The sequence below is a fragment of the Pteropus vampyrus genome, unplaced genomic scaffold, assembly GCF_000151845.1.
Source record: "Pteropus vampyrus isolate Shadow unplaced genomic scaffold, Pvam_2.0 Scaffold1000003180, whole genome shotgun sequence".
Classification (NCBI taxonomy): Eukaryota; Metazoa; Chordata; class Mammalia; order Chiroptera; family Pteropodidae; genus Pteropus; species Pteropus vampyrus.
The window spans coordinates 1-71,787 of NW_011917582.1; the positions used below are offsets into that span (position 1 = coordinate 1).

At 41.8% G+C, this 71,787-nt stretch overlaps 2 protein-coding genes and 1 long non-coding RNA gene across 4 annotated transcripts; 2 read left to right on the forward strand and 1 right to left on the reverse strand.

Moving 5' to 3' along the window:
* Positions 1-16,656: 16,656 nt before the first annotated feature.
* LOC111735548 (ral guanine nucleotide dissociation stimulator-like) lies at positions 16,657-18,937 on the forward strand. The gene is made up of 4 exons (XM_023527047.1): positions 16,657-16,687; positions 17,292-17,399; positions 18,008-18,198; positions 18,348-18,937. The coding sequence occupies exons 2-4, from the start codon at positions 17,350-17,352 to the stop codon at positions 18,542-18,544; spliced, it is 438 nt and encodes a 145-aa protein (XP_023382815.1). The 5' UTR covers positions 16,657-16,687; positions 17,292-17,349; the 3' UTR covers positions 18,545-18,937.
* A 17,419-nt stretch (positions 18,938-36,356) lies between these two features.
* Positions 36,357-39,077, reverse strand: LOC105311317. The gene is made up of 4 exons (XR_897658.2): positions 38,930-39,077; positions 38,497-38,553; positions 37,441-37,525; positions 36,357-36,387 (listed from the first exon to the last, which is right to left on the reverse strand). It is a non-coding gene; the product is annotated as an uncharacterized LOC105311317 (long non-coding RNA).
* A 25,652-nt stretch (positions 39,078-64,729) lies between these two features.
* Positions 64,730-67,089, forward strand: LOC111735549 (ral guanine nucleotide dissociation stimulator-like). Of its 2 annotated transcripts, XM_023527048.1 has the most exons (4): positions 64,756-64,839; positions 65,465-65,551; positions 66,160-66,350; positions 66,500-67,089. In XM_023527048.1, the coding sequence occupies exons 1-4, from the start codon at positions 64,781-64,783 to the stop codon at positions 66,694-66,696; spliced, it is 534 nt and encodes a 177-aa protein (XP_023382816.1). In that variant the 5' UTR covers positions 64,756-64,780; the 3' UTR covers positions 66,697-67,089. The 2 variants fall into 2 exon arrangements, 1 of the variants encoding a protein (XP_023382816.1); XR_002778834.1 differs by lacking the exons at positions 66,160-66,350; positions 66,500-67,089 and having other exon boundaries at positions 64,730-64,839; positions 65,444-65,655.
* Positions 67,090-71,787: the final 4,698 nt, after the last annotated feature.

Sequence of the window (71,787 nt, forward strand, 5' to 3'; positions counted from 1 at the left end):
TTGTATATTCTTGCCTCCTTTGTCATAGGTTGAATGACCATATAGGCATAGGTTTATTCCTGTGTCTGTTTTTTACGACAGAACTACACTGTTTTGATTACTATAGCTTCATACTATAGATTGATATCAAATAGCATGACACTTCCAACTTTGTTCTTTCTCAAGATCGTATTGGCTATTCTGGGTCTTTTATAGTTCCATATAAAAGTTAGGATTATTTGTTTGAGTTCTGTGAAAAATGCCATTGATATTTTGATAGAGATTGCACTGAATCTATAGATTGCTTTGGGTAGTATGGGCATTTTAATGATGTTAATTCTTCCCATCCATGAGCACAGTATATGCTTCTATTTGATTGTATCTTCCTCAGTGACTTATTTTCTGAGTATGTCTTTTACCTCCTTGGTTAAATTTATTCCTAAGTATTTTATTTTTCTGATCCAATTGTAAATGAGATTTTTTAAAAAATTTCTCTGACAGTTCATTATTGGTGTGTAGGAATGCAACCCATTTCTGAATATTAATTTTGTATCCTGCTACTTTACTGAATTCGTTTATCAATACTAACAGTTTTTTTTGGTGGAATCTTTAGGGTTCTCTATCTATAGGATCATGTTACCTGCAAATAATGAGTTTTATTTCTTCCTTTCCAATCCAGATGCATTTGATTTCTTTTTCTTGTCTGATTGCTGTGGCTAGGACTTCCAATACTATGTTGAATAAAACATATGGTGAAAGTAGTGAAAATAGACATCTTGTCTCATTCCTGATCTTAAGGAAAATGCTTTTAGCTTTTCCCCATTGAGTATGATGTTAGCGGTGGGTATGTCACATATGGACATTATTATGTTGAAGTATGTTCACTCTACTCTCACTTAGCTGAGATTTTTTTAAAAATTATAAGTGGATGTTGGACTTTGTCAAATGCCTTTCTTGCATCTATTGATATGATCATATAATTTTTATCTTTAATTTTGTTTATGTGGTGTGTCATGTTAATTGATTTACAGATATTGAACCTGTCTTCTATCTGAGAATGAATCCCACTTGATCATAGTGTATTATCTTTTGAATTAATTGGTTTGCTAATATCTTCTTTTTTAAATTAATTTTATTGGGGTAACATTGGTTAATACAATCATATAATTTTCAAGTGTACATTAACATTTGACATCTGTATATTCTATTGTGTGTTCACCACCCAAAGTCCAGTTTCCTTCTTTTTATTTGATCCTCTTTACCCACTTCACCTTCCCTCTACCCCCCTATGTTTGACCCCCTTTACCCCATCTACCTCCTCCCTCCTCTCCCATCCCACTAGTAACCACTACTCTATAGTCTTCTGGTAACCGCTAGTCTATAGTCCATGTCAAGAGTCTCTGTTTGTTTCTCCTGTTCATTTGTTGCTTTTAGGTTTATATTCCACACATAAGTGATATCATGTGATTTACAGCTTTTTATGTCTGGCTTATTTCGCTTAGCATGATTATCTCGAGTTCCATCCATGTTGTTGCAAATGGCACTATTTCATCTCTTCTTATGGCTGAGTAATATTCCATTGTATATATGTGCCACAGCTTCTTTAGCCAATCATCTATTGTAGGACACTTTGTTTGCTTCGGTTGCTTTGGTTGCCAAGTCCTGGCCACTGTGAATAATGTTGCTATGAACATCGGTGTGAAATATCTTTTCGGATATGGGTTTTCAAGTCTTTGGGGTAAATACCCAGTAGAAGGATTGCTGGATCATATAGTAGGTCAATTCTTAGTTTTTTGAGGAACCTCCATACTGTTTTCCGTAGCGGCTGTACCAATTTGCTGTCCCACCAGCAGTGTATGAGGGTTCCTTTTTCTCCACATCCTCACCAACATTTGTTATTACTTGTCCTCTTGGTAACGGCTATTTTAACAGGTGTGAGATGGTATCTCATTGTGGTTTTGATTTGCATTTCCCTAATAGCTAGCAATGTTGAGCATCTTTTCATTGTTTTCTGGCCATTTGTATGTCCTCTAGGGAGAAGTGTCTGTTCAGGTCCTCTGTGCATGTTTTGATTGGATCATTTGGGGCTTTTGTTGTTGTTGTTATTGAGTCGTATGAGTTCTTTGTCTATTTTGGATATTAGGCCCTTATCAGAGGCGTTGCCTACAAATATATTTTCCCATTCGGATGGTTGTCTCTTTACCTTGTTGACGATTTCTTTTGCTGAGCAGAAGCTTTTTAGTTTGATGCAGTCCCATTCATTTATTTTAGCTTTTACACCCCTTGCCTTTGAGGTCAAATTCATAAAATCCTCTTTAAGTCTAAGGTCCTTCAGTTTAATTCCTATGTTTTCTTCTATGCATTTTATTGTTTCAGGTTTTATATTCAGTTCCTTAATCCATTCTGAGTTCATTGTGGTGTGTGGTGATCAACAAAAGTTTGGTTTCATTCTTTTGCAGGTGGCTTTCCAGTTTTCCCAGCACCATTTATTGAAGAAACTTTCCTTTGTCCACTGTATGCTTTTGGCTTTTTTTGTCGAAAAATATTTGCCCATATAAATATGGGTTTACTTCTGGACTCTCGATTCTATTCCACTGGTCTGTGTGTCTGTATTTGTGCAAATACCATACTGTTTTGATTACTGTCGCTTTGTAATATAATCTGAAGTTGGGCAGAGTGATGCCTCCAGCCTCGTTCTTTTTTTCTCAGGATGGCTTTGGCAATTTGGGGTGTTTTGTGCTTCCATGCAAATCTGATGATTTTCTGTTCTATTTCTTTAAAAAATGCCAATGGGATTTTGATGGGGATTGCATTAACTCTGTATAAACTTTAGATAATAAGGTCATTTTAACTATGTTGATTCTTCCGATTCAAGAATACAGAATATCTTTCCATTTCTTTGTATCTTCTTCGATTTCTTTTAATAGGGTCTTGTAGTTTTCGTTATATAGGTCCTTCACATGTTTCGTTAAATTCATTCCTAGGTATTTTATTCTTTTTGTTGCAATTACAGAAGGAATTATTTTTTCCACTTCTTTTCCTGACACTTCATTATTAGAGTATAGGAATACTATAGATTTTTGAACATTGATTTTGTATCCGGAGACTTTATTGTATTTGCTTATTGTTTCTAGTAGAGTTCTTGTGGAGTCTTTAGGGTTTTCTATGTAGAGAATCATGTCATCCACAAATAATGACAGTTTGACTTCTTCGTTTCCTATTTAGATGCCTTTTATATCTTTCTCTTGCCTGATTGCACTCAGCAGGACCTCCAATGTTATATTGAGTAACAGTGGTGATAGTGGACAGCCTTCCCTTGTTCCTGATCTTAGAGAGAAGGTTTTTAGTTTTTCACCATTAAGTATACTGTTGGCTGAGGGTTTGTCGTAGATGACCTTTATTATGTTAAGGTACTTTCCTTTTATACCAATGTTGTTAAATGTTTTAATCATAAATGGCTGCTGTATTTTGTTGAAGGCTTTTTCTGTGTCTATTGATATGATCATATGGTTCTTATTTTTTAATTTATTTATGTTGCGTATTACATTAATCGATTTGCTCATGTTGAACCATCTCTGTGCCCCGGGATGAAGCCTACTTGATTGAGGCGTATAATCTTTTAATATGTTGCTCTTTTCGGTTCACTCGTATCTTATTTAGGATTTTTGTATCTGTGTTCATAAGAGACATTGGTCTGTAATTTTCTTTTTGTGTGCTATCTTTATCAGGTTTTGGTATCAGAGTATTTTGGTATCAGAATATTGGCCTCATAAAATGAGTTGGGAAGTATTGCCTCCTCTTCGATTTTTTTGAAGAGTTTGAGGAGAATAGGTATTAAATCTTTGAATGTTTAGTAAGATTCACTGGTGAAGCCATCTGGTCCTGGACTTTTACTTTTTGGTAGGTTTTTGATGATTGTTTCAATTTCCATACTGCTGATCGGTCTATTTAGATTTTCCAGTTCTTCTTGATTCAGTGTAGGAGGTTGTATCTTTCTAAGTACTGATTGATCTCTTCTAGGTTATTAAATTTGGTGTTATATACTTTTTCATAGTATTCTTGTATGAACTTTTGTATTTCTGTGGTGTCTGTCGTAATTTACCCTCTTTCATCCTTGATTTTGTTTATTTGTGTCCTTCCTCTTTTTTCTTTCTTGAGTCTAGCCAGGGAGTTGTCGATTTTATTAACCTTCTCAAAGAACCAGCTCTTCGTTGCATTTATTTTTTCTATTTTTTTTGTTTTTAATTTCATTTATTTCTGTTCTAATTTTAATTATTCTTCCCTTCTGCTGACTTTAGGCTTCATTTGTTCTTTCTTTTCTAGTTTTTTAAGATGAAGCATTGTTTATTTGGGCTCGTTCTTGTTTTCTGATATAGGTGTGTAATGATATGAACTTTCTTCTTATGACTGCTTTTGCCGTGTCCCAAAAGTTTTGATATGTTGTACTATCATTATCATTCATTTCTATGTATCTCTTGATCTCCCTTTTTATTTCTTCTCTGACCCAGTTATTCTTCAGTAACATGTTGTTTGATCTCCATTTATTTGTGTTTCTTCCTGATTTCTTTCTGCAGTTGATCTCTAGTTTCAAAGCATTATGATCAGAGAATATGGTTGGTATGATTTCAACCCTCTTATATTTGTTGAGGCTATCTCTGTGTCCCAGTATGTGATTGATCCTTGAGAATGTTCCATGGGCACTAGAGAAGAATGTATAAGCAGCTGTTTTGGGATGGAAGACTCCATAAATGTCAATTATGTCCAATGATCTAATGTGTCATTTAAGGATGTTATTTCCTTATTGATTTTCTGTTTGGATGATCTGTCCATATCTGACAGTGGGGTATTTAGGTCTCCTACTATGATAGTGTTTTAGTCTGTTTCTCCCTTTAGTTCTGTTAGTAATTGCTTTACATGTTTCGGGGCTTCTTGATTGGGAGCGTAGATATTAATAAGTGTTACGTCTTCTTGGTGCATGATTCCCTTTATCATTATGAAGTGTCCCCCAGTATCATTCTTTACCTTTTTTATTTCGAAGTCTATTTCGTCCTATATTAGTACCCTACTCCCACTTTTCTCTGAATGCCATTTGCTTGAAATATCATTCTCCACCCTTTTACTTTGAGTCTATATTTGTCTTTGGAGCTGAGATGTGTCTCTTGGAGGCAGGAGATGGTTGGATTTTGTTTTTTGATCCATTCTGCAACTCTGTGCCTTTTTATTAGTGAGTTCAGTCCATTTACATTTAGGGTAATTATTGACATATGAGGTCTTCCTACAGCCATTTTCTCTTTTGCTTTCTGGTAGCTCAGTGTTTCCATTGCTTCCTTGTCCTTGTGTTTCTGTTTTCTTTATTTTGGTTGACTTTTGTGGGGTTTCCCTCTGGTTCTTCTTGTTTTATGTTATATACTTCAGTTCTGAATCTTTGGCATGTGGTAAGCATTACGAATATATATATATATATATGTATATAACTATCTTTTACATATTCGTAATATATGTAATAATATATATATATATATATATATATATATATATATATATATATATATATATATATATATATATATATGTGCCTAATCTCCATTCCCCTTTGCGAATTTGGATTCTTTGAATCCTCCCCTTTTCAGTCATTGTTATCTCAATTTGTCCCTATGTATGCTGAACATTCATTACTATCCTGCTATAGCAAATGTCTTCTTATTTTTTAAGCTTATAACGCCCTTAGTAAGGGTTGTATTCCTCTGCTTCTATTTGCTCGATCGTTACCTTACTCCTAATTTTGTATTTTTTTGTCATTTTGTTTTAGGTGAGCTGACCCCTTTCAGTATTTCCTGGAGTGCAGGCCTCATAGTGGAGAATTCCCTCAATAGTTGTATGTCTGGAAATTCCTTAATTACTCTTTCATATCTAAAGGAGAGCTGCTGAATATGTTATTCTAGGCTGGTAGTTCCTTTCACTTAATAGTTTAAATATTTGATTCCATTCCATTCTGGCTTGTAAGCTTTGCACTGAGAAGTCCGAGGATAATGTAATGGGTTTTCCTTTATAAGTTACTGTTTTCTTCTCCTTGGCTGCCCTGAGAATTCTATCTTTATCGTTGATTTTCGATAATTAATACAATGTGTCTTGGTGAAGGCCTTTTTGGGCTTAGATAATTGGGTGTTCTGTTAACTTCTTGAATTCCAAGCTCCAGCTCATTCCTTAGATTTGGGGAATTCTCATCAACTATTTGTCTGAAAATGCCTTTCCTAGCTTTTGATAATGCCCATTATTCCTATGTTTCCTCTCCTGATGGTATCAACTAGTTCTTATATTTCTCTTTCATTATTTTTCTTTCTTCGGTTTTTCTCTTCTTCCTTCTGATTTATTTCTAGATTTCTGTGTTCGATATCACTGATCCTTTCCTCCATTTGGTTGCTATTTCATTTTTAAACTCTCGCAGTGTTATTGTTTTTATTTTTTAATCTCCAGAAGTACTATTTTTGAAGATTTCAATCTCCTTGCTCTATTCATCTAGTTGTTTGTTCAATTCCTGAAATTATGGATATGACTCGTTTCGGAACTCACTGAGTTTTTTCAGAAGTACCATCCTGCATTCTCTGTCATTTTAATTGCATTTTTCTATGTCTGTAAGCTTATTTTCTGGAGATTTTTCTCTTTCTTTCTGAGATGCCTTGTCACCGTGGTCGTTCATGGTGTTTAATGGACTATTTCTCCACCTAAGCATTAGTGGAAACGTATTCTGCTTTTTTGCCAGAAAGATTTATTATATAAAGCTCTCTCTTTAGCCTGCTACAAAGAAGGCACTTTTCCTTTGATTTCCAGTAGGTGGCATCTAAGCCTCTTGGATCTCTGCTTTATATAAAGCCTTAAAAATGCCTTTTTATTTTCTGATAGATATTTAATCACGCTCGCTACCCTCAGTTTCACTACCTCTCAGTGTTAGCAATAGTTTCAGTAGCGTTTGCTCAGATTCCCCTGGGGTTCTGCAGCGTTCAGTCTCAGAGGGTAGAGGGGTAGGGGCCCTCTGGGTTGGGGGTTGAGGGCTGCGGCTCAGCCTCGGTTTTGCAATTGCGGCCGGTAAAAATCAACTGTTGTTTTTCTGCTGTCCCGCTTCTTTGCCTTATGTCCCGATGACTGGGTCTTGCCGCCAGCTGGCCACGAGGAGCTCACAGCTTTCCCAGGCAGAGCTGTTCAGGGAACTCGCTGCACCTTCTACCCTCCCCTTCCTCCTACAGGGAGCTCCAGTGGTTGTGAGAGGCAGCTTCTTTGTTTCTCCCGGTGTGTCTGACACCCGAGGTTCTGACTTCTGGTAGCTCTTATGCGCAAATCCCATGCTCAGATGTGCTGATGTGCAGTTTGGGTTATTTCTGTTGAGTTTTAAACGTTCAACTTATTGTTGTTTCAAGGGGAGAGATCTGGGGACATCTCTCACTCCGCTATGTTTCCAAAGATCTGAGGTCTGTCTTTTTGTTTCATGTGTTTTCCTTCGCTTTTAAGGTTTTTAAAAAATTTTTGAGATTTTTTTGTTGTTGTTAACATCTTATAGTCTTTGTATAAATGGAAGCTTGTTTCCGCTATGATCAGGAAAAGCAAAGGAGGAATTTTTGGCAAGCAGGTGAGCCAGGTTGTGAAGAGAAGGAGGAAGTCCCTGGAGCATTGTAGTTGTGGCAGTGAGAATTAGAGTAAGAGATCCTCATGGGAGAAGGGAAACCAAACACTCATAACACTGTGGCCTGCTTACATGGGAAGTTTACAAGTAGGGTGCAATCTCAAACCCTCAGTTCTTATCATATGCCATCCATAGTCTTTCTGCTTCATTCTTACTCTAGGCTCTGGTGCAGCCATTCAACTACCTCTGCACAAGTACAGTCTGACAGCCTGTTGTCATGCCCATGCTGCCGTACCTCTGTCCTAGAGTTTCTTCACAATCCCCCCTGCAGCAAGAACAGCTCATCATGTAGGCATGCAGAGCTGGGAAGTGCAAGAGAATGAACATCCTCAGAACCATTGTTGACCTAGGCAGAAGTATGCTGTTTTCATTTACTGAACTGTTAAAGGCTATGGGAAGAGCAGATTTGGGGGGGGGGGGGCGGAACATCAGGCTTTTTGTTTGATTGTTGGCTAATTGTTGTTCTAGGTACTATTGGAAGATCCCAAAATGAATAAAATACAGTCTCTTTTCCCAAGGACAAATATTGGAAATAGGAACTATTCGAAAACATTAGTAATTACATAGGATATTTCTCTGTGCCATTCAAACACAAATGGAGAGGTCAAGAATGCATTTAGACACCTAAGTCTCAAGTGGGGAGGGATACCTAGACCCCTCCTGGAAAACTGGTTGAGGATATTTGTATTTTGATTTCAATCAAATGGGAGGCAAGGTTACCTTCTTGGAGTAAGTTTGTGCCTTGAAGACAATGGAAAATGTTGGAAACAGTTGGTCTGAGAAGTTCGATAGAGAGTTAATAAGTGAGGATTTCAAAGACTATAAAGAAGCAGTGAGTTTCTAACTGAAATTGGGTAGAAGACAGTCACGGTTCTGACAAAATCATTTTTATAATTATCTGACAAATCTTACCATCTCAAAAGCATGAGGAGAAAATGGATAGTGGAGTGGGGGGAAGGGAGGACTGTGCAATTTTAGAGTTTCGCAAAGTGGGCCTAGCAAATAGTCAGGGAATGAGATTCCAAAATGATGATTAAAGAACCTTTGCAAGGACAAACCATAGAGCCCATAGTAGGCAACAAAGCCCAATGGAAATGAGGACTGATTAAGAAAGAGGGGTTTATCAAATTGAGATCCCAAGCAGGGATTCTCGAATGTGGGAATAATAAATGTTGAAGAAAGTACACTGTGATCCTGGAATAGGAAGCTTCGGATTTAGGACATTGGTGTGGGTATTTCTGAGTGATTAGGAGGCTATGGAGTGCTGACTTTCAGGGCAGATGAATGTCACCACAGTTTACTTCGTTCTAAAATTATGAGGCCAGGATATGAGATGGGTGCGGATGCAGGAGTGCAGCAAAGAGGAAAACAGTAAGTTGGAGGGCTTCCACAGTGTGGATGGCTTCCACAAGATTACAAAGGTAGTTTGCAGACATTGTTTGTTAGTTGCTTGCTTTTTATCCTTTTACTTCCTGTTTTTGCTATGAGAGCCCCAACTTTGTTCAGTACATAAACTCGGGCTCATGATTGGTTTGAACCTTAATGGCAGGCTGGCCTAGATCTGGGTTGTAAGATACCACAGGAAATCTGTTGGGTGAGGGTTTTCTGGAAGCAATGTTGCTTATTTCTTGGAAGGAACAAGTGGTACTAGCATTTTCTGCTTTTCCTGGAGCTATGGCAGCCATCTCTTGATCATGAGCAAAAGGCCGAGAAAATTACAGAGACTGTAGCACTAGTATCCAATTGTTCTCCTTTTCTTCCAGATATGTAGATGGGGAGATAAATAAGCTCTTGGTTTCAGCCAGTGTCTGTCATGCGTTATTGCTGAAAACAATCTCTACTGATACAACTAACTTATAAGTTTACTGATTTTCAGATTCTTTAATTCACTGTTGGACAATATATTAGTTTGCTAGGGCAACCATAACAAAGTATCACAGACTGGATGGATTAAACGACAGGAATTTATTTTCTCATAGTTCTGGAGGTGAGAAGTCTGAGATATGGTGCTAGCAGAATTGGTGGTTGTTGTTGTTGTTGTTGTTGTTTGTTGTTGTTGTTGTTGTTTTCCCCGAGAGCATCCCTCCCTGCTTTATAGATGTCCATCTTCGTTCAGTGTCTTCACATGGTCCTTTCTCAGTATGTATGTCAGTATCTAATTTTTCCCTTCTTATGAGTACATCACACATATTGGATTAGAGCTTCCCCCAATGACCTTATTTTAACTTAATTACCTCTTTAAAGACCCTATCTCCAAATATAGTTACCTTCTGAGGTATGAGGATTGGGACTTTACTACATGAATTGGGTGGTGGAGATACTATTAAGTCCATAACAGACATCTACAACTAACATTTAGCATGCATGATTTTCAGACTCTTTTCATTAACTATTTGATAACATCAGCATAGGATTCCATGTCCTTGGAGGGCAGTGGGTAGATCTTTGCTGCCCAAGCTCCAGGACCCTAGGGATATCCAGGATAAGTCCTTCCTTCCAGATGGGTTGTCAGGGTGACTGCAGTTTCTGGGCAGCTGCAGATAATTTTTTAATTAAAAAAAAAACCTCATAAAATACATATTGCATAAAACTGACCATCTTAATCATTTTTAAGTCTCTGGCTCACTGGTGTGAAGTACATTCACATTGCTGCACAACCATTGCGACTGTCCAACTCCAGAATTCATTTTATCTTGCAAAACTGAAACACTAACTTCCATTTTTCTCTCCTCCCATCTTATGGCAGCCACTATTCTATTCCATCTCTGTGAAGGTGACAATGCCAGAGACATCATGGAAGTGGAATCCAGGACTAGTGGAGCTCAGTTTGTCGGCAGCTGTTGGAGTAGAAGCTGGGGTGTAATTAATCCACCTTATGCTAGATCGGCACTCAGCATGACAAAATAGTTACTTAGAGATATCTTATAAATTGAATTATAGGAGTACAAAAAGGTTGGTGGTCAGCACTAGATTTGAAGTAGGAAGTATCTGCATGTAATTAGTAACTAAGATCATTTAAAGCTTTTATTTTGCACATCTACAAGTGAGGCACTAACAACCTTGTACGGAAATCTTGCACCTCTAAAGTACAAATATTAACATCTCACAGTTTCTGTAGAACGGGCATCACAGCAAAATGTAGCTGGGCATCTCTGCCACAAGGTCTCTATGAACCAGGGGCTGCATTTCAACTGAGGTAGTTTCATTCCTGAGGTCACATGCCTGGTTTCTGTAGGATGCAGTTTGGACTGAGAGCCTGAGGTCCCGTCTGTTGACCTGGGCCCTCCTTCGGTTCTCTCCTGTGGAGCCGCTAGATAGTGCAGCTCGAAGCTCAAGACTTTAGAGCTTGCTCTTCTTGTTCCAGAGATATGACAGACAGACAGATGCAGTGAGACAGAGACACAGGAAGAAACTGAAACAGAGGTAGAGAGAAAGGGAAGGAACTCAAGAATTCCTAAGCGTAAGAAGTGACAGAGCTTTTGTAATTAAACTTGGACCTGGTGACCCATCACCTTGGCTGTATTCTGTTGTTCAGAAGCCATTTACTAACCTCTTAGTGGATACACAGGGACAGTCATATCAGGAGGGAAAAAATCACTGGGAGCCATAGTGGAGGCTCCACCCAAATGGATCCACATGAGGTACTTGGTTTGATTCTAAGTCTAACAAGACACCATTGAAAAGTTTTAGGTCAGTGGATCATAATATCTGAATCTTCTCTAATTTCAACTCCTTGAAGTTGTAAACTCATAAATGAGGCCACAAATGGCAGTGACTTTCCCAAAATCACACAGCTGGAACCTAGTCCTGTTCCAAGTGGTATTCCATGCTACGTCCCACTCATTCTTGTAAACCTGCTACCTCAGAGTTTGTACATCAGACTCATATGATGCCATCTCGCAGGTGTTTGAGGTATTATTTCATCTATACCTGACAATATCCCTAGGAAATGGTATCTAGCATCATCCCTACTGTGCAGGGGGGTAAACTGGAGAGGCCCTGAGTGGCACCAAGTTTTCTCTAAATCAGAGAACTGGTAAGAAAAAGAGGTCTGAACACAGCTCGCTCTTCAAGCTGGGAACCTGGTACATTCCCAAGGAAACACGAAGGGGGTTGTGTCAGATATCAGTGTGCAGGTAAGAATGTGACATGGGCAAGGCAGGGGAGCAGTCAACAGCCCAGAGGGGGCTTTGGGTGGCTCTGATTGAGAGAAGAGGCCAGGACAATGGAACCTTGAAGAAATGACCTCACTTCCTTGGTGACAGATCCCAACTGACGTTAGAACTCTGGTGACCAGGCACCCACATTCTAGAGACAGCCCCCTATCCAGCTCACTTGACTAGAGACGGTCAAGAGAGCAGGATGTCTTGCTGTTGTTTCCCGACTTTCCGAGGCTCTGGGCAGAAAAAAGCCCAGAACCGATGTCTTTTGCGATGCCGTCAATATTGGCACAACCTCCGACGGCTCTGGCCATTTGGCAAGAAGCACCATCAGGTACCCCAGGTCAGCCCAGGGCAGGCTGGTCAAGGCCAGGCCTCAACTGTGAACCCGCCCGAACAACCCCACACACCTGACCCCTCATCCTGTGTGTGTGTGTGTGTGTGTGTGTGTGTGTGTGTGTGTTGGGGGTGGCAAGGGGAAGCTTGGGATGAGGGCTGCACGTCATGTGTTGATGCAGGTTGTCAGTTGTCAAAAACCTGGCAGAACTGTCAAGTTCATACCCTAGGTCATGGCTGGAAGGCTGGGAAGGGGAGTGCTGGGGACCAAGCTCCTTCATTCACTTGTTAACCCTCAGTCCCCACGGTGTCATCTTGTTACTTCCCTGGCTGGAGGTCTTTGTAGATGCCCCTCTGGGCATGATCTGTGAAGCAGAGTTAGTGGCGGGTGTCTCCTCCAGTGACAATCCCAGGCAGACCCCTGATGCCTCCCTGCCCGGTACCGGGCTCTCTCTCTATAGAGCTCCATCCGTACCCCACAGATCATAGAGGAGGAGCTGGATGATGAGTTCACCAACGCCATCGCCCGGTACGAGGCGCGGGTATGGCGGAACACCCACAACGTCCGGCGCCGCACTGAGGTGAGAGATGGCCCACACGAGTCTCCATATGGGACCTCGAGATAGGTGGGGTGGGGCCAGATCCCAGACTTCAGTTTGGTGACTCCCCTGGGGCCCTTCCAGGGCTTCTCCATAGGAGCATTCCACAGGCCCACTGCCAAAGGAATCTGGACCTTTACTCTTCCCCACCAGCTTCATGGTGAAGTGGAAATAAACTCTTCATATTCACTGGAATATAGAAACAAGCACTTATACTGTCTTTGTACTTGGCAAGTTTGGATGATTATAAGTACCTTTCCCAGGTCTCCTGTGGAGCAGTCAGCTCTACTGTCCTTGTAGACCTCTTCCAAGCCTTATACATCGTCACACTTGATTTGATGGTTTGTACAAAAAATGGAAAGGGATTAAGTTATTGCATACGTTTCTCTGCAATGTGTCATCTCATAGAGCACAGTAAACCTTTGTAGGCCAGCCAGATGAGGCATTATGGCCTTATTCATGCCTATAATATCCCATAAAGGTCATTTTCCTCAGTGAGTCAGCCTTTCAGTGCTATTGGGCCTTGACAGGATCCAAGTCCGCTGCCATCTCAACTGTGCTGCAGGTAGCTCTTTAGTGTGTCCTGACAGACTGCATTTGTTTGCTAGGGCTGCCATAACATGGGAGCAAGGGTTGGGTGGATGTTTCCTGATGCCCCTGGCCCGGCACCGGGCTCCATCTTTGTAGAGCTTTGCACAGGATATCGTCGAAGAGCTGGTCCACGAGTCCCACTACTCCATCCTCTGCGTCAAGGTGCAGGTGCACCAGGCCCCTGACACTATCCAGGCCTCTGGGCATGATCTGTGAAGCAGAGTTAGTGGCGGGTGTCTCCTCCAGTGACAATCCCAGGCAGACCCCTGATGCCTCCCTGCCCGGTACCGGGCTCTCTCTCTATAGAGCTCCATCCGTACCCCACAGATCATAGAGGAGGAGCTGGATGATGAGTTCGCCAACGCCATCGCCCGGTACGAGGCGCGGGTATGGCGGAACGTCCAGCGCCGCACTGAGGTGAGAGATGGCCCACACGAGTCTCCATATGGGACCTCGAGATAGGTGGGGTGGGGCCAGAACCCAGACTTCAGTTTGGTGACTCCCCTGGGGCCCTTCCAGGGCTTCTCCATAGGAGCATTCCACAGGCCCACTGCCAAAGGAATCTGGACCTTTACTCTTCCCCACCAGCTTCATGGTGAAGTGGAAATAAACTCTTCATATTCACTGGAATATAGAAACAAGCACTTATACTGTCTTTGTACTTGGCAAGTTTGGATGATTATAAGTACCTTTCCCAGGTCTCCTGTGGAACAGTCAGCTCTACTGTCCTTGTAGACCTCTTCCAAGCCTTATACATCGTCACACTTGATTTGATGGTTTGTACAAAAAATGGAAAGGGATTAAGTTATTGCATACGTTTCTCTGCAATGTGTCATCTCATAGAGCACAGTAAACCTTTGTAGGCCAGCCAGATGAGGCATTATGGCCTTATTCATGCCTATAATATCCCATAAAGGTCATTTTCCTCAGTGAGTCAGCCTTTCAGTGCTATTGGGCCTTGACAGGATCCAAGTCCGCTGCCATCTCAACTGTGCTGCAGGTAGCTCTTTAGTGTGTCCTGATAGACTGCATTTGTTTGCTAGGGCTGCCATAACATGGGAGCAAGGGTTGGGTGGATGTTTCCTGATGCCCCTGGCCCGGCACCGGGCTCCATCTTTGTAGAACTTTGCACGGGATATCGTCGAAGAGCTGGTCCACGAGTCCCACTACTCCATCCTCTGCGTCAAGGTGCAGGTGCACCAGGCCCCTGACACTATCCAGGCCTGGACTGAGGTGAGACCTGACCCAGAGGGGTCTCCACACCCAGGACTCTAAGATGACCAAGGAGGACCCAGATCCCAGACTCAAATTGGGGGACTCCCTTGGGCCCCTCCTGGGGCTTTCCCACTAGAACGTCTCATACTCTTGTGCACAAGGGAATCTGAATCTCCCCTTCTCCCACCAGCTCCATGAAGGGGAGAAAAACACTCCTCACATATTTATAGGGATATCAGAGACAAGAATATGTGTTGTTTCACTTCACAGTAGACATGAGCACTTTTGCACTTGGCTGTTATGTGGTTTTCACTCCCTGCCCCAGGTCTCCTGTGGAGTAGTCAGCTTCACTGTCCTTGCAGACCTCCCCCAAGCCTTACATCATCCACTTATGACCATGGTTTGTACATAGAAGGGGGAGGATGCGATTAAGTCATTCTATACATTTCTCTGCTACTTACCATCACACAGAATATGTGGACCTGTGAGTTCAGGAATTGTGGCTTCTCTTGTGTTCAGAATATTTCATAAGGGAGGCACTCTGCCACAGCAAGCGCCTTTCAGTTCTGTTGGACCAGGGCGTAATTCAATTCAGTTGCCATCTCAGCAGTGCTGCTGAGAACACTTAAGTGTGTCCTAATGGACTTTATTAGTTTGCTTGGGCTGCCATAACATAGGACTATGTTGGGTGGTGCAAACAGAAGACATTTATTTTCTCACAATCCCGGAGACTAGAAGGTAGAGAAATGAGGGTATTAACAGGGTAGGTTTCTCGTGAATATTCTCTCTCCTCAGCTTGTAGATGTCCATCTTCTATCTCTGTGTCACATGGACTTTCCTTTGTGCTTCCATGTGTCCTATTCTCCTAAGGACTCCAGTCATATTGGATTAGGACCCACTCCAATGAACTCAATTAACCTTACGGCAGGTTCTCAAGTTTTAGGGTTCACACAGTCATGTTATTTGAGTGATACAATTCAGCCCACAATGTCTACTTAAACCACGGAGATAGATGCCCAGTAATGGGACTGCTAGTAGAAGGACATGCATCTTTAAATTTTGAACAGCTGTAACCAGATTCCAAATTGAATCTAGTGAGCATCTCCCACTGTGGCAATGTCACGACTTTTTAACAGCTGCATCCTTGCATCCAGCCTGACCCAGGGATTTCTCATTTAAAAAATTGTTTATCAGTCTGTTGTCAGGTTGTCCAGTGAAATATTGATTTGCAATTGCCTCATGGGTACTTTGAGTTACCTGTCAGCTTTTCACCAGCCATGTGGATTTGCTTCTTCCCTCATCCTCTCCTCAGATTTCTGCCTGGTGATTGGCTTTCTCCAGTCTGGAATCTCTGGGCATTGTCCCCTTTGCGGAATCTGAGAAAAGAAAAGAGATCAGTCTCTTGAAAACATTGATTTTCATAGGCTGTGTCTATCCTGCACAGTGTTTCCAAATTGAGGGGGGACATGGTCCCCGGACACTCTCACTCCACGTCGGGAGCAGATAAGTCTCAGGTAGCTAAGAGGAAATGTCATGCAGCTCTAGCTTTGGACAGTTCTCACATCTGACCTGGATGACTTTGTGCAACCATCTGACATCCTCAAGCCTCTGTGTGCTCATCTCTATGACAGGGATGTTTCTTGAGGACTCGCTGGGACAGTGCTCTTAATACAGGGCACTAATACTAGGAGGTCTGTTATTCCTCAGCTACAAAAATGCCCAGAAGGTAATAATTGTATAAACATACCCCCCCCACCACCAACAACAACCATAAATGGTACTCTAAAAACCTGGGACCTTGTTCAGTGTGGGCATTCCTGTCCCTCCTCTGGTACATGTCCCTGAGGGACTGGGAGTTTCTGGTTGAGCTCCAGACCTCAGTCCTTTTTGAGATTTATGGTGATGTCACTGACTGGATATCCTCCTCATTCTACCCAGTGTGAAGATGAGTTAACTCTTAACCTAAACGAGGCCTGTGGGATGCGGGCCCTCCAGGAAGGCACACTGAAGAAGGTGGTGGACTCCATGGTACCAGCTGTCTTGGGTGGAAACATCTCCCACATCTCCACCTTCATGTTCATCCACCTGGCCTTCTCCATAGCCCAACAGGTCCTGGACCTACTGTTTACTAGGTGAGCGCCCACTATGTCTTCAGCACAGTGGTGTCTCTGCCCACTACTAATTGAGTATCTTGAAAATGTCACTGCATCACTGACTCAGTTTGTTCCCTGAAAAGTGTAGTGGTAGAGGAGAAACCTCATAGGGTTCTTGTAGGGACTACTGTCAGGGCAAGCTATAGCAGGTGCTTACCTGGTGCCCAGGTCTACCTGGATGGAAATGATTTCTTTCTCCCCTATGAAATGTCGCCTTCACCCATCTGTGGAAATGATTTCTTTCTCCCCTATGAAATGTCGCCTTCACCCATCTGTGTTCTGTGTCATTTCTGAGTTTGGAAAAGCACATGGAAAACAACCTAGCAAGGGATTTGAGATTCTACCTAGCCAGTCCTTGGTGTAGTCTGATGAGAGATCTCTGGGGACAGCAGGGGGCCTCAGGCCCACTCAGATGTCTGGGGTGATTCCAGTTAGAGATCATTTGTTCTACAATATGTATGAAGCACCTATTACGAGGCACTTTTGGAGACTCTTAGCATAACTCAGTGAATGAAGCGGGCACCATCACTGGGCCTGAGTTCTAGTCAGTGAGTCAGACAGTCACAGTAGACATCATTCACAGGTCCTGTCTACCATCCATCAGATCTGATGCCATCAAGGTCTTCTCTCCATCTGGAGTCATGTCCCCATATATTGACCAGAGTGACACACCACAGGACCAAGTGAAAAAGTGAGTGGTCTTTGGGACTCCCGCCTCCTATGTCTACCAAATGAAGGCTGTGAGCAGAGGGATGGCCTGCCAGAACCTGATCTTACATACATTCTGATTCCCAAGAGAGGGCTGAGGTCTGGTGGCTTTCACTGCAGGAGGACAAAAGTCAAAGAGAACTGCTAATGGGGACTTAGGCAAGAGAGGGGCTAGGCTGAGTTCTCCCCTAGAGTCCCATCCCCACCAGTCTCATCCTGCTCTGCCTGCCCCTCCACCTCCATCTCTCCCGATCACCATCACCAGGCTCAGAACAGAAGATATGGTAAGTAGCGTGCTCACAAGTCTGTCTCATTCCTCAGTCCAGAGGCCCAGGGTGGGCAGTATTCAGGACTTTGGGGATAAATGACAGTGGGAAGGAGAGACTCACACAGACTCTATGTTGAACATCCTGAATCACCAGGCCTGTTCCAGCCAGGACAACCACACAGAGATTGGGGGAGGATGGGGCTTGTCCCCTGGACCAGCACGGGTCGGCAGAGAGGCCCATTACCAAATAAGGGTGCCATGGGAGGGCAGTGTGGAAGGAAAGACCAGGACTCTGACTCTGCTGTCCATCCACCTCCTCCCAGGGCCATTGCTTCTATGGTGGGAATCTGGCCGGACCAGGTGCAGAATTTGGGCCAGCTCCTATTTTTCCTCTGGTTCAAGCTGAAGCAGGGCTTTGTGCAAGTTAACTCCCCTGCCTCACAACTGATGGACCATGTCCTCCTTCCTTGGATCAAGCTGGAACATCTGGAGCTTCCTGAGGCACAGCTGGAAGGTGAGGGGACAGCAATCTGGGAAGATGATCTGGGGAGAGAGGATTCCTGGGCTGGAGCTCCCTCACAGGCAGTGGTATCTTTTCTGTCTTTGGAAAGGCACGGAAAAGTCATGCATGTGTGTGAAACCTGTGTCTCTCTCCTGTTCCAGTACCACCTCCAGAGCTCCAGAACCCTCCAAAGCCAGAGGAAGGGCCCACTCCGGGGCCAGAGCATGCGCCAGCTATGCTAGTGCTGGAGCCAGCATCGCCTCTGAATGAAAGTGGATGTCACCACTTTGAGGCCCAGCTCATGGATACAATCACCCAAGCATGCTCTTCCAGCCGCTCTTCTCTTACACCTCACTAGGTAGAGTCAACCCTAAAGGCAGTCTTTAGAGCCTCAAAGTTGGTCTTGGCAGATGCTCCATCAGCCTGGGTCCCTAATAACTGTGTGGCCTGTTTACCTGCTAAGTACAGTCACATGAACGAGACATTCATTTTTATTGTGTGCAAGCCATGATATATATCTTCTGAAAACTTTGTTTTCTAACACTAAGCCTATCCTAATACATTTACATAAAAGCCATTTTCTGAAAGTTCACTCTTATTAATTTTTTCTGGCATAAACTTTGCCACCTCTGTTACTTCTTATGGCCAACTAATCAACCATAACTCTAAAAAGGACAATGGCTATTTTCCTATGTTTATATAAACACATATAATTATTTATTAATGAATCTCATATACCCGAAAGTTGATTCTATGTAAAAACTGAATGTAGATAGTAGTAAAGTAATTTCAAAAACCGAATGTTTAAATATAAAACTGAATAAAGTCGTTTTTAAAACTGAGTAATGTAATTTTTAAAGCCCATCAGAGAAAAAGTTTTCTTATGAAGCATTCAAATGAAACACAGCCCAACTCAAACAATCTTATCAAAAAACAAAAACCCAAGAGTAAGATCAAAATCAAAGCAACAGATGACCTCATAGCTATCTTACCTAAAATTTCAACCAAAATATAGTGCGTGCTCCCACGTATATACAAAGTGTAAGTCTCGCAGTGAGAAAGGGTGTCCCTGCTATGGTTTTCAGATTTATGAGACCTGGAACTATGGGAAAGAACAATGGAAACTGTGATACAGGTACCTCTTTGTGGCATATATGTTACTGGAGAGTGGGGTCCTCTCCTGGCACGTTGTCCAGGTTCTTGATGTCTCAAACAAAGAATTGAGCAAGACACCAAAATACAGTAGAAAAGAAAAGTTTTATTAGAGAGGGAAGTACACTTCCAGAAGTGGAAGCGGGCTGAGCAAGAGAAGCATGGCTCAAAAGGCCTGGTATCAAAGCCTTTGGGGTTTTTATCCCTATTTGCTGTGGTGGTGATTTTTCTTAGAGGAGTGGGCTTTCTTGATTGACAACGAAGATTGCCAGGATTCAGTGATTCATCATTTTGCTTTCTGCATATGTGTGTTCCCAGAATTCAGTCTGTTATGATATTAATGAACTTCTGGGCAAATGCATCATATTATAATGATGGCATAATGAGACTCAGGTGAGTCGAAGGTCGTTGGGGGTCTTCATTGTGCAGGTGCGAGTGACCGGCTTAAACTGGTGCCTAAATCTCTGCCTACTGGTTTCTTTGTGTGAGTTAAAATATGTCTTCCGGCTTGCTTAATTGTGGGTAGATTAGGGTGGACCCCTTCTAAGATAGGATGACCTCAGTGTCTTTGCAGGCAGACCCGAAACCCCCTAACTAACTTTCCTGCCTACCTCTTTTCTAAGAGCCATGAATCCCCTTATTATTAGTATGGATGTTGAGGGACGGACGGTCTCTTCTTCCGTATCTACTTCCTTTGAGAATGGCTGTAGTCCCTGCCTACAGGGGTTTCATGGAGCTCTTTCCCTTTCTGCCTCGGTCAGGGTGGGGTCTTGGGTTTCCACGCAAGTGCCACCTTAGTCCCCAGACAAGGGAAAGAAAATACAAACTCGTTATTTAAATCATACATCTATTAATTTCTATTATTGATTTGCCTATTGAGTGAGTAAAGGGAAACGGGCTTGGTTAATACGTTTCTTAAAGAGTAAAAAGAAAGACATTTGGCTTAAAGGCCCCTCCCCCTCAGACTCTAAGGGTCCTGCCTGACTTTACTCCATTTCTGCTTAACAATGGGCTGATGATCTTTATCAATAGCCAGAGGATCTGAGTCACCAGGGCAATTATCAGGATTTGAGGGAGAGGGCCTTTTTTCTCAAAAAAATGAGGGAAGGAAATTTAACTAGGTTTACTAAAAGGGTTAACTCTGCAAGAGATGTCCTGCTAAAAGATTAAGAATTTTACAAGTGAAGTCCCGTCTCATGAGCCAACCTGCTCTATGCTCCTGGGCAGCCCTGACTGCAATGAATTCTTAGCTATTGGTTAGTTATGATAACATCACATGGTAGCCTTTTGTGGGGATAATGAAATGAGGGTTTTTATTGGCAGAGATTTTAAAGATATGGGAAACTATCACTGATATCTTGTTTATCTAAAAGGCAATAGCAAAAGTGTTTGGAGTGGTCATCTTTGATCAGTATTTCCTCTTCTGGATTTCTCCATTTTGAAAATTTTCCTCAGTAAGCATGTATTCTTTCCTAATGAAAAAAAAAAACAACTTTCGAAAAGGATTTGCTAGTAGGAAACTGCAATGCACAGACAGGTGTGGCTGAGATCCCTGGACAAGGGAGTGATTTCTGCTGAGTGACCCAGGCAAGGTTGTCCTGGGAGCATCTCCAGAGCCAAGAGGAAGTCACCAACAGGAAGTCAGTCCCCTGCTGATTTTGTAAATAACTGTTAAGGGCCTGTAAGGAAGTCTCTGGGGCAAGAGATGAGGGACAGAGCTTGCTATCATTAACTCAGGCTAAAGCACTTTCGGGCCCTCTCAAATCCAACCTTCCTCCTCACCGTCCAAGCAATTTGAGTGTGAAAAGAGACTGGGCTTCAGAAAGGAACACTGAGCTCTGAATCAGGAGTCACAGTCTAGGCCCAATTTTGAGCAAATCTTTAGTCTGTGATCTCTTTGTGATTTGGTTTCTTCATTTATTACTATTAATCCTAGAGTAACTTGCTGTCCTTTTGCTGCAGGATGGGGCAAGCTCTCCCTAGTGGGTGGAGACCAAGTCCTGCAATGAGAGAGAAGAGAGTTCTTGGAGGAGAATATAGAAAGAACTCAAACACGTGCCAAAGTTAGTTAAAGTCAAAAGGAGAGTTTATTAAAGAAGGAAAAAGCAAAGACTAGAGAAAGCAAAGACAAAGCCAAGACGAGCAAAAAAGCCCCAAGTGGGGATGCACTTTATATGTCATTCTTCTGTTCCTGGGAGTTACAGTTTAAAGACTTTGTTTACCCATTTCCTTTGAGATGGACATACAGTGAGTAAGGATAAGAGTATATAGCATGAAAAGGCAAGAATACCTAGCATGAAAGGCCTGGTGGCAGTTCTCTGCCCTTAATCCATAAATTCCCCATGGTTTTAGCCATAGGAAATGAATGATTTTATTTGTGGAGGGCAGCCACTTGAAGACTCTGTTAGCCTTTCCCCTTCACAGGTGTGGGAAATAGGTCGTTAGCATTCCCAGCAGAAATCTTCCTTTGTTCTGCAGGTGTCCTCCTGGCCTGGCTGCAGGGCTGATCAGCATATTGCAATCTCTGAATATAGCTTGATTAAACACTTTAGTTCTCTTGCCTCCTCCTTACATTAATTTTACCAAGGTGAATTGAGAAATAATAGTCAAACAAGCTTTGTCACGTTATAAAAATGCAGTAATTATAATTACTAGTAAAATGTTATTAAATATACTCTACTACATACAGATACGATAGGCTTCATTTTATTCCATTTGGTTGAATCAGATATGCCCATTGTTAAACTGATCTGCTCTATACTCTGAACGCTGTTGTTACCCATTATACAAACAGTACATTGATAACAACAGAACAACCCAGGAAGAACAATAACTGTATGTACTTAACATTTCCTGTTCATGCTAAGCTCACTGTGTTATAACCCATCATGTTCCTGAGCCAAGTAACAAATAAATTGCACTCCAAGTGCTACCTGAGTCCTCCCAGAGCACTGTAGACACTGAACTGCTGATGAGCTTCCGAACAGCTCTTTCTTTTGGCAGGATAAGCTTAATTGCTTGCAATACATGTCTGTACTGTTAAAAGCAGAGATTACTTTTAGTATGCTTCCTATGCAAACATTTCTCTTCCCCTTTTCATGTCAAAGTTGTTAATCTACTACTAGGTAAAGGCCAATTACTATGGAAAGAGAACTGTTACTATAGAGTCAATGAGATGTCATATCACTCAGCCCATCACTGGAAACTTGACCCAAAGAGTGAAGTCCACAAGGTTGGCAGGAATTCTCAGGGCAGACTTTCAGTCATTAACTTCAGATTAAAAATGAGGCAAGCAAATAGATCACTTAACCTGAGACAGGAATGATTGACATCCACTGCTCCGGCAATTATCAATAGCTCCCCATTTCCGTCTCAAAAGTCCTAGTTCGAATAATAATTAAAGGTTATTTTATGAAAACACAATTTCCACACAAATAAATTTGTATGAAGTATTGCTTAAATACTTCAAGTAGATCTGTAATATTCAGTGTATGCATAATCCAAGCATGAACGATATTATATACAAGTAAACATCCCTGTAAACCGAAGCTTTACAACTTCAAGTGATTTCTGACATTCAGTGTCAGAATTCAGTGTCTAAAATGTTTTCCAGGCTCTATGTCGTAAACGAACCTGTCCATACCACGATTCTCTTAATGACTCGGTGTCATTTGTATGAGTGTCAGTTATAGTGCTACACTGTCTGCCATACATACACTGACCCCTCCAGGTGGCAAGGGCTGCTGCTACGAAGAGCCCCGTTCTGCTTTTGGTAGTAAATGACCCCAAACTGCAATGTTTTTGTGTTCTCCTATGTTCTCTTTGGAGAATTCTTCTTCCCTTCATACTGTTGTTGCAGGATTCTCTAATGAAGAGATGGGACACCGAGGCTGTAAGCAGGAAGCAGTGTTTATTGATGCCAGCACCAGCTCGGCAGATTCTTATCCAAAGGCTGAGCCCCGATTGTAACATAACAGGCAGTTTTATACAGTCTTATCATTCCTACACAACTGCAGATGTAAGGAAGAACACTGATTGGTTGGGAAGCTATGAGAAAACTGTTGTTAGCCAGAGAGTCCTTGAGGAGGGGGAAGGGCAGTCAGAAACAAACTCATTCGAGCAACAAATGGCCAGGCAGGGTCAGGCTGCTACACATCCCTCTTTGATGCCCAGACCCAGGACTGGGTCAGAGAGCATCATTTCCTTCTTCGAACTTTTGGTTTAGAAGCTGATACCTCCGTAGCATAAAGACTTTGCTACAGTTTTTCTTTCTACTGTAGCCTCTATGAGGAAGGTGGTTGACTGGATAACAAGAGGCAACAGGCATGCGAAGAGGCAGATCCTGAGGAGGAGGAGGAGTATCCTAACTAAGATCTTAAAGCCACTGAAAGTGGAGAATCAACCACCAAAATGGGTACTAGGGTCCCATCCTTTCCAACTTTGGATGGGCGCATGAGCTATTTTCCTCGTATTCGTAGCTGTGGCAGTCACAGCTTTGCCATTGTCATCTACTTTGAGGGAACAATCGGTTTGGTTAAACTTCCTGCACATTCCTCCTCCTCTGCTCATAGATAATCTAAGGCTAGGCTGTTTTGGTAGATAGCTGATCATATCTGGGATCGTTGCCTGGCTAGAAGCTCTAAGGCAGTTGCGGTCTCATTGGTTATGATCTCAAGAACTGCTTGTAAACTAATGATCCGATTAAGTATGTATATAGGGGTCCGGTAACCGCAACTCCTATCTTGGGCCTAAGTTGCGAGGCTATAGTATTGGATAATACAGTGGGGCCACCACTTTATCTCCCCCGACATTTGTTGTCTCCCTATTTCAAACGATCTCTTAGTTTTGGCCTTTAAATCTTGATATAGGGGAACACCTAGCTCATTTCCTCCTTGGTCAGATAGAAGAAGCCAGGCCGAATGCTCCCAACGGTGCAACTTCCCTTCCATTTTGTCAGGAGTTGAGTATGAGACTACTTTCCACAAATCCAGAAGAGCTCATCGGGCGCTTTCCAGCCTGGGGGCTGGTGGAATTGAGGTTTTCTCAGAATGCGCCGATAGCTGGGATGGCGTGGAAGGGATTAGGGACCATGTCATTTTCTATAGTACAGCTTGTGACAGTTGGGTTTTAGTTGAGAGAGTGGCACGAGGAGGAGTTAGCTGCAGTATTATTGGCCTAATACCAGGAAGGAGACTTAGGCTACCAGTTTAGGTCTGTGTGACTTAAAAATAGCATTCTTTTACATGGCGTTTGTCCAACCCACTGAGCATATCCTGGACCTATTTGGCCAAGACATTTTTCCCCTACTACTTCTGAGGAGAGAACCCGGCTCTGGGTTCTTAGCAGCAAGCCACCGTGTGGTTCCACTGGAGGAGGTAAAAGGCTTCTAGGCTAGTTCTCTTCTAAGGCCAATGTTCACTCATGAGTATTCCTCCACAAACCCAGTATTTAATGACACCAAGTTCTTGGGCTGTCCTCTCAGCCAGGTTAACTAAGAGGTTCTTGCCTAGGTTTTGGCCTAAGGCGGCCTTTAGCTGCTCATACATTTGTGGGCTTTGGGGCGTAGGAGACAGTGTAGGCTTAGATGAGGTTGGATTATGCAGTCATTGGACAATTTCTCCTACTGTTGGGCCCTCTGCGTGGTTATGGACCTTTCCCCCACTTGAGGCCTATCGCCAACACACCCAAGTTATTCCTAATTTTTCAGGCTCTTGGCAGGATTGGCTGCTCTCAGATTTAACCTTTATGTACCCCATCCAATATTGGAATCCCAATGAGTGCAGAGCATGGCATTTAGGGCACGCCCTTCCGGTAGGCTGATTACGGAAGTGAAACCAGTGGCAATGTTGGATCCTATCCTGTACCTTTGCGTGCAATGGGTACAAGGGGAGACTGGCGCCACACATTTTACGGAGTAGGAGGAGAAGGAAAAGAGTCTTTAGGGGTGCATCCTGATGAGACGTCATCTTCAGGCTTCTGCTGCGCATAGATTGGTCAGCTTCCAGTGTGACCAAAGTAGGGCAGACTTCTTACCCTTGGTGTGTCGGCATAGCCAGTGTTTTCTTCCAGAGGGTTGCCTTGAGGGGCTCAGAAGAGTCTGGAACACATTCCTACTCCGCAGCTGCGGGTTTAAGTCTGCTGTAGTGTATACAGGGCATTATTTCAGCAACCTTAACTGTAGTGGGGGAGACAAAATGACAGCAAAGGGGCCTCTCCACAGGAGTTTTAGGGGCTGAATGTTCCACTGTTTTACCTAGACAGAGTCTCCTGGCTTATAGGAATGAACTTCATTGGTTAAACTGACAGAGAGCCTTTCCCTAACCTATTGGTTGAGAATCTGAAAGGTGGTCCCTGGGGCCTGAAGCTGTTGTCTCAGAGTCAACTCACCTATTTCCTTGAGGTCTCCTCGTAGTCCTTTGATGAGTGGTGGTGGACGCCCAGACAGATCTCATAGCGGGTGAACCCAGTCTTCTTGGTTGGGGCTGACCTGATTCTTAATAGTGCCATGGGGAGGACTTCATCCCAATGTAGAGGTGTCTCCTGACATAGTTTCCTAACTGAGTCTTAAGGTCCTGGTCATGCATTCTACCTGTCCTGAACTCTGTGGTCGATAGGCAGTATGCAATTTCCATTTAATATTTAAATTCTTGGCTAGTAGCTGTACTATTTCTGCTACAAAGCCATTATCTGAGCCAATGGTAATTGGTAGGCCAAATCCTGGAACAATTTCTTAGAGCAGGGATCTGGCTACTTCTTGAGCCTTCTCAGTCTGGGTGGGATAAGCGTCTACCCAACCAGAATAGGTGCATATAAAAACCAAGAGATGCTTGAGGCCCCATGATCGAGGCATTTCAGTGACGTCTATTTCGAGTTCATCAAAGGAGGTGCCACCAACACTTTGGATACCCAGTGGAGCACATGACACTTGCCTGGGGTTGTTGTTGGCACAGACTTCACACCGTTCACACACCACTTGGGAGATGCTAGAGAGCTGGAGGACACAGAAGTACCAACTCAGAGTGGTTTCTAGGGCAGTGCGACCAAGGTGAGTCCTTTGGTGAAACTGCTTGACAAAAGTGGGGACTAGGGTCCCAGGGACTGCAATTCATTCGTCCTTGAACTTCTACTATTCACTGGGAAGGAGGCTCCCCTCTTCAGTCTTAAACTAGGCTTCTTCTTGAGGTGAGCAGTTGGGGTTTCATTCTGCTAAGGGACTGGGAAACAGGGAAACAGAGCTATAGGGCTGGCCTTCTCCTCGGCCGCTGCCAGTTTAGCAACACAGTCTGCCCTGCGATTGCCCTGGGCCGTTACGGTGTCTCTTTTTGATGTCCTCTGCAGTGTACGACTGCTACTTTCTTGGGGGCCCATACAGCGTCTAAGAGTTCTAGAATTTCCTTTCTATATTTGATGTCTTTTCCCCTAGAATTGATCAGACTCTTCTATTTGTACAGGGCTCCAGTACATGAAGGGTGGTGAAGGCATACTTAGAATCAATGTATATGTTAGCACACACTCCTGCTGCCAGCTGAAGGGCGCAGGTCAAGGTGATGAACTCTGCCTTCTGTGCTGAGGTTCCCCTAGGTAGAGGTTTTGCCTCAATGGTGGAATGTAGGGTCACCACAGTATATCCTGAAGGCATTCTCCTCCTCTCACAAAGCTGCTATCGATGTAATATTCTACATCAGGGTCTTTGAGGAGCTGGTCTGTTAAGTCTGGTCAGCTAGAAAACACTTCATCCATGACTTCAATGCAATCGTGGTCTGGCTGGCCAGGTCCAACGGGTAGCAAGATGGCTGGGTTCAAGGTCTGCACTACCTCTAGGTGAATGTGTGGATTTTCGCACAGCATTCCTTGGTATTTGACCTTCTAGGCATTAGTTAGCCAATATTGTCCCTCGTACTCCAGTAATGTTACGACTGAATGTGGTACTCGAACTGTCAGTTCTTGCCCCATAGTCAGTTTGTCCGGCTCTGACATAAGGAGGGCCGTGGCTGTGAGTGCTCACAAGCAGGGTGGCCAGCCCTGGGTGACAGACTCAAGCTGTCTGGAAGATAAGCCATGGGACAGTGCCAAGATCCCAGCAGTTGGGTTAAGACCCCTACTGCAACACCCGTGCTCTCACGTATGTACAGAAAGAAAGATTTGGTTAAGTCTGGGAGTCCTAGTCCGGGGGCATTAGTGAGTGCCCGTCTGATTTCTTCAAAGGCCTTTTGTTGTGTAGATTCCCAGAGTAGGGGCTCCTGTTCTCCCCCGTTTGTGGCTTCATAGAGGGGTTTGGCCAGGATGGAGAAATTAGGTATCCAGATTCTGCAGAAGCCAGCTGTTCCGAGGAATTTGCGGACTTGTCATCGGGTGATAGGGATGGGAATTGAGCAGACCATTTGTTTCCTTTCTGGGCTAAGTTGGCGCTGTCCCTTTGACAGGTGGAAGCGAAGGTATTTCACTCTTTCTTGGCAGATTGAAACTTCCTTTTAGAGAACCCCGCTTCCCAGAGGTGACTGAGGAGTAGTTATGTTCCTTCCAGGTGACCTCAGGAGTTGATCAGACTCCCCTTCTGTCCTCTAGTGAACAGGCTGTTCCTGGGACTCGGGTCCTTACCATTCAGTTGGGCAGTACTCCTGGGCTGGTGCCTCTTCGGGTTCTGTTGTGCTTCCGGGGCGGCCGTCTAAGGTCACTGGAAGAGACGTTTCTCCCCTTATGGGGAGAAGGGCCTGTTGGCGCACCACGTGAAGTCCATGTCTCCCCACGTCCTGGGGGCCAGACCCCAAAGACAAGGGAGGTGAAAAACTGCCGTCTCCAGATCCCAGACGAGCCCCCATAAATGCTGCGGGATTTTCGAACAGAGAGATGGGACACCGAGGCTGTAAGCAGGAAGCAGCATTTATTGATGCCGGCACCAGCTCAGCGGATTCTTATCCCAAAGCTGAGCATAACAGGCAGTTTTATACAGTCTTGTCATTCCTGCACAACTGCAGATATAAGGAAGAACATTGATTGATTGGCAAGCTATGAGAAAACTGTTGTTAGCTGGAGAGTCTTTGAGGTAGGGAGAGGTAGCTATGAGAAAACCGATGTTAGCAAGAGAGTCCTTGAGGTGGGGGAAGGGCAGTCAGAAATGAACTCATTCGAGCAACAAATGGCCAGGCAGGGTCAGGCTGCCACACTGTCCCTGTCATCCTCAGCAGAGTATCCTTTTTCTCATTCATTTGCTATGTGCACACAGCAAAGCTTGGAATCAAATGAAAAAAAATGTTAGATAACCAAATAACCGAGTCTGTCCTGGTTGAACCCCAAATAAGTGTAAACATACCGCCTGAGGGACTGAGGATCACTTTATAAATCAAGTACAAAACTTACGTGCCTGAACTATGTGATCTTTAATTGGCTGTGAGAGACTAACATTATTTTGTTTGTCTTTATTATATTTAATCTGTCATTAGTTTTTATATATTTTGTTTAGGCTTCGACTTCTAGGTACATGACCTTGACATTAGTGCCTAAATACCTCGTAGAAAAGCATGGTTCTCTCTATATCAACTCAGAATATCATTTATCCCACCCATGAAAGATATTTCCAACAATGAAAAAGTCATTCTAGCATACTTACCAAATTCCAGAAATCATGCCATCTGCCAGTTTTCTTCTCTGGCAGTTAGATTTTGAAACTAATAGATATCATGCATTTAGCTATTCTTTTCTTAACTTATATTTGTTGGCAAATGCTTTCAATTCTAGTTTTCTTTGCTATTCTGTATTCACAAATGTTCTCCAGTTAGTACTTTCCAAACTTCATTTCAATAATAACTCATGCAGATTCCAATTGTATTAAAATATTTGATTGTATTCTGATATTTTTATTCAGTTGAAGCAATTATATTTGGTTCTCAACGGATCTAACAATTGACTGATGTATTTTAGGATTAAAACCATTAAATACAGTATTTCTTGGAAAGCCACCTAATCCAAAACTATTTAGTCGCTTAGGCTTCCTTATTTCTCAGATTTCCTTGCATGGCATCTTCAACATAAGACAAATCAAAGAAACAGAATGAGCACATCCTTCAAGTGCACACCCAGCATGACAGTCCTTAGGGAGGGAACGTGGTAGGGTGCCCCCTGGCTCTTTAAAGCTTCCCTACAAAGTAAAAAAAACTCCATCCCGTGGCTTCAAAAACAGCAAAAATTTAAAAAACCTAATTACTAACATAAATCAGCAATGACTCCAAATCTTATAAAACAAACTCAGAACACATGGAAAGGAGGTTTCCTCCGCAATCGTGTCTAATTTAGAGGTAGCGATTATAGGAAGAGAGATCCTAGCTGTGTAGCCATTACTCAGCTCTCAGGAAAAGCATGAAAACAAGAGCAAATCAACAGAATCTGTGTATGTCTCCAAATGCCTTAAAAATAGCTGATGTTTACAACTGACGGTTTGACTGTCAAAGCAAAGTTCAATAAAATCAACGAAAACTGTATTTTTCTAAAAATATTTAAAGCTACAAATTTTTAATAATATAGAAACTTTAAAAAAGTTAAGGAGATTTACTTCAAAGTCAACTAGTGCAAAGAAATAACACATTACAAGAGATTTTATGAGTCATGGGAAATGTTTGCTTTCAGTTTTCAAACAAGTGTGTACATTCTGACAAATTTGAAGTGACAGCCGTATTTCTTGGAAAGCCACCTAATCCAACTGTTTAAAAGCAAATATACTGGCAAGAGTCACTCTGTTATGAACAGGGTCTCTTATCAAATGAAGGTGAGTTCTAAGCTGTTGGAAAATACAATCCTCATTTTAGAGAGAACCACGGGGTTTCAAAGAATCTCTTAGTTCTGGAATTGGGGACAACAAAACAACCTACAAAAAGTCATAAATACAACACGTGAAGTATTTTTGAAAAGTGAAGGAGAAAAAAAGTATTCCTCTTGTAAGTACATAATGATTTACTATCATGCTATTCTAGGTACGATAATGTGGGATATGGCTAGACTGAGAGCGTGCAAGGAGGGCAGGTCCACAGGAAGAGAAGGCAGCTTTATGCCTGGCAGTCTCACAGGCTAGAGACCTAAACTGCGATGTGAGGAAGGCAAGGCAGATAGGACTGGAGGGTCCAAGACCTGGAGAGGAGGAAGAGCAACGAGAAAGCAAAGAAATGAGACAGCTTCTTGAGATGCTTCCCCTCCAGACAAATGTTTTTTCTGGAAATGGAAGAGCAATATTTGTTTCCACAATTGTAGACATGTAAACAAAAACTTTAAGTGATCTCAGTTACTAATTACATGCAGATCCTGCCTATTTCAAATCTCGTCCTGACCACCAACCTTTTCATACTCCTATAATTCAATTTATAGGACATCTCTAAGTGACTATCTTGTCAATGATGAGTGCTGATCCAGCGTAAGGTGGATTTATCACTTCTACCCCAACAGCTGCTGAGAAACTGAGCTCCACTGCTCCTGGATCCAAATCTAGCTGCACAGTCTTCTAGGGAAATGAACCTGGGCTGTGACCTAATGGCTACCATAAAGACACTAACCATTCCTGGGTTTATGGAATTCCAAGAAGGGTGAGAACCATTTTGCATTACTAAGAAATTCTTTCAAATCACACAAAACTTTCTGACATTTCTACAGCTCCCCTTTCAAGAGTTCTGCAAATATCTGGCTTAAAGAAAAAGAGATCGTAGTGCGTGTTTAAAAAATAAAATCAAGGCCTAGACATTATCCAGTACAAGGGCCAGCCCCAACCTTCACTCTCAACTGCCCCTAAACATCTGCACTCAGATGTCTCTCAGATATGGACCACTTTTGTCCAGGCTTCCTAACTTGATAAGCATGGGGATTCCACCCGGGTTGCTCAGAGAACCCAGAGCACCCTTCCTTGGCTTCTCTCCCGAGCACAGCACAAATCCAACCAGCTGCCAAATGCTGTCACTTTCACTTCTCCAGCTCTCTCATGATACTCCCCTCCTTTCTAATATACTGCCCGGACTCAGGCCCTCTTTGCACCTCTTCAATTAACACAGACAACACCGCTTGGGATCTGATCAGTCTCTTTATCTTCAAGCCCAGGATAAACTTATCTAAAACACAGATCTTAACACTCATAACTCTGTCTTCATGAAAACTGTAATGCTTCTGTGATTGAATTCAGAATAAAACCATCTTTTCATGTTTTCTTCTTTTAAGAGCATGTCAGTAAAAGTGCAGATTCCAGCTCTACCACTTATTAGCTACAAGATTCTAGACAAGTAACCTCCTTGTACCTCTGCGTACCCATCTGTAAAACAGGCATCAGCATCTCCCCAATAAAGCTGTCCTCGGGATTAAATGAGTTGATACATACAAAACACTTAAAACAGTGCCTAGCACACAGAAAACACAGGTTATCATGACTATCCCACTCCCTGCCTACCTCACCCAACAGACTTTTTGTACTGTCAGAAGCATTTGTTCATTCTACCCACAGACACGTTGAGTCTTACCTTGTATGCTAGGAGATGGAGATGCAAATATGCATAAATGTGTTCTGCCCTCTCCTGCCTCCATGTCTGGGCCCCTCCACATCCTTTTTGCCCCCAAAGCCCCTTCTCATCTGCAGACATCCCACTACTCCTCACGGTGCAAACCCAATCAGATAGGCCTCTCCAGGATGAGCCCGTGGTTCTTCCATGTCGTCTCATCAGTCCGTATCTTCCTATCAGTGAATCTCCCATAGGACTTTTGGTTTGTTGTTCATAAGTCTTAACGGTCTCCCTTATGTTACAATTTCCTATGCAGATACTATGTCTGTTCCGCTCAATAGATGGAAAAGAATGCCTCATTCTTATCTCTGTAGCACCTTCCAAAGTACCTTATACATCACATGGGAGGTCAGTCCACATTACTGAATAATTTGTGTTTAAAAATATTTATATTTTACAAATATTATATACTGTGGGCTAGGCCTACCTTTCATCTTTTCAAGAAATGTGCCTGTGTTACTTCTACTGGGGCTGCATCCTTTACCTGTAGGTTGGTGATGGAGCCAAATGTGATCTCGGTCGTCTTATAACTCTCTTGAAACTTTACACAGCTAAATATTAAAATAAAAAAAAACTAAAGTATTGATACATGCAACAACATGTACTGATCTCAATGGTATTATGTTAACTGAAAAAAGCAAATCTCAAATGGTTATATACTGTATGATTCCATTTATATAATAATTTCAACTGTAAAATTTTGATGACAGTTGCATAACTGTAAACTTACTAAAACTAATTTAATTCTACACTTACAACATGTCAATTTTATAGTATGTAAATTATTTCCATAATGCCACTTCAGCCAAAATAAAAGAAAGAAGAAAAGGAAGGAAGGAAGGAAGGAAGGAAGGAAGGAAGGAAGGAAGGAAGGAAGGAAGGAAGGAAGGAAGGAAGGAAGGAAGGAAGGAAAGAAAAAAAGAAGGAAGATTAGTCCTATGTTTATTTACACAGAAACAATGGGAATATACATTTACCATAACTGGAGCTGAAACTACCAAAAAGCAGATGAACTTTTGACCACATAGGTCAGGTTTAATAAACACTTTTGAAGGCCTGTGAATTTTTCTCTCAGCAACAGATAGATTAATGAAGTAACTATCAGCATCGATTCAAAAACCTACCATGGTAACTAATAGTCTTTGAAAATATTCTGCAAAAAATAAAAACTACATGGGCTAGGTAATAACCTTGAAAACACCAAAACACTTTTAAGATTTGAATTTCATGATCTCTGAGATTCCTTTCAGCTCTTTGATTCTGAGTCCTTTCCACTGCTTTTTGGGGGGGCAGGGGAGACATCACAACAAATTTAACCATTATCAATGGGCTTCCATATTACTTCCATATCATGCAAGTTCCCTACTGCTGATGTAATGCAAACATGAATTCCTATTCCTTCGAGGGCCGAAGGGATCAGATGTTTTACAACATGCCCTCTCCCATCTCCTCACTCTCTCTCTCACATCAGGTTCTACTTCCTTGCTCTTTTTAAACCAAACCTCTCATTTCCAAAGATTTCTTCCTAGAGTGGTGCAAAAACCCCAAAATCTGTATAATAGAGATCTGCAAAACATCCAGCTTACTAATAATGAATTGAAAGTCATATAATGTTTATAAGTAGGGAATTTTTATTTTATATGTGAGGCACAAAAACAGAGAAGCTACTTCAATGCTGCATTTCCATCTTTACTCATCCTGAAATACCTGTCCCCTACCCCCGTCTAAGAACATGCACTTGCCTTCTGTTTCACAAGAACAGGAGGCTGTAAGGCCTGAGTTCTACTCCCATTCTCTATGTCCCAAAATCTCCTATCTCCACAGGCTACTCTCTCCACTTGTACTCCATGCTGGTTTTTTGTCCACTGTCATTTCCTCTCCCCTGTACTTTCAGTGCTTTTTCTTCTTTGGGTACTGTTCTTGTCATCTATTCTCTTATTAAAAATCGTGAAATATGAAGATGGACTAAACATTAGATCATATAAAGAACTTTTAAAATTAGTTTCAAGTATACAGTACAACGGTTAGACATCTATGTAGTTCATAAAATGATCCTCCTAATTGCTCCCTCCCTCCCCTGGCCTTCCACCTAGCCAACATGTTAATGCTAACTGCATTCCCTATGCCGCGCTCCTCATCCCTGTGACCAACTATCAACTACTAATTTGTGCTCCTTTAACTCTTCAGCCCGTTCTCCCGGCCCCTCAAGTCCCCTTCCCTCTGTCCATCACCAAATTGTTCACTATATTTGTGAGTCTGTTTTTGATTAGTTTGTTCTTTTTGTTCCTTAGATTCCACATATAAGTGAAATCATACAGTATTTATCTTTCTCTGTCTGACTCATTTCACTCAGCATAACCTTCAGGTCCATTCATGTCATTGCAAATGGTAGGATTTCATCTTTTTAATGGCTGAGTAATATTCCATTGCATATACAAACCATACTTTATCTAATCATCTGTTGGTGGGCATTTAGGTTGCTTCCATATCTTGGCTATTGAAATTGTGCTGCCATGAATATTAGAGTGCATAGGTCTTTACGAATTATTGTTTTGGTTTTCTTTGCATAAAGACTCAGAAGTTCAATTTCTAGGTCAAAAGATATATTCATTTTTAATTTTTTGAGAAATCTCCAGACTGTTTTCCATAGTGGTTGCACCAATTTGCAATCTCACTAACAGTGTATGAGAGTTCCCTTTTCTCTGCATCCTCGCCAACACTTGTTTTTTGATTTATTGATGATAGCCATTCTTATATGTGTGAAGTGATATCTCATTGTGGTTTTAATTTGCATTTCTCTCATGATTAGCAACCTCAAGCATCTTTTCCTCTTTGGAGAAGTATCTGTTCAGGTCTTCTGCCCATTTTTAAATTGGATTGTTTGTTTTTTGTTGTTGAGTTGTATGAGTTCTTTGTATATTTTGATATTAACCCCTTATCAGATGTCTCATTAGCAAATATCTTCTCCCAAACAATCGGTTGTCTTTTTGTTTTGTTGATGGTTTCCTTTGCTGTACAAAAACTTTTTAGTTTGATGTAGTCTCATTTGTTTATTTTTTCTGTTGTTTCCCTAAAGGACTTATTTTTCATTGCCTGGGTGTAAAAATAGTATTGTGGTTTGGTAAGAAATTGTCCTTACTTTTTAGAGATACACACTGAGGTACTTAGTCACGAAGATAAATTTTAGATAGTTCCGCATAAACAAAACTCTTTCGATGCAGAAAGTCCATCTGTCTGGTGTTGTACCCTCACCCCCATTTAAAGGCAAACGCCTCAAAACAGTCTCTATATCTGTGTTCACTTCCTCAGCCCCATTACTTCCTCTACCCCATTCCACTCCACTGACTGGCCCCCCAAGTGCTCTGACCAAGGTCACCAGTGAACTCACTGCCCTCCAGGTACCTCCTCTCTGAGCTCTTACCTCTTAGTGCCACACCTCACTTGCACTGGCAATACTGGCACTTTCTATTTGAAAGGCTCTCTCTTTTGTGCTCCACGACATTGATTTCCTGCTGCTTCTCCCGCATGACCCCTCTTGTTTTGTCTCTCTGCAACAGGTTTGCTTATTTTTGCTTTCACTCTCAAAATGTTAAATTTCCGAGACTTCAGTTCCTAGATCTCTTCCAATTTTACACTTCCAAGTTTTTACTATATGGAGGTCACAGACTCCTTTGCAATTTAATGAATGTGAAAACTCTTTCCTTAAAAAAAAGCCTACACACTACACACCACACACACACAAACACACACACACACACACACACACACACACGACCATATGCATGGTTCTAGAACCCTTGCAGCTGCAAGCTCTTCCACAGGTCCTCCAGGACTCTGACTCCTACGCACTTTTTAAATTCCAACCTACCTCTCTTTCCTCAACTACCATTGATAGGCCCACAACTTTTATCTTTCCCCTGAGTTTACACTCACATATAAAGAAACTTCTTACAGCTCTTACCAAATATAATAGTCCTAGAGGGCATCTCCCTCTCATGCCTCCTCTATCTTAGCCTTTCTCTTCCCCGTGGCACAAGCAGAGTGAGTATATCTGTAGTTCCCTGAACATGCCTCACACTCACACTTCTGAACTTCTGTTCTGATGCCCTCTGCCTGCTGTGCCTTCCCCACTTTCCCACAGCAAACACTGAATCATCTTTCCAAAGCCCCATCAGCAAAACACGCTATGTCTCATATTTCACAATCTTTCGTGTCTTGTTTTGAAGATAGGGACATTGAAATTTTACCTGCAAACCACCACACACCAGCACACTTATTGGGACTAGTTGAATTAATGAGTGAATTATTAAAGTGAACAGAAAAGGAGAAAGGTCACACAGAACATGGGTCTGAACTGTGTTTCAAAAAAAAGCTAACAAAACTAACATAGAAGAACGGAAGAAAAATGCTATATAATCCCATATTGCCTAATCTACAGCAATATTCACAACTGCTTCATTACCTTAATCATATCATTAGTTTCTCCAGCAACGGGATTTGAGTTCTTCAATTTCTTTCTCCAATTCTAAACATTAAAAAAAAAAAAAAAAAGATTCTGGTTAATTACTTAAAAAAAAAAATCAGAACACATTTCAAAAGCAGCAGATATTTTGAGAAAATATTAACTTCACCCACTATTACCTTTTATTTTCCTTTTTATTATGGAAAACTCCAAACAAATAAAAGTAGAGAGAATGGTATGATTAATCTCCATGTACCTATCACCTTGATTTAGTTCATGGCCCATCTTGTTTCATTCTGACCAGTATTCACTTTTTCCTTTCCCTCTTTTCTTACCCGTCCAGATAAATTTTAAAGCAAATTCCAGACATTATATTGTTTCAGCTGTGAATAACTTCTTACTGTCAAGCAACAACTCTCCTCATGTTAAACATACATGTTAATCTATTTCATCAATTCATGGCTAGGTCTGGAGCCTGGAACACTTTTCCAAGTTAATTACTCCCTTTATCAAAAACTGATCCAACCCCCCTTTTCGAGTAGACAATAAATCTTGGCTATTAGGCAAGGCAATTAACATTTGTTAAGTCACTGGACATTCAAGTATTAACGGACACATACTAAAAAGGATACTAATAACTTTACCCTTCTGAAATGGAAAAGAGAACCTGAATAGAAAATCAATCAACTTCAGCAAAAAAATATAATTCAAAATTCTAGAAATGGAAATCTTTTATTACTTTACGTAGGTCCCTTTTTCCTTCTTTGGGTTCACAACCTTGTGTCTCTAACATTTCAACTGACGACACTCAAAGATATGCCTGACTCAGAAGAATACACAATACAAATGAAGGAAAAAATGTACTTAACATTAACAAATTGTTTCTAAAAATCCTCCTCCCTGACTTTAATAATTCAAAAGTAACTGCAGTTTAGAGATACGAGATACTAAAAAAATATCAGTCAAATGGTTAGAATGTTAAATAACAGATTCTACTACACTAAGATTTTACTGGATTCACTGATAGACAAAATAAGCCAATGTACTATTAAAAAAACTAATTTTAACCACAACTAAACGATACTGTTATCAAGATGAATATTTTCAACTCTATACCTGTACATCTTGATTTAGCTTTCTGAATTAGCATCATCTGTTTCTTGGCAAACTTGATAAGATCTTCCTTGGGCAATGTTTCCAGCTGAAAGATGTAGTGACATTATCAATTTGTTATAACTCATTTTTCTACTACATCACAAAAAAGAAAAAGTCTGCCTAAAAATAAAAACATTCTACTGAATAAATCCTTGTCAGCCGAACACCATTTTAAAATGAGCAAATAAGCAACTACTATGAAATGTAAAAAAAGAGCACATATCCTCTTAAATACAGATATTGTTGTCAGAGGTTAAAACACACTCTAGGTTTTGATTTACCATAAAAATAAGGGACTGAGACTAATTATACTTAAAGTTCCTAGAGCTGTAAAATTATTTCATTCTATTCAAGGCTGAAAATGTCTTTGGCTACATGAAAATATGGAAGTATACTTCCTACAGCAATAAGATGAAACAGGTTGCATTTAGGCTTTAACTAAATAATCAAGCAAAATTACTTTACTCATTGGCTCGGTTTTCTAAACTGTGAAATTGGGATAACGATAGTAGTTATCTCATGGCTGCCATGAAGCTGAAATGAAGTAACTTGAGTGCTTAGGGAAGGGCCTGAAACTTAGTATGCAAGCAATAAGCCACTACCTTTGAGAATCACTGAATGGTAAACGTTGGTAGGGCCATAAAAATTACTCCATTCACCCTTCTCTTTTCACTTAGGAGGAGAGGCACCTACAGAAGGGAGTCCCTTGGCTCCTACCTATGTCACTGTTTTTTCCATTACATAAGTCCTCATAAATTAAGACTGCTTTGTTTAATGTCTGAAAAATTGCAGAATAGCTCAGCAGTGCCAATCAGCAGCAGGAAGTAAACAAAAGTCAACTCTTTTCATACCAGTTAAGTTAAAAAGAAAAGATGAGTGACTGTATTAATTAAAATTGAGACTTCCTGGAGAAAGGCTATTTCTTTTAAATAGGCCACCGTCCTCCCCATGCCCAAATTTTCCAATTCATCACCCTTCCACTCTTCATGGAGTCTGCTAGTCAAGTATTCTTTTCACCTTAGACTTCCCGGTTCCAGGGCTGGCTGATGAAGCCACCGCCTCTTGAACAGGATCCTGCAAAACAAAATCAAACCCAAGTGATCAAAAGAACTCTTTTCCTAATCCCAGAAAGAATGCGTGGAAACTTGAGCGGTAAAAATAAATGAATAAACCTTTCCGTGAACTCAAGTGAAGGAAAGCGTTAACGTGAGAACGAGAACTGGGGGAAGGAGAGCGTCTTTGGCCGTGGCAAATCGTATACAAGTGGCTCTAAGGAGCCGGGTCATCACGAGGGACGGAGTCTGGGGAAGATGAAAGACCCGGGGAGCGCGGGACTGCGGGTCGCAAAGGGGAGGCTGCCGAGCCCTCACACGGGGCCCACCCCTGCGTCCAAGCGCAGCTCGCCCAGCTGGTGGGCCCCAATCCGAGTCCTCCGCCCAGGCCGCGTTACCTCCATGGCAGCCATGCCACCGGGATTCCGCAGCTCTGCCACCTCCGCACTTCCGTCTGCGGCCGCCTCTGATGTAGCCTCGACTTCAGGTCAAAGGTCCGGCTACCCAGGACCGGCCCCACCCTCGCGTCTCCATCACTACGCCCGGAGGTGCTTGCGCTTCCTCTTCCGCTTCTACATCCTGCAGGCGGTCCCAACAATCCCCCACCTCTCTATCCCCTGCTCTGCCCCAAGCCCTGTCTTGAGTGACTGCGGACCTAAGGAGAGGGATGAGTTCGGCTAGTTCACCGGGTCAGACCCTGGTGCTGGGTGTCACAAACCTTGGTAGGTTCCTTGGTAGGTTTAAATCCTGCCACTGCCATATATTAGCTGTGAGAACTTGAGCCAATTACCCTCAGAGCCTCATTTTCCTTAGGATAATGGGAATATTGCGTTGGAGGACAGGTACCTCAAAAGGTGTCTAGGAGAAGCCCCCTGAGTGCCTGCCAGACAGTTGCTTTTGAGGGGTTTTTTAGGCAGATGTCAAATCCGGTTCCCAGTAAGCTCGCTGGGGAACTGATAGAATTAAGGCTGAGGGCCTTTCCAGGAACTGGCATTTCTTGGCTCTCAGGAGACCAGGAGCAGGTCCCCAGGAGAGCTCTGCTCAAGAGGGGCTCTGTACTGTTGCTGTTGTGGGAGTAAGCAAGAGAGCCGGTCTCAGGGTCCGAGATGGGAGGAGATACCAAATGAGAGAGGAGGAGGGAGGGAGAGAGAGAGACAGAGACAGCGACAGAGACAGAGGCAGAGACAGCAAGGTATCCTCACTTCTGAGTGCACAACCATTAGATTTACTGTCCGGTCACCAAAGCTACTGTTGTGTCCTGATTGGTGCTCCAGAAGCCTCCTGTTTGCTCATATGGTTTGCTGTCACCTTCACCTTTCCCATTATGTTTATAACAGATGCCAATTAACTGAGGTAACTTGAATGTATAACGTAGTTCTCTGTGGTATGAAATGGCCAAAAGGATGTGAAGAGGCAGCATACAGTATTATCGAATAAAGGCTAGGTAATGATTACTAAGTAAAGAGTTATATAACCAATAGAGAAAGAATTACTGTGGACCTTATAGTGGCCTTCCAAACCATGGTGACCCTTCCTGTTTGATAGTGTAGCACCTAGTTTTGGGCTAGGATTGGTTTATAACCTAAGGTGAGGTATTGGACTTCTATTTACTATGTTGGTTTAGTGATAACATTTTCTATTTCTTTGAATATGATGGAGGAATCATACAGCCCTGATTGCAGTTGGCAGACATTTGCCACTATTTGGCAGCCTGAGGCCAAAATTGGTAACAGGAAGAAGGCAGAGCCTAGACAGTCACAGAGGAGTGAAGCTAAAGTCCTGATCAATCTACGATGAGTGGAATATGTCAATAAAGCCCCTTTATTACGTGATCCACTGAGCATTGGGATTTGCTGTTACTCGTATGCCATTACACATCGTTAGTCAATTATTTACGGGATTTAAGTAAGCTTAGAACCAAAACTACAGAGATATTTGTTCTATCTATTAATATGAAGGACTTTAGAGGATGTTTTTCCCTTGCAGTATGGGATGCAGTCTAGGATCAGGAATCGCATTGAATTTTCATATCTTTTTATGTTTCTTTAATCTGGAACATTTCCATAGCCTTTCTTGGTCTTTTAGAAAATTGACGTTTCTGATATTTGGGAAAACAAAGAAAAAAACCCAAAGAGAAAACAAACAATCAAGCTCATAGCTACAGAGAGCATATTGGCAGTTGCCAGAGGTGAGGTAGAGGTGGTCAAAAGGTACAAACTTCCAGTTATAAAATAAATAAATTACAGGGATGTAATGTAAAGCTTGGTGACTATAGTTAATACTGTATTACATATTTAAAAGTTGCTAAGAGTAGATTTTAAGTTATCACAAGAAAAATTTTTGTGGTGATGGTCATTAACTAGACTCACTGTGGTCATCGTCTCCCAGTATATACAAATACGTAATCATTATATCGTACAACTGAAACTAATATAATGTTATATGTTGATTATATATCAATTTTTTAAAAAGAATTAAAAATTGACAGCTTTAAAAACTATAGTCCTCCCCACCTTTTGTGTTTTCAATTAACATTCAGTAAAATTGAATTTTCTCTTGTTCTTTGACTTTTAATACACTTACAGACTTATAGCATCACCAGCATAGTCAGGTTTTGGAACAGTTTTATCGTCCCCCCCCCGCAAATTCCTCCATACTACTCCATTGTAGGCAGAAAATCCTCCCATCTCTAATCACTGTCGACCATGATCTCTTCTTTGTCACTATAGTTTTATTGTTTCATGAACATCATATAAATGGAAACTTACAATACGTAGCCTTTTGAGACTGGCGTCTTTCCATTAGCAAAGTGCCTTTGAGTTCACCATTCATCATTTATCATCCATCATCAAGTTGGATTTATCAATAATTTGTTCCCCTTTATTGTTAAGTAACATCATTGTACGGATGTACCACAATTTATTCATTCACTAGTTGCAGGATGTTTGGGTGTGTTTCCAGTTTGGGTGATTATGAATGCTATAGAAATTGAAAATAGAGTCACTTGCCAATGTGTTTGTCAACAATATGTGCTAGGTTGCTGGGCACATTGTGTGCTAGATGGAGACTGCTTTGTGTTAACTAGCGCGGCTCACATAATGCAATGGGACGTGGCAAGGCTCTGCCTAAGTAAAACTATCTTCTTTACCAGCTTGGCATGGTGCTACAATTCCCTTCTTATTCAGTTTAGTTGACAAAGGTGGGGCATTATCTCCAGAAGAGTCTCATTACAATGAACTTCTTACTTAGAGAGAGTCCTGACAGACACCTGATCTTTTTTGTTAGTATATTAGCAAGTTTTAGTTCAGGAAACTTAGTTATTGGCTCTTTAGAGCTTCAGTTATAGCTCTTCAAAATAAATATGGACCTTGCCCGCTTATGGTACGGGATAAGAAACTGAGGTCTGAGTTGTTAAAGGCTATAAAATGGTTGGTGGCAGAGCCAGGACCAGAACTGAGATTTCCTGGCCCTTAGGGTAATATTTTCTCCTTAATCACAAAAATATTACCTACATGTTATTACATTATAGAGTCACATGAATATAGTGTAGCCAGTCAGCATCACATTTTAATTTATTAAGTAATTTTTAAATAATATTTAAAAAACAATTTACCATGATTCTTAGATGTTCATATTGGTAAATTCTTATTTCTACTTTAAGTCAGGATGAGCTTCTATATATTTAGGGCTTCTATAACAAAGTACCACAGACTAGGTAGCTGAAACAGGAGAAATGTATTGTCTGACAGTTCTGGAGGCTCCAAGTCCAAAATCAAGGTATTGGCAAGATTAGTTCCTTCTGAGGGCTGTGAGGGAAAGATGTGTTGCAAGCCCACCTATTTGGTTTTGAGATGGCCATCTTCTCCCTGTGTCTCTTCACATTGTCTTCCCTCTGTGTCTGTGGCCGACCTTTCTCTTTCATAAGGAAACCAGTCTTATTGGATCAGGGCCCACCCTAAGAAACCTCATTTTAAGTTGATCACCTTTATGTAGACTCCCGATCCAAATAAGGTCACATTCCAAGGGTCTGGGGGTTAGGACTTCATATGAACATATGAATATAGGTACAGTTAGCCTAAAGCAATCATCCTCTTGAAAAGGCACATGTGACAAACTCCAAACAGGAGATTCAGGAAAATTATGTCACAGAGGAACTGGGAGGAAACAGCTGAAGATGGCAAAGGACAGTGATGTTAATGCCTATGGTTGGGAGCAGAGTAAATGACTGGCAGAGCAGCCCCAGGGGGAACCTGCTGGTTGACAATCGCAAATGAACAGACATTTGACTCTATCATCTATGTTTTTTTAGGCTTTTCGGGTTTAAGAGAAAAGTTGCAAGAATGATACAAAGAATTTCTGTGTATCCTTCACCCAGATTAACAATTTACCACATTTGCTTTATCATTCTCTCTCTATTATTTTTTCTAAGCCATCGAGAGTAAATTACAGACATCATGCCCCTTTATTCCTAACTACTTCATTGGATTTCCTTAAAACAAAGGCATATCTTAAATAATCACAATAGAAAAAATCAAAATCAGGAAATCAACAATGATACTTTAATCTATAGACCTTATTCATATTTTACCAATTATCCCATCAATGTCCTTTGTAACAAAAGGCGCGGAGAACCTGCTGATCCAGGGTCCAATGCATGTAGTTGTTATGCTCTTTAAATCCAAACAATTCTTCACTTTTTGTCTATCATGACCTTGACATTTTTGAGGATGACAGGCGAGAAATTTTGTAGGAGATCCTTGAATTTGGATTTGCAGGTCGTGCAGTTTGGAAGGAATATCAGTGAAGCCGTGTTGTATCATACTGTGTCATATAATGTTGATGTGTATCATTACTGGTGATGTTAACTTTAACTATTTGTTTAAGTTAGTGTCTGCCGAATTTCTTCACTGTAAAGTTACTGTTTTTTTCCTTTTGAATTAATAACTATCTTGTGAGAGATGCTTTGAAACTATGTAAATACCATACATCAAACTTTTACCCACCAGTTTTAGCACCCATTGACAATTCTTGCTTGAAACACTCATCAATTTTATGAGTGTTTCTAATTCTTCTAAGTTTATTGGGCATTCTGTAAGAAAAAACCTTATCTTCTCCCTTCTTCATTCATTCATTCATTTATTCATTAATTTCTAGAACGATGGATTCAGGGATTCTTATTTCATTCTATGGGTTACAATGGATTATTAATGTTATCTTTTTTGATGTGTAAATTGTACTAGATTTCGTCAATGGGAGAACCTTCAAGCCAATTCCTGTGTTCTTTTACACGTCTTTATTCTTATTAGAGATTTTTCTCATTTTTTGGCACAAAAACGTATTTTAGATTAATCTTAAACTTTTGCTGCCCCAACCTGGAATCAGCCATTTCTCTGAGGAGACCTGGTTCCTTTTCATGGAGTATGGTGTTTAGAAACCAGGACCTGGCCAGACAGTGTGGTCACTGCTACTAGGTGTCATTGCTTCTAGGCCATATATGTACCTGTACATATATGTGTACACACATTTTGATACACAGAATAATGTCCCCAAAGATGTCTACGTCTTAACCATGGAACCTGTGAATATATTACCTTACATCCAAAAGAAACTTTGCAGATGAGATTCAGGATCTTGAGATAGCGAATAATCCTGTGTGATCCGGGTGGGCCTAATGTAATCACCAGGGTCCTTATAAGATGCAAGAAGTCAGGGAGGAGAGAAGATGATATCCTGCTGGTTTTGAAGATGAAGGAAGAGGACTGTGATCTAAGGAATGTGACTTTTAGAATCTGGAAAAAGTGAGAAAATGGATTCTCCCCTGAAGCCTTCAGATGGTGCTACCAAACACTAACTTTAGACCTGCAGTACCGTAACAGAATAAATTTGTGTTACTTTTAAAAACTACTAAGTTTGTGGTCATTTGTTACAGCAGCAGTAAGAAACTAATATAAAACTAGGGAATATATGCATGAGTCTATATATTTAAATATATGTATACATACATATGTGTATGTACACATGGATATCTTTTTTGTTTAGTGAAAACTACGAATTCATAATAATACTTGTTTTATTTCAGCATCACAGAGATCATTCTAGCTTCCTTCTTTCCATTTTCGTAGCTCTCTTCTCTGATATTGAATAGCCCAGGCCTCATTATCTACAGCGTATTTATATTTTTCCTCGGTATTAGTATTAAGATAACATTGTTTCAGAATTTCTAACCCATAGTACTGTGAGAAATAAACCTACTAACTAGACTTCAACATTTGTTTTTTTTGTTTGAGGGCAAATGGTTAAAATATTACGTTCAAAATTACTTGGGTTACTTCTTTTCCTTTAGCATGGTTATGTTATTCATTTGAAATTCAGTTAGATTGCTGTAATTTATTTCTGCTTATAGTACATTTTCTTTTTTTTATTAAATTAATTAGGGTGACTGATTAATATCATTATATAAGTTTCAAATGTACAATTCTTTCCTACATCATCTGTATATTGCATTGTGTGCTCAGCACCCAAAGTCCAGACTCATTCTGTCATCATACATTTGCCCCTTTTGACCCGCATCTACCTCCTTGCACTCCATTCTCCACTGTTAACTACCATACTATTGTGTGTGTCTAAAAGTTTCTTGGTTTGTTTCTTTTGTTTGTTTCTTGCCTTCTGTTTTTTATCCCACATATGAGTGAAATCACATCGTTCTTGTTTTTTTTTTTATGTCTTATTAATTTCGCTTAGCATGATACAAGATCCATCTATGTCATTGCATATGGCAGTATTTCATCTTTTTTTATGGCTGAGTAGTATTCCATTGTATGTATGTACCACTTCTTAATCCGGTCATCCATCGAAGGACACTTAGGTTGTTTCCATGTCTTGGCTACCATGAAGACTGCTACGGTGAACATAGGGGTATATGTATCTTTACCAATAAATATTTTCCAAACTTTTGGATAAATAACCAGAAGAGGGATTGCTGGGTAACATGGGTAGCTCTATTCTTAATTTTGTGAAGAACCTCCATACTGTTTTCTATAGTGGGTGTATCAATGTACATTTCCACCAGCAGTGAATGAGGGGTCTTTTTTTCTACACATCCTCTCCAAAACTTGTTATTTCTTGTCTTATTGATAATTTTTTTTCTGCTTCCTCTGCTACTGCTGATTCCTCCTCTTCCTCCGCTCTGCCCCCCGCCCCGCCTTCTATTACTTGACACTTCACTGTTTAGCAGTTTATATGTAGAGGTTTTGTTTTTCCAGTACGTGTTGCTGAAGTGCAAGTTTCAATTTTATTTTACCTGCACTGCTGGGGCTTCCAGGTTCTCTGTAGGGCGGTGTTTCCCAGGCTGTGGGACAGCCCCACATTCCCTGAGGAAGTGGGCATTTCCTTTACAACATGGTTACCTTGGTCTCGAGGCACTACTCCTGTGAATTTGAAGTGACGGGCTATGGTTCTCCCGGCCTGTATGTTCCCAGAGTCACCTTCTGTAGCCAGAAGCTGTAAGCATAGGCACACTGAATTGACCTAGCTGCTTCTTCCAGGCTGCATCAGTATATGGGGGAGGCATGGGAGTGGGTTCACTCATCAGCAGCTCTGCTCTTCCTAGTGGGTTTAGCAGCAATGAGTGCAGACCTCTTAGCTGAAAACTTTTCTAGCCCTTTCACAATTGACTAAGTGAGGAATTTACTGCTGGTCAGACCATAGCGGGATGGGCTGGGTGGGCTCCTGCATCTGTGGAATTCTTTCACGCTGGTAGGCTGTGGAATACAGTGACCCTTTACACCGCTTCTCTTTTCCTAACCCTCGGTCTAGCCTCTTTATATGCCGACCACCCAGGCTTGACTGCTGTCTCTGCCCCTCCTGTTTGCTCAGTGGGATTGCACCCTGACCCTTCTCTGCTATCTCTTCTGCTGGGGCTGTGGTAAGCACCAGACTGCACTTGGCTTTCATCTCCTTCCTTTCCCCCCTTACCCCCACTATCTCCACTCAGATATACCCACTGTCAGATTCCTCAGTGTGGGGACCTCCTAGATGTTTTTGTATGTCAAGCAGAGAATCCTTTGCTGAATTTTAGCTATCCAACTTATTTTAACTTCAAGGGGGGATACCCGGAGGTCCTCTCACACTGCCATGCTGCTTACATCACTATTACATTATATTTCCTACCCATACAAAACATTAACATGGTTCTAAATGTCAGAATTCTTAAAGAAACATATACTCAGTGTCATGGTTAACTTTCTGTGTCGACTTGACTGCTTCATGTGATGCCCAGATGTTTGGCTCTTATTGGGTCACATAATCAGTGTGTATGAGAATGTTCTTGAATGAAATTAGTATTTGAATTAGTGGACTTAGTAAAGCACTTAGCCCTCTCTGATGTGGGAGGGCATCATCCAGTCTGTTGAGGGCCTGACTAGTAGAGGAGGTAAGAATTCTGCATTTTCTATCTGATTGCTCGAGCTGGGACATTGATCTTCTTCTGCCTTCAGTGCTCCTCGTTCTCCAGCTATCAGACCCAGACTGAAATCGACACCATCAGTTATCTTTTAACATCTTGTATTAGCATGGTACATTCGCTACACTTGATGTGATATCGATTCATTATTATTAACTAAAGTCTCAGGGTGTACTTCTTTGCATTGTTTTATATTCTGTGAATTTTGACAAATGTATAATGGAATATATTCACCATTACAGTATTCCACATACTAGTCTCACAGCCCTAAAAATCCCCTGTTCTTTCATCTATTTGTCTGTTTCTTCCTCCTTCTAAACATTTGCAACCACTGTTATTTTTTACTGTCTCCACAGTTTTGCCTTTCTTATATATTTTTTAATGACTTTAGTCCTCTGCTTTTCAATTGAATTTTTTTTACTAACTGCTTTGTCAAATTTTAATGGCCTTCTTTAACTCTCACCTATTACCTGTACAACAATGTTATTTTGTTATATGAATTATAGACTTATTGTAGAAAATGTCATCTCATCTAAATGACTCATTGCCCTTTATATACACATCTCAGATATCTGATGAGAGTTATCTTAAGTGAAAAGAAAGATATTACTGGGTCACATGATCAGGCAATCAGCTGATAGGAAGTGTAGATGGAGTGGGCCTTCTTGATCTCTAGAACTAGAGATTGGGATAGTTGTTAGAAGTGTATCACAGAACAAAAAGAAATATAAACTTAGTTACAATATTCACAGAGTTCATAAATTAAAAACACATTGTCATTCAGAAATGGCACAGCTCGTTCTGGTATTAATTTTTCACATGATCCTTATAAAGCCAGTGTAATGAAATTCATAGTGCCATCAACAATACAATACTCCTTAAATAAATTGATTTGGTTTCTAATGACTCAATAAAAGCAGTTCTGTCATAAGCTAACATGATGTCTTAAAGGTCATCATCTGGCTTGATCAAGGATGATATTTGGAATATTTAATGCAATAGCTCTCCTTGGCTTTGAACCATGGCCGTAGTCTAGAGCAGCATAGCATACTGCTATAATGTCACAAGATTACTATCCCTGTGTCAGATGATTCTAGAAGGACGTTTTCCAGCCTTCCTTGAAAGAGTTTCTTCTCTCATAACAAGTCAAAGCCAACACATCAGATGCATTTTTTCACTAACTTCTGCTTGCGTAGGGGCCTGAGGCCTCTCAACTAGCAGCAGTGTAGCCAAGACTCAGCCACATGGTACAAGTCTGGCTTTTACACCTGACAGAAAGGTAGAGGTTCTTTCTTTTCTTTACTCTTCTCTTCTTACACAGAGTTTACTTTCAAAACAACAGTAGACATTTAAAAACATAAGCTAGATGGGGGTCACTATTCCTCTCAAATATCTCCAATGGCTTCCCATCTCCCTGAGATAAATTCAAAGTCCTGACAGTGTCTGTCATGTCCCTATGTGATCTGACTCCCAGTTATCTCTGTGTCCTGACCTCTTACTGCTCCTTTCCACCCATTTGCACTTGCTGTTCCCTCTACTTGATCACTTTTCCTCAGATATCCACCTAGCTTATGCCTCACCTCTTTCAGCTCTTTCTTGAAATATCTTCTCAGTGAGGCCTTCCATGGCCACATAGTTATAGTATTTCAACCTGACCTTACTTCTTGTACTCTCTATTTCACTGGTTTTTAAATTTTAAAAATCTCAGTTCATCGTAAGAAATACACTTGCTATTGTTACTCAGGTATGCAGACATACATACACACACATACAAAAAACTAAAACCAAAAATTACAAACCAATGCTTACTATGGGCATGTGTAATGCATTTTATATTTTCTCATCTATGATATACATAGATCAATGAGAGAAAGAATTCCTTTCTTTTTATCCATGGTTATATCTCCAGAACCTAGAACTGTGCCTCACACATAGTAGGCATTCAATAATATACGTCGAATGATCTGAAAAAATAATAAGCTAGCACGGAAAGAAAGGGCACCATGTGTACAGTTTAACAATACAGGCATGGCTTTAAATGGCAAAGGAATCAGCCATCTCTCTAGAAATGACATTGCTCAGCCCTTGGAGACAGGCAGGGACACGGGAATGAGAACAATACCGTAGTAACCCTTTTCGGCCTACAGTGTTGTTAACTCAAGTAGCATAAGGACTGGGCCATAACCTGTGACCTTCAGAGTTAATTAACTGTGTTAAGAATATACTAGAATCTGCACAGACTGGCCTGTCTTTTATTTTTTCTTTCTTTCTTTCTTTTCTGTTAAGTTTTTGGGGTAACATTGGTTAATACAATTATATAATTTTCAGGTGTACATTATAATTTCACATCTGTATACTCTATTGTGTGTTTACCACCCAAAGTCTAGTTTCCTTTAGCTATCATATATTTGATCTGCTTTACCAATGTTACCCTCCCCCTACCCTACTATATTTGACCCCCTTTAACCGTCTACCTACCCCTTCCTCCTCCACCCCTTACCCTCTGGAAACCACTAGTCTATAGTCCATGTCCATGAGTCTCTGTTTGTAAGCGCTGTTCATTTGTTGCTTTTAGGTTTCTATCCCACATATAAGTGATATCATGTGGTTTTCAATGTTTTCTGTCTGGCTTATTTCGCTTAGCATGATTATCTCGAGGTCCATCCAGGCTGTCGCAAATGGCAGTATTTCATCTCTTCTTATGGCTGAGTAATATTCCATTGTATATATGTGCCACAGCTTCTTTAGCCAATCATCTATTGTAGGACACTTTGTTTGCTTCGGTTGCTTTGGTTGCCAAGTCCTGGCCACTGTGAATAATGTTGCTATGAACATCGGTGTGAAATATCTTTTCGGATATGGGTTTTCAAGTCTTTGGGGTAAATACCCAGTAGAGGGATTGCTGGATCATATAGTAGGTCAATTCTTAGTTTTTTGAGGAACCTCCATACTGTTTTCCGTAGCGGCTGTACCAATTTGCAGTCCCACCAGCAGTGTATGAGGGTTCCTTTTTCTCCACATCCTCACCAACATTTGTTATTACTTGTCCTCTTGGTAACGGCTATTCTAACAGGTGTGAGATGGTATCTCATTGTGGTTTTGATTTGCATTTCCCTAATAGCTAGCAATGTTGAGCATCTTTTCATTGTTTTCTGGCCATTTGTATGTCCTCTAGGGAGAAGTGTCTGTTCAGGTCCTCTGTGCATGTTTTGATTGGATCATTTGGGGCTTTTGTTGTTGTTGTTATTGAGTCGTATGAGTTCTTTGTCTATTTTGGATATTAGGCCCTTATCAGAGGCGTTGCCTACAAATATATTTTCCCATTCGGATGGTTGTCTCTTTACCTTGTTGACGATTTCTTTTGCTGAGCAGAAGCTTTTTAGTTTGATGCAGTCCCATTCATTTATTTTAGCTTTTACACCCCTTGCCTTTGAGGTCAAATTCATAAAATCCTCTTTAAGTCTAAGGTCCTTCAGTTTAATTCCTATGTTTTCTTCTATGCATTTTATTGTTTCAGGTTTTATATTCAGTTCCTTAATCCATTCTGAGTTCATTGTGGTGTGTGGTGATCAACAAAAGTTTGGTTTCATTCTTTTGCAGGTGGCTTTCCAGTTTTCCCAGCACCATTTATTGAAGAAACTTTCCTTTGTCCACTGTATGCTTTTGGCTTTTTTTGTCGAAAAATATTTGCCCATATAAATATGGGTTTACTTCTGGACTCTGGATTCTATTCCACTGGTCTGTGTGTCTGTATTTGTGCAAATACCATACTGTTTTGATTACTGTCGCTTTGTAATATAATCTGAAGTTGGGCAGAGTGATGCCTCCAGCCTCGTTCTTTTTTTCTCAGGATGGCTTTGGCAATTTGGGGTGTTTTGTGCTTCCATGCAAATCTGATGATTTTCTGTTCTATTTCTTTAAAAAATGCCAATGGGATTTTGATGGGGATCGCATTAACTCTGTATAAACTTTAGATAATAAGGTCATTTTAACTATGTTGATTCTTCCGATTCAAGAATACAGAATATCTTTCCATTTCTTTGTATCTTCTTCGATTTCTTTTAATAGGGTCTTGTAGTTTTCGTTATATAGGTCCTTCACATGTTTCGTTAAATTCATTCCTAGGTATTTTATTCTTTTTGTTGCAATTACAGAAGGAATTATTTTTTCCACTTCTTTTCCTGACACTTCATTATTAGAGTATAGGAATACTATAGATTTTTGAACATTGATTTTGTATCCGGAGACTTTATTGTATTTGCTTATTGTTTCTAGTAGAGTTCTTGTGGAGTCTTTAGGGTTTTCTATGTAGAGAATCATGTCATCCACAAATAATGACAGTTTGACTTCTTCGTTTCCTATTTAGATGCCTTTTATATCTTTCTCTTGCCTGATTGCACTCAGCAGGACCTCCAATGTTATATTGAGTAACAGTGGTGATAGTGGACAGCCTTCCCTTGTTCCTGATCTTAGAGAGAAGGTTTTTAGTTTTTCACCATTAAGTATACTGTTGGCTGAGGGTTTGTCGTAGATGACCTTTATTATGTTAAGGTACTTTCCTTTTATACCAATGTTGTTAAATGTTTTAATCATAAATGGCTGCTGTATTTTGTTGAAGGCTTTTTCTGTGTCTATTGATATGATCATATGGTTCTTATTTTTTAATTTATTTATGTTGCGTATTACATTAATCGATTTGCTCATGTTGAACCATCTCTGTGCCCCGGGATGAAGCCTACTTGATTGAGGCGTATAATCTTTTAATATGTTGCTCTTTTCGGTTCACTCGTATCTTATTTAGGATTTTTGTATCTGTGTTCATAAGAGACATTGGTCTGTAATTTTCTTTTTGTGTGCTATCTTTATCAGGTTTTGGTATCGGAGTATTTTGGTATCAGAATATTGGCCTCATAAAATGAGTTGGGAAGTATTGCCTCCTCTTCGATTTTCTTGAAGAGTTTGAGGAGAATAGGTATTAAATCTTTGAATGTTTAGTAAGATTCACTGGTGAAGCCATCTGGTCCTGGACTTTTACTTTTTGGTAGGTTTTTGATGACTGTTTCAATTTCCATACTGCTGATCGGTCTATTTAGATTTTCCAGTTCTTCTTGATTCAGTGTAGGAGGTTGTATCTTTCTAAGTACTGATTCATCTCTTCTAGGTTATTAAATTTGGTGTTATATACTTTTTCATAGTATTCTTGTATGAACTTTTGTATTTCTGTGGTGTCTGTCGTAATTTACCCTCTTTCATCCTTGATTTTGTTTATTTGTGTCCTTCCTCTTTTTTCTTTCTTGAGTCTAGCCAGGGAGTTGTCGATTTTATTAACCTTCTCAAAGAACCAGCTCTTCGTTGCATTTATTTTTTCTATTTTTTTTGTTTTTAATTTCATTTATTTCTGTTCTAATTTTAATTATTCTTCCCTTCTGCTGACTTTAGGCTTCATTTGTTCTTTCTTTTCTAGTTTTTTAAGATGAAGCATTGTTTATTTGGGCTCGTTCTTGTTTTCTGATATAGGTGTGTAATGATATGAACTTTCTTCTTATGACTGCTTTTGCCGTGTCCCAAAAGTTTTGATATGTTGTACTATCATTATCATTCATTTCTATGTATCTCTTGATCTCCCTTTTTATTTCTTCTCTGACCCAGTTATTCTTCAGTAACATGTTGTTTGATCTCCATTTATTTGTGTTTCTTCCTGATTTCTTTCTGCAGTTGATCTCTAGTTTCAAAGCATTATGATCAGAGAATATGGTTGGTATGATTTCAACCCTCTTATATTTGTTGAGGCTATCTCTGTGTCCCAGTATGTGATTGATCCTTGAGAATGTTCCATGTGCACTAGAGAAGAATGTATAAGCAGCTGTTTTGGGATGGAAGACTCCATAAATGTCAATTATGTCCAATGATCTAATGTGTCATTTAAGGATGTTATTTCCTTATTGATTTTCTGTTTGGATGATCTGTCCATATCTGACAGTGGGGTATTTAGGTCTCCTACTATGATAGTGTTTTAGTCTGTTTCTCCCTTTAGTTCTGTTAGTAATTGCTTTACATGTTTCGGGGCTTCTTGATTGGGAGCGTAGATATTAATAAGTGTTACGTCTTCTTGGTGCATGATTCCCTTTATCATTATGAAGTGTCCCCCAGTATCATTCTTTACCTTTTTTATTTCGAAGTCTATTTCGTCCTATATTAGTACCCTACTCCCACTTTTCTCTGAATGCCATTTGCTTGAAATATCATTTTCCACCCTTTTACTTTGAGTCTATATTTGTCTTTGGAGCTGAGATGTGTCTCTTGGAGGCAGGAGATGGTTGGATTTTGTTTTTTGATCCATTCTGCAACTCTGTGCCTTTTTATTAGTGAGTTCAGTCCATTTACATTTAGGGTAATTATTGACATATGAGGTCTTCCTACAGCCATTTTCTCTTTTGCTTTCTGGTAGCTCAGTGTTTCCATTGCTTCCTTGTCCTTGTGTTTCTGTTTTCTTTATTTTGGTTGACTTTTGTGGGGTTTCCCTCTGGTTCTTCTTGTTTTATGTTATATACTTCAGTTCTGAATCTTTGGCATGTGGTAAGCATTACGAATATATATATATATATATATGTATATAACTATCTTTTACATATTCGTAATATATGTAATAATATATATATATATATATATAAATATATATATATATATATATAGTGTCGTCTATTTTCTTTCGCGCGTGCCTAATCTCCATTCCCCTTTGCGAATTTGGATCTTTGAATCCTCCCCTTTTCAGTCATTGTTATCTCAATTTGTCCCTATGTATGCTGAACATTCATTACTATCCTGCTATAGCAAATGTCTTCTTATTTTTTAAGCTTATAACGCCCTTAGTAAGGGTTGTATTCCTCTGCTTCTATTTGCTCGATCGTTACCTTACTCCTAATTTTGTATTTTTTTGTCATTTTGTTTTAGGTGAGCTGACCCCTTTCAGTATTTCCTGGAGTGCAGGCCTCATAGTGGAGAATTCCCTCAATAGTTGTATGTCTGGAAATTCCTTAATTACTCTTTCATATCTAAAGGAGAGCTGCTGGATATGTTATTCTAGGCTGGTAGTTCCTTTCACTTAATAGTTTAAATATTTGATTCCATTCCATTCTGGCTTGTAAGCTTTGCACTGAGAAGTCCGAGGATAATGTAATGGGTTTTCCTTTATAAGTTACTGTTTTCTTCTCCTTGGCTGCCCTGAGAATTCTATCTTTATCGTTGATTTTCGATAATTAATACAATGTGTCTTGGTGAAGGCCTTTTTGGGCTTAGATAATTGGGTGTTCTGTTAACTTCTTGAATTCCAAGCTCCAGCTCATTCCTTAGATTTGGGGAATTCTCATCAACTATTTGTCTGAAAATGCCTTTCCTAGCTTTTGATAATGCCCATTATTCCTATGTTTCCTCTCCTGATGGTATCAACTAGTTCTTATATTTCTCTTTCATTATTTTTCTTTCTTCGGTTTTTCTCTTCTTCCTTCTGATTTATTTCTAGATTTCTGTGTTCGATATCACTGATCCTTTCCTCCATTTGGTTGCTATTTCATTTTTAAACTCTTGCAGTGTTATTGTTTTTATTTTTTAATCTCCAGAAGTACTATTTTTGAAGATTTCAATCTCCTTGCTCTATTCATCTAGTTGTTTGTTCAATTCCTGAAATTATGGATATGACTCGTTTCGGAACTCACTGAGTTTTTTCAGAAGTACCATCCTGCATTCTCTGTCATTTTAATTGCATTTTTCTATGTCTGTAAGCTTATTTTCTGGAGATTTTTCTCTTTCTTTCTGAGATGCCTTGTCACCGTGGTCGTTCATGGTGTTTAATGGACTATTTCTCCACCTAAGCATTAGTGGAAACGTATTCTGCTTTTTTGCCAGAAAGATTTATTATATAAAGCTCTCTCTTTAGCCTGCTACAAAGAAGGCACTTTTCTTTTGATTTCCAGTAGGTGGCATCTAAGCCTCTTGGATCTCTGCTTTATATAAAGCCTTAAAAATGCCTTTTTACTTTCTGATAGATATTTAATCACGCTCGCTACCCTCAGTTTCACTACCTCTCAGTGTTAGCAATAGTTTCAGTAGCGTTTGCTCAGATTCCCCTGGGGTTCTGCAGCGTTCAGTCTCAGAGGGTAGAGGGGTAAGGGCCCTCTGGGTTGGGGGTTGAGGGCTGCGGCTCAGCCTCGGTTTTGCAATTGCGGCCGGTAAAAATCAACTGTTGTTTTTCTGCTGTCCCGCTTCTTTGCCTTATGTCCCGATGACTGGGTCTTGCCGCCAGCTGGCCACGAGGAGCTCACAGCTTTCCCAGGCAGAGCTGTTCAGGGAACTCGCTGCACCTTCTACCCTCCCCTTCCTCCTACAGGGAGCTCCAGTGGTTGTGAGAGGCAGCTTCTTTGTTTCTCCCGGTGTGTCTGACACCCGTGGTTCTGACTTCTGGTAGCTCTTATGCGCAAATCCCATGCTCAGATGTGCTGATGTGCAGTTTGGGTTATTTCTGTTGAGTTTTAAACGTTCAACTTATTGTTGTTTCAAGGGGAGAGATCTGGGGACATCTCTCACTCCGCTATGTTTCCAAAGATCTGAGGTCTGTCTTTTTGTTTCATGTGTTTTCCTTCGCTTTTAAGGTTTTTAAAAAATTTTTGAGATTTTTTTGTTGTTGTTAACATCTTATAGTCTTTGTATAAATGGAAGCTTGTTTCCGCTATGATCAGGAAAAGCAAAGGAGGAATTTTTGGCAAGCAGGTGAGCCAGGTTGTGAAGAGAAGGAGGAAGTCCCTGGAGCATTGTAGTTGTGGCAGTGAGAATTAGAGTAAGAGATCCTCATGGGAGAAGGGAAACCAAACACTCATAACACTGTGGCCTGCTTACATGGGAAGTTTACAAGTAGGGTGCAATCTCAAACCCTCAGTTCTTATCATATGCCATCCATAGTCTTTCTGCTTCATTCTTACCCTAGGCTCTGGTGCAGCCATTCAACTACCTCTGCACAAGTACAGTCTGACAGCCTGTTGTCATGCCCATGCTGCCGTACCTCTGTCCTAGAGTTTCTTCACAATCCCCCCTGCAGCAAGAACAGCTCATCATGTAGGCATGCAGAGCTGGGAAGTGCAAGAGAATGAACATCCTCAGAACCATTGTTGACCTAGGCAGAAGTATGCTGTTTTCATTTACTGAACTGTTAAAGGCTATGGGAAGAGCAGATTTGGGGGGGGGGGGGGCGGAACATCAGGCTTTTTGTTTGATTGTTGGCTAATTGTTGTTCTAGGTACTATTGGAAGATCCCAAAATGAATAAAATACAGTCTCTTTTCCCAAGGACAAATATTGGAAATAGGAACTATTCGAAAACATTAGTAATTACATAGGATATTTCTCTGTGCCATTCAAACATAAATGGAGAGGTCAAGAATGCATTTAGACACCTAAGTCTCAAGTGGGGAGGGATACCTAGACCCCTCCTGGAAAACTGGTTGAGGATATTTGTATTTTGATTTCAATCAAATGGGAGGCAAGGTTACCTTCTTGGAGTAAGTTTGTGCCTTGAAGACAATGGAAAATGTTTGAAACAGTTGGTCTGAGAAGTTCGATAGAGAGTTAATAAGTGAGGATTTCAAAGACTATAAAGAAGCAGTGAGTTTCTAACTGAAATTGGGTAGAAGACAGTCACGGTTCTGACAAAATCATTTTTATAATTATCTGACAAATCTTACCATCTCAAAAGCATGAGGAGAAAATGGATAGTGGAGTGGGGGGAAGGGAGGACTGTGCAATTTTAGAGTTTCGCAAAGTGGGCCTAGCAAATAGTCAGGGAATGAGATTCCAAAATGATGATTAAAGAACCTTTGCAAGGACAAACCATAGAGCCCATAGTAGGCAACAAAGCCCAATGGAAATGAGGACTGATTAAGAAAGAGGGGTTTATCAAATTGAGATCCCAAGCAGGGATTCTCGAATGTGGGAATAATAAATGTTGAAGAAAGTACACTGTGATCCTGGAATAGGAAGCTTCGGATTTAGGACATTGGTGTGGGTATTTCTGAGTGATTAGGAGGCTATGGAGTGCTGACTTTCAGGGCAGATGAATGTCACCACAGTTTACTTCGTTCTAAAATTATGAGGCCAGGATATGAGATGGGTGCGGATGCAGGAGTGCAGCAAAGAGGAAAACAGTAAGTTGGAGGGCTTCCACAGTGTGGATGGCTTCCACAAGATTACAAAGGTAGTTTGCAGACATTGTTTGTTAGTTGCTTGCTTTTTATCCTTTTACTTCCTGTTTTTGTTATGAGAGCCCCAACTTTGTTCAGTACATAAACTCGGGCTCATGATTGGTTTGAACCTTAATGGCAGGCTGGCCTAGATCTGGGTTGTAAGATACCACAGGAAATCTGTTGGGTGAGGGTTTTCTGGAAGCAATGTTGCTTATTTCTTGGAAGGAACAAGTGGTACTAGCATTTTCTGCTTTTCCTGGAGCTATGGCAGCCATCTCTTGATCATGAGCAAAAGGCCGAGAAAATTACAGAGACTGTAGCACTAGTATCCAATTGTTCTCCTTTTTCTTCCAGATATGTAGATGGGGAGATAAATAAGCTCTTGGTTTCAGCCAGTGTCTGTCATGCGTTATTGCTGAAAACAATCTCTACTGATACAACTAACTTATAAGTTTACTGATTTTCAGATTCTTTAATTCACTGTTGGACAATATATTAGTTTGCTAGGGCAACCATAACAAAGTATCACAGACTGGATGGATTAAACGACAGGAATTTATTTTCTCATAGTTCTGGAGGTGAGAAGTCTGAGATAATTGGTTGTTGTTGTTGTTGTTGTTGTTGTTGTTGTTGTTGTTGTTTGTTGTTGTTGTTGTTTTCCCTGAGAGCATCCCTCCCTGCTTTATAGATGTCCATCTTCGTTCAGTGTCTTCACATGGTCCTTTCTCAGTATGTATGTCAGTATCTAATTTTTCCCTTCTTATGAGTACATCACACATATTGGATTAGAGCTTCCCCCAATGACCTTATTTTAACTTAATTACCTCTTTAAAGACCCTATCTCCAAATATAGTTACCTTCTGAGGTATGAGGATTGGGACTTTACTACATGAATTGGGTGGTGGAGATACTATTTAGTCCATAACAGACATCTACAACTAACATTTAGCATGCATGATTTTCAGACTCTTTTCATTAACTATTTGATAACATCAGCATAGGATTCCATGTCCTTGGAGGGCAGTGGGTAGATCTTTGCTGCCCAAGCTCCAGGACCCTAGGGATATCCAGGATAAGTCCTTCCTTCCAGATGGGTTGTCAGGGTGACTGCAGTTTCTGGGCAGCTGCAGATAATTTTTTAATTAAAAAAAAAAAACCTCGTAAAATACATATTGCATAAAACTGACCATCTTAATCATTTTTAAGTCTCTGGCTCACTGGTGTGAAGTACATTCACATTGCTGCACAACCATTGCGACTGTCCAACTCCAGAATTCATTTTATCTTGCAAAACTGAAACACTAACTTCCATTTTTCTCTCCTCCCATCTTATGGCAGCCACTATTCTATTCCATCTCTGTGAAGGTGACAATGCCAGAGACATCATGGAAGTGGAATCCAGGACTAGTGGAGCTCAGTTTGTCGGCAGCTGTTGGAGTAGAAGCTGGGGTGTAATTAATCCACCTTATGCTAGATCGGCACTCAGCATGACAAAATAGTTACTTAGAGATATCTTATAAATTGAATTATAGGAGTACAAAAAGGTTGGTGGTCAGCACTAGATTTGAAGTAGGAAGTATCTGCATGTAATTAGTAACTAAGATCATTTAAAGCTTTTATTTTGCACATCTACAAGTGAGGCACTAACAACCTTGTACGGAAATCTTGCACCTCTAAAGTACAAATATTAACATCTCACAGTTTCTGTAGAACAGGCATCACAGCAAAATGTAGCTGGGCATCTCTGCCACAAGGTCTCTATGAACCAGGGGCTGCATTTCAACTGAGGTAGTTTCATTCCTGAGGTCACATGCCTGGTTTCTGTAGGATGCAGTTTGGACTGAGAGCCTGAGGTCCCGTCTGTTGACCTGGGCCCTCCTTCGGTTCTCTCCTGTGGAGCCGCTAGATAGTGCAGCTCGAAGCTCAAGACTTTAGAGCTTGCTCTTCTTGTTCCAGAGATATGACAGACAGACAGATGCAGTGAGACAGAGACACAGGAAGAAACTGAAACAGAGGTAGAGAGAAAGGGAAGGAACTCAAGAATTCCTAAGCGTAAGAAGTGACAGAGGTTTTGTAATTAAACTTGGACCTGGTGACCCATCACCTTGGCTGTATTCTGTTGTTCAGAAGCCATTTACTAACCTCTTAGTGGATACACAGGGACAGTCATATCAGGAGGGAAAAAATCACTGGGAGCCATAGTGGAGGCTCCACCCAAATGGATCCACATGAGGTACTTGGTTTGATTCTAAGTCTAACAAGACACCATTGAAAAGTTTTAGGTCAGTGGATCATAATATCTGAATCTTCTCTAATTTCAACTCCTTGAAGTTGTAAACTCATAAATGAGGCCACAAATGGCAGTGACTTTCCCAAAATCACACAGCTGGAACCTAGTCCTGTTCCAAGTGGTATTCCATGCTACGTCCCACTCATTCTTGTAAACCTGCTACCTCAGAGTTTGTACATCAGACTCATATGATGCCATCTCGCAGGTGTTTGAGGTATTATTTCATCTATACCTGACAATATCCCTAGGAAATGGTATCTAGCATCATCCCTACTGTGCAGGGGGGTAAACTGGAGAGGCCCTGAGTGGCACCAAGTTTTCTCTAAATCAGAGAACTGGTAAGAAAAAGAGGTCTGAACACAGCTCGCTCTTCAAGCTGGGAACCTGGTACACTCCCAAGGAAACACGAAGGGGGTTGTGTCAGATATCAGTGTGCAGGTAAGAATGTGACATGGGCAAGGCAGGGGAGCAGTCAACAGCCCAGAGGGGGCTTTGGGTGGCTCTGATTGAGAGAAGAGGCCAGGACAATGGAACCTTGAAGAAATGACCTCACTTCCTTGGTGACAGATCCCAACTGACGTTAGAACTCTGGTGACCAGGCACCCACATTCTAGAGACAGCCCCCTATCCAGCTCACTTGACTAGAGACGGTCAAGAGAGCAGGATGTCTTGCTGTTGTTTCCCGACTTTCCGAGGCTCTGGGCAGAAAAAAGCCCAGAACCGATGTCTTTTGCGATGCCGTCAATATTGGCACAACCTCCGACGGCTCTGGCCATTTGGCAAGAAGCACCATCAGGTACCCCAGGTCAGCCCAGGGCAGGCTGGTCAAGGCCAGGCCTCAACTGTGAACCCGCCCGAACAACCCCACACACCTGACCCCTCATCCTGTGTGTGTGTGTGTGTGTGTGTGTGTGTGTGTTGGGGGTGGCAAGGGGAAGCTTGGGATGAGGGCTGCACGTCATGTGTTGATGCAGGTTGTCAGTTGTCAAAAACCTGGCAGAACTGTCAAGTTCATACCCTAGGTCATGGCTGGAAGGCTGGGAAGGGGAGTGCTGGGGACCAAGCTCCTTCATTCACTTGTTAACCCTCAGTCCCCACGGTGTCATCTTGTTACTTCCCTGGCTGGAGGTCTTTGTAGATGCCCCTCAGGGCATGATCTGTGAAGCAGAGTTAGTGGCGGGTGTCTCCTCCAGTGACAATCCCAGGCAGACCCCTGATGCCTCCCTGCCCGGTACCGGGCTCTCTCTCTATAGAGCTCCATCCGTACCCCACAGACCATAGAGGAGGAGCTGGATGATGAGTTCACCAACGCCATCGCCCGGTACGAGGCGCGGGTATGGCGGAACACCCACAACGTCCGGCGCCGCACTGAGGTGAGAGATGGCCCACACGAGTCTCCATATGGGACCTCGAGATAGGTGGGGTGGGGCCAGAACCCAGACTTCAGTTTGGTGACTCCCCTGGGGCCCTTCCAGGGCTTCTCCATAGGAGCATTCCACAGGCCCACTGCCAAAGGAATCTGGACCTTTACTCTTCCCCACCAGCTTCATGGTGAAGTGGAAATAAACTCTTCATATTCACTGGAATATAGAAACAAGCACTTATACTGTCTTTGTACTTGGCAAGTTTGGATGATTATAAGTACCTTTCCCAGGTCTCCTGTGGAGCAGTCAGCTCTACTGTCCTTGTAGACCTCCTCCAAGCCTTATACATCGTCACACTTGATTTGATGGTTTGTACAAAAAATGGAAAGGGATTAAGTTATTGCATACGTTTCTCTGCAATGTGTCATCTCATAGAGCACAGTAAACCTTTGTAGGCCAGCCAGATGAGGCATTATGGCCTTATTCATGCCTATAATATCCCATAAAGGTCATTTTCCTCAGTGAGTCAGCCTTTCAGTGCTATTGGGCCTTGACAGGATCCAAGTCCGCTGCCATCTCAACTGTGCTGCAGGTAGCTCTTTAGTGTGTCCTGACAGACTGCATTTGTTTGCTAGGGCTGCCATAACATGGGAGCAAGGGTTGGGTGGATGTTTCCTGATGCCCCTGGCCTGGCACCGGGCTCCATCTTTGTAGAGCTTTGCACAGGATATCGTCGAAGAGCTGGTCCACGAGTCCCACTACTCCATCCTCTGCGTCAAGGTGCAGGTGCACCAGGCCCCTGACACTATCCAGGCCTCTGGGCATGATCTGTGAAGCAGAGTTAGTGGCGGGTGTCTCCTCCAGTGACAATCCCAGGCAGACCCCTGATGCCTCCCTGCCCGGTACCGGGCTCTCTCTCTATAGAGCTCCATCCGTACCCCACAGATCATAGAGGAGGAGCTGGATGATGAGTTCGCCAACGCCATCGCCCGGTACGAGGCGCGGGTATGGCGGAACGTCCAGCGCCGCACTGAGGTGAGAGATGGCCCACACGAGTCTCCATATGGGACCTCGAGATAGGTGGGGTGGGGCCAGAACCCAGACTTCAGTTTGGTGACTCCCCTGGGGCCCTTCCAGGGCTTCTCCATAGGAGCATTCCACAGGCCCACTGCCAAAGGAATCTGGACCTTTACTCTTCCCCACCAGCTTCATGGTGAAGTGGAAATAAACTCTTCATATTCACTGGAATATAGAAACAAGCACTTATACTGTCTTTGTACTTGGCAAGTTTGGATGATTATAAGTACCTTTCCCAGGTCTCCTGTGGAACAGTCAGCTCTACTGTCCTTGTAGACCTCTTCCAAGCCTTATACATCGTCACACTTGATTTGATGGTTTGTACAAAAAATGGAAAGGGATTAAGTTATTGCATACGTTTCTCTGCAATGTGTCATCTCATAGAGCACAGTAAACCTTTGTAGGCCAGCCAGATGAGGCATTATGGCCTTATTCATGCCTATAATATCCCATAAAGGTCATTTTCCTCAGTGAGTCAGCCTTTCAGTGCTATTGGGCCTTGACAGGATCCAAGTCCGCTGCCATCTCAACTGTGCTGCAGGTAGCTCTTTAGTGTGTCCTGATAGACTGCATTTGTTTGCTAGGGCTGCCATAACATGGGAGCAAGGGTTGGGTGGATGTTTCCTGATGCCCCTGGCCCGGCACCGGGCTCCATCTTTGTAGAACTTTGCACGGGATATCGTCGAAGAGCTGGTCCACGAGTCCCACTACTCCATCCTCTGCGTCAAGGTGCAGGTGCACCAGGCCCCTGACACTATCCAGGCCTGGACTGAGGTGAGACCTGACCCAGAGGGGTCTCCACACCCAGGACTCTAAGATGACCAAGGAGGACCCAGATCCCAGACTCAAATTGGGGGACTCCCTTGGGCCCCTCCTGGGGCTTTCCCACTAGAACGTCTCATACTCTTGTGCACAAGGGAATCTGAATCTCCCCTTCTCCCACCAGCTCCATGAAGGGGAGAAAAACACTCCTCACATATTTATAGGGATATCAGAGACAAGAATATGTGTTGTTTCACTTCACAGTAGACATGAGCACTTTTGCACTTGGCTGTTATGTGGTTTTCACTCCCTGCCCCAGGTCTCCTGTGGAGTAGTCAGCTTCACTGTCCTTGCAGACCTCCCCCAAGCCTTACATCATCCACTTATGACCATGGTTGGTACATAGAAGGGGGAGGATGCGATTAAGTCATTCTATACATTTCTCTGCTACTTACCATCACACAGAATATGTGGACCTGTGAGTTCAGGAATTGTGGCTTCTCTTGTGTTCAGAATATTTCATAAGGGAGGCACTCTGCCACAGCAAGCGCCTTTCAGTTCTGTTGGACCAGGGCGTAATTCAATTCAGTTGCCATCTCAGCAGTGCTGCTGAGAACACTTAAGTGTGTCCTAATGGACTTTATTAGTTTGCTTGGGCTGCCATAACATAGGACTATGTTGGGTGGTGCAAACAGAAGACATTTATTTTCTCACAATCCCGGAGACTAGAAGGTAGAGAAATGAGGGTATTAACAGTGTAGGTTTCTCGTGAATATTCTTTCTCCTCAGCTTGTAGATGTCCATCTTCTATCTCTGTGTCACATGGACTTTCCTTTGTGCTTCCATGTGTCCTATTCTCCTAAGGACTCCAGTCATATTGGGTTAGGACCCACTCCAATGAACTCAATTAACCTTACGGCAGGTTCTCAAGTTTTAGGGTTCACACAGTCATGTTATTTGAGTGATACAATTCAGCCCACAATGTCTACTTAAACCACGGAGATAGATGCCCAGTAATGGGACTGCTAGTAGAAGGACATGCATCTTTAAATTTTGAACAGCTGTAACCAGATTCCAAATTGAATCTAGTGAGCATCTCCCACTGTGGCAATGTCACGACTTTTTAACAGCTGCATCCTTGCATCCAGCCTGACCCAGGGATTTCTCATTTAAAAAATTGTTTATCAGTCTGTTGTCAGGTTGTCCAGTGAAATATTGATTTGCAATTGCCTCGTGGGTACTTTGAGTTACCTGTCAGCTTTTCACCAGCCATGTGGATTTGCTTCTTCCCTCATCCTCTCCTCAGATTTCTGCCTGGTGATTGGCTTTCTCCAGTCTGGAATCTCTGGGCATTGTCCCCTTTGCGGAACCTGAGAAAAGAAAAGAGATCAGTCTCTTGAAAACATTGATTTTCATAGGCTGTGTCTATCCTGCACAGTGTTTCCAAATTGAGGGGGGACATGGTCCCCGGACACTCTCACTCCACGTCGGGAGCAGATAAGTCTCAGGTAGCTAAGAGGAAATGTCATGCAGCTCTAGCTTTGGACAGTTCTCACATCTGACCTGGATGACTTTGTGCAACCATCTGACATCCTCAAGCCTCTGTGTGCTCATCTCTATGACAGGGATGTTTCTTGAGGACTCGCTGGGACAGTGCTCTTAATACAGGGCACTAATACTAGGAGGTCTGTTATTCCTCAGCTACAAAAATGCCCAGAAGGTAATAATTGTATAAACATACCCCCACCACCACCACCAACAACCATAAATGGTACTCTAAAAACCTGGGACCTTGTTCAGTGTGGGCATTCCTGTCCCTCCTCTGGTACATGTCCCTGAGGGACTGGGAGTTTCTGGTTGAGCTCCAGACCTCAGTCCTTTTTGAGATTTATGGTGATGTCACTGACTGGATATCCTCCTCATTCTACCCAGTGTGAAGATGAGTTAACTCTTAACCTAAACGAGGCCTGTGGGATGCGGGCCCTCCAGGAAGGCACACTGAAGAAGGTGATGGACTCCATGGTACCAGCTGTCTTGGGTGGAAACATCTCCCACATCTCCACCTTCATGTTCATCCACCCGGCCTTCTCCATAGCCCAACAGGTCCTGGACCTACTGTTTACTAGGTGAGCGCCCACTATGTCTTCAGCACAGTGGTGTCTCTGCCCACTACTAATTGAGTATCTTGAAAATGTCACTGCATCACTGACTCAGTTTGTTCCCTGAAAAGTGTAGTGGTAGAGGAGAAACCTCATAGGGTTCTTGTAGGGACTACTGTAAGGGCAAGCTATAGCAGGTGCTTACCTGGTGCCCAGGTCTACCTGGATGGAAATGATTTCTTTCTCCCCTATGAAATGTCGCCTTCACCCACCTGTGGAAATGATTTCTTTCTCCCCTATGAAATGTCGCCTTCACCCATCTGTGTTCTGTGTCATTTCTGAGTTTGGAAAAGCACATGGAAAACAACCTAGCAAGGGATTTGAGATTCTACCTAGCCAGTCCTTGGTGTAGTCTGATGAGAGATCTCTGGGGACAGCAGGGGGCCTCAGGCCCACTCAGATGTCTGGGGTGATTCCAGTTAGAGATCATTTGTTCTACAATATGTATGAAGCACCTATTACGAGGCACTTTTGGAGACTCTTAGCATAACTCAGTGAATGAAGCGGGCACCATCACTGGGCCTGAGTTCTAGTCAGTGAGTCAGACAGTCACAGTAGACATCATTCACAGGTCCTGTCTACCATCCATCAGATCTGATGCCATCAAGGTCTTCTCTCCATCTGGAGTCATGTCCCCATATATTGACCAGAGTGACACACCACAGGACCAAGTGAAAAAGTGAGTGGTCTTTGGGACTACCGCCTCCTATGTCTACCAAATGAAGGCTGTGAGCAGAGGGATGGCCTGCCAGAACCTGATCTTACATATATTCTGATTCCCAAGAGAGGGCTGAGGTCTGGTGGCTTTCACTGCAGGAGGACAAAAGTCAAAGAGAACTGCTAATGGGGACTTAGGCAAGAGAGGGGCTAGGCTGAGTTCTCCCCTAGAGTCCCATCCCCACCAGTCTCATCCTGCTCTGCCTGCCCCTCCACCTCCATCTCTCCCGATCACCATCACCAGGCTCAGAACAGAAGATATGGTAAGTAGCGTGCTCACAAGTCTGTCTCATTCCTCAGTCCAGAGGCCCAGGGTGGGCAGTATTCAGGACTTTGGGGATAAATGACAGTGGGAAGGAGAGACTCACACAGACTCTATGTTGAACATCCTGAATCACCAGGCCTGTTCCAGCCAGGACAACCACACAGAGATTGGGGGAGGATGGGGCTTGTCCCCTGGACCAGCACGGGTCGGCAGAGAGGCCCATTACCAAATAAGGGTGCCATGGGAGGGCAGTGTGGAAGGAAAGACCAGGACTCTGACTCTGCTGTCCATCCACCTCCTCCCAGGGCCATTGCTTCTATGGTGGGAATCTGGCCGGACCAGGTGCAGAATTTGGGCCAGCTCCTATTTTTCCTCTGGTTCAAGCTGAAGCAGGGCTTTGTGCAAGTTAACTCCCCTGCCTCACAACTGATGGACCATGTCCTCCTTCCTTGGATCAAGCTGGAACATCTGGAGCTTCCTGAGGCACAGCTGGAAGGTGAGGGGACAGCAATCTGGGAAGATGATCTGGGGAGAGAGGATTCCTGGGCTGGAGCTCCCTCACAGGCAGTGGTATCTTTTCTGTCTTTGGAAAGGCACGGAAAAGTCATGCATGTGTGTGAAACCTGTGTCTCTCTCCTGTTCCAGTACCACCTCCAGAGCTCCAGAACCCTCCAAAGCCAGAGGAAGGGCCCACTCCGGGGCCAGAGCATGCGCCAGCTATGCTAGTGCTGGAGCCAGCATCGCCTCTGAATGAAAGTGGATGTCACCACTTTGAGGCCCAGCTCATGGATACAATCACCCAAGCATGCTCTTCCAGCCGCTCTTCTCTTACACCTCACTAGGTAGAGTCAACCCTAAAGGCAGTCTTTAGAGCCTCAAAGTTGGTCTTGGCAGATGCTCCATCAGCCTGGGTCCCTAATAACTGTGTGGCCTGTTTACCTGCTAAGTACAGTCACATGAACGAGACATTCATTTTTATTGTGTGCAAGCCATGATATATATCTTCTGAAAACTTTGTTTTCTAACACTAAGCCTATCCTAATACATTTACATAAAAGCCATTTTCTGAAAGTTCACTCTTATTAATTTTTTCTGGCATAAACTTTGCCACCTCTGTTACTTCTTATGGCCAACTAATCAACCATAACTCTAAAAAGGACAATGGCTATTTTCCTATGTTTATATAAACACATATAATTATTTATTAATGAATCTCATATACCCGAAAGTTGATTCTATGTAAAAACTGAATGTAGATAGTAGTAAAGTAATTTCAAAAACCGAATGTTTAAATATAAAACTGAATAAAGTTGTTTTTAAAACTGAGTAATGTAATTTTTAAAGCCCATCAGAGAAAAAGGTTTCTTATGAAGCATTCAAATGAAACACAGCCCAACTCAAACAATCTTATCAAAAAACAAAAACCCAAGAGTAAGATCAAAATCAAAGCAACAGATGACCTCATAGCTATCTTACCTAAAATTTCAACCAAAATATAGTGCGTGCTCCCACGTATATACAAAGTGTAAGTCTCGCAGTGAGAAAGGGTGTCCCTGCTATGGTTTTCAGATTTATGAGACCTGGAACTATGGGAAAGAACAATGGAAACTGGGATACAGGTACCTCTTTGTGGCATATATGTTACTGGAGAGTGGGGTCCTCTCCTGGCACGTTGTCCAGGTTCTTGATGTCTCAAACAAAGAATTGAGCAAGACACCAAAATACAGTAGAAAAGAAAAGTTTTATTAGAGAGGGAAGTACACTTCCAGAAGTGGAAGCGGGCTGAGCAAGAGAAGCATGGCTCAAAAGGCCTGGTATCAAAGCCTTTGGGGTTTTTATCCCTATTTGCTGTGGTGGTGATTTTTCTTAGAGGAGTGGGCTTTCTTGATTGACAACGAAGATTGCCAGGATTCAGTGATTCATCATTTTGCTTTCTGCATATGTGTGTTCCCAGAATTCAGTCTGTTATGATATTAATGAACTTCTGGGCAAATGCATCATATTATAATGATGGCATAATGAGACTCAGGTGAGTCGAAGGTCGTTGGGGGTCTTCATTGTGCAGGTGCGAGTGACCGGCTTAAACTGGTGCCTAAATCTCTGCCTACTGGTTTCTTTGTGTGAGTTAAAATATGTCTTCCGGCTTGCTTAATTGTGGGTAGATTAGGGTGGACCCCTTCTAAGATAGGATGACCTCAGTGTCTTTGCAGGCAGACCCGAAACCCCCTAACTAACTTTCCTGCCTACCTCTTTTCTAAGAGCCATGAATCCCCTTATTATTAGTATGGATGTTGAGGGACGGACGGTCTCTTCTTCCGTATCTACTTCCTTTGAGAATGGCTGTAGTCCCTGCCTACAGGGGTTTCATGGAGCTCTTTCCCTTTCTGCCTCGGTCAGGGTGGGGTCTTGGGTTTCCACGCAAGTGCCACCTTAGTCCCCAGACAAGGGAAAGAAAATACAAACTCGTTATTTAAATCATACATCTATTAATTTCTATTATTGATTTGCCTATTGAGTGAGTAAAGGGAAACGGGCTTGGTTAATACGTTTCTTAAAGAGTAAAAAGAAAGACATTTGGCTTAAAGGCCCCTCCCCCTCAGACTCTAAGGGTCCTGCCTGACTTTACTCCATTTCTGCTTAACAATGGGCTGATGATCTTTATCAATAGCCAGAGGATCTGAGTCACCAGGGCAATTATCAGGATTTGAGGGAGAGGGCCTTTTTTCTCAAAAAAATGAGGGAAGAAAATTTAACTAGGTTTACTAAAAGGGTTAACTCTGCAAGAGATGTCCTGCTAAAAGATTAAGAATTTTACAAGTGAAGTCCCGTCTCATGAGCCAACCTGCTCTATGCTCCTGGGCAGCCCTGACTGCAATGAATTCTTAGCTATTGGTTAGTTATGATAACATCACATGGTAGCCTTTTGTGGGGATAATGAAATGAGGGTTTTTATTGGCAGAGATTTTAAAGATATGGGAAACTATCACTGATATCTTGTTTATCTAAAAGGCAATAGCAAAAGTGTTTGGAGTGGTCATCTTTGATCAGTATTTCCTCTTCTGGATTTCTCCATTTTGAAAATTTTCCTCAGTAAGCATGTATTCTTTCCTAATGAAAAAAAAAAAAAAACCTTTCGAAAAGGATTTGCTAGTAGGAAACTGCAATGCACAGACAGGTGTGGCTGAGATCCCTGGACAAGGGAGCGATTTCTGCTGAGTGACCCAGGCAAGGTTGTCCTGGGAGCATCTCCAGAGCCAAGAGGAAGTCACCAACAGGAAGTCAGTCCCCTGCTGATTTTGTAAATAACTGTTAAGGGCCTGTAAGGAAGTCTCTGGGGCAAGAGATGAGGGACAGAGCTTGCTATCATTAACTCAGGCTAAAGCACTTTCGGGCCCTCTCAAATCCAACCTTCCTCCTCACCGTCCAAGCAATTTGAGTGTGAAAAGAGACTGGGCTTCAGAAAGGAACACTGAGCTCTGAATCAGGAGTCACAGTCTAGGCCCAATTTTGAGCAAATCTTTAGTCTGTGATCTCTTTGTGATTTGGTTTCTTCATTTATTACTATTAATCCTAGAGTAACTTGCTGTCATTTTGCTGCAGGATGGGGCAAGCTCTCCCTAGTGGGTGGAGACCAAGTCCTGCAATGAGAGAGAAGAGAGTTCTTGGAGGAGAATATAGAAAGAACTCAAACACGTGCCAAAGTTAGTTAAAGTCAAAAGGAGAGTTTATTAAAGAAGGAAAAAGCAAAGACTAGAGAAAGCAAAGACAAAGCCAAGACGAGCAAAAAAGCCCCAAGTGGGGATACACTTTATATGTCATTCTTCTGTTCCTGGGAGTTACAGTTTAAAGACTTTGTTTACCCATTTCCTTTGAGATGGACATACAGTGAGTAAGGATAAGAGTATATAGCATGAAAAGGTAAGAATACCTAGCATGAAAGGCCTGGTGGCAGTTCTCTGCCCTTAATCCATAAATTCCCCATGGTTTTAGCCATAGGAAATGAATGATTTTATTTGTGGAGGGCAGCCACTTGAAGACTCTGTTAGCCTTTCCCCTTCACAGGTGTGGGAAATAGGTCGTTAGCATTCCCAGCAGAAATCTTCCTTTGTTCTGCAGGTGTCCTCCTGGCCTGGCTGCAGGGCTGATCAGCATATTGCAATCTCTGAATATAGCTTGATTAAACACTTTAGTTCTCTTGCCTCCTCCTTACATTAATTTTACCAAGGTGAATTGAGAAATAATAGTCAAACAAGCTTTGTCACGTTATAAAAATGCAGTAATTATAATTACTAGTAAAATGTTATTAAATATACTCTACTACATTCAGATACGATAGGCTTCATTTTATTCCATTTGGTTGAATCGGATATGCCCATTGTTAAACTGATCTGCTCTATACTCTGAACGCTGTTGTTACCCATTATACAAACAGTACATTGATAACAACAGAACAACCCAGGAAGAACAACAACTGTATGTACTTAACATTTCCTGTTCATGCTAAGCTCACTGTGTTATAACCCATCATGTTCCTGAGCCAAGTAACAAATAAATTGCACTCCAAGTGCTACCTGAGTCCTCCCAGAGCACTGTAGACACTGAACTGCTGATGAGCTTCCGAACAGCTCTTTCTTTTGGCAGGATAAGCTTAATTGCTTGCAATACATGTCTGTACTGTTAAAAGCAGAGATTACTTTTAGTATGCTTCCTATGCAAACATTTCTCTTCCCCTTTTCATGTCAAAGTTGTTAATCTACTACTAGGTAAAGGCCAATTACTATGGAAAGAGAACTGTTACTATAGAGTCAATGAGATGTCATATCACTCAGCCCATCACTGGAAACTTGACCCAAAGAGTGAAGTCCACAAGGTTGGCAGGAATTCTCAGGGCAGACTTTCAGTCATTAACTTCAGATTAAAAATGAGGCAAGCAAATAGATCACTTAACCTGAGACAGGAATGATTGACATCCACTGCTCCGGCAATTATCAATAGCTCCCCATTTCCGTCTCAAAAGTCGTAGTTCGAATAATAATTAAAGGTTATTTTATGAAAACACAATTTCCACACAAATAAATTTGTATGAAGTATTGCTTAAATACTTCAAGTAGATCTGTAATATTCAGTGTATGCATAATCCAAGCATGAACGATATTATATACAAGTAAACATCCCTGTAAACCGAAGCTTTACAACTTCAAGTGATTTCTGACATTCAGTGTCAGAATTCAGTGTCTAAGATGTTATCCAGGCTCTATGTCGTAAACGAACCTGTCCATACCACGATTCTCTTAATGACTCGGTGTCATTTGTATGAGTGTCAGTTATAGTGCTACACTGTCTGCCATACATACACTGACCCCTCCAGGTGGCAAGGGCTGCTGCTACGAAGAGCCCCGTTCTGCTTTTGGTAGTAAATGACCCCAAACTGCAATGTTTTTGTGTTCTCCTATGTTCTCTTTGGAGAATTCTTCTTCCCTTCATACTGTTGTTGCAGGATTCTCTAATGAAGAGATGGGACACCGAGGCTGTAAGCAGGAAGCAGTGTTTATTGATGCCAGCACCAGCTCGGCAGATTCTTATCCAAAGGCTGAGCCCCGATTGTAACATAACAGGCAGTTTTATACAGTCTTATCATTCCTACACAACTGCAGATGTAAGGAAGAACACTGATTGGTTGGGAAGCTATGAGAAAACTGTTGTTAGCCAGAGAGTCCTTGAGGAGGGGGAAGGGCAGTCAGAAACAAACTCATTCGAGCAACAAATGGCCAGGCAGGGTCAGGCTGCTACACATCCCTCTTTGATGCCCAGACCCAGGACTGGGTCAGAGAGCATCATTTCCTTCTTCGAACTTTTGGTTTAGAAGCTGATACCTCCGTAGCATAAAGACTTTGCTACAGTTTTTCTTTCTACTGTAGCCTCTATGAGGAAGG

Coding starts and splice junctions, on each gene's coding strand:
- LOC111735548 (XM_023527047.1), top strand. CDS start 17,350: ATGTCCCCATATATTGACCAGAGTGACACACCACAGGACCAAGTGAAA. Junction 17,400..18,007: donor CCACAGGACCAAGTGAAAAA/GTGAGTGGTCTT, acceptor ACCTCCTCCCAG/GGCCATTGCTTCTATGGTGG. Junction 18,199..18,347: donor TCCTGAGGCACAGCTGGAAG/GTGAGGGGACAG, acceptor CTCCTGTTCCAG/TACCACCTCCAGAGCTCCAG.
- LOC111735549 (XM_023527048.1), top strand. CDS start 64,781: ATGTTCATCCACCCGGCCTTCTCCATAGCCCAACAGGTCCTGGACCTA. Junction 64,840..65,464: donor CTGGACCTACTGTTTACTAG/GTGAGCGCCCAC, acceptor ACCATCCATCAG/ATCTGATGCCATCAAGGTCT. Junction 66,351..66,499: donor TCCTGAGGCACAGCTGGAAG/GTGAGGGGACAG, acceptor CTCCTGTTCCAG/TACCACCTCCAGAGCTCCAG.